This window comes from Raphanus sativus, unplaced genomic scaffold (genome assembly GCF_000801105.2).
Source record: "Raphanus sativus cultivar WK10039 unplaced genomic scaffold, ASM80110v3 Scaffold0024, whole genome shotgun sequence".
Lineage (NCBI taxonomy): Eukaryota > Viridiplantae > Streptophyta > Magnoliopsida > Brassicales > Brassicaceae > Raphanus > Raphanus sativus.
Genome location: NW_026615348.1, coordinates 23,383 through 95,471, shown reverse-complemented (window position 1 = coordinate 95,471; position 72,089 = coordinate 23,383). Strand labels below are relative to the sequence as shown.

At 40.0% G+C, this 72,089-nt stretch overlaps 2 protein-coding genes and 1 non-coding gene across 3 annotated transcripts; 1 reads left to right on the top strand and 2 right to left on the bottom strand.

Moving 5' to 3' along the window:
* Positions 1–30,731: 30,731 nt before the first annotated feature.
* Positions 30,732–32,930, bottom strand: LOC108844224 (probable pectinesterase/pectinesterase inhibitor 12). Its single transcript, XM_018617444.2, is given in 3 exon segments — positions 30,732–30,953; positions 30,956–31,483; positions 31,909–32,930. Coding segments are annotated over 3 exon segments (1,635 nt in total). The 5' UTR covers positions 32,858–32,930; the 3' UTR covers positions 30,732–30,795.
* Positions 32,931–35,907: 2,977 nt separating this feature from the next.
* LOC130500729 (uncharacterized) lies at positions 35,908–37,521 on the top strand. The gene has a single exon (XM_056995692.1). It carries the CDS (start codon positions 35,908–35,910, stop codon positions 37,519–37,521), a length of 1,614 nt encoding a protein of 537 aa, XP_056851672.1.
* An 11,300-nt stretch (positions 37,522–48,821) lies between these two features.
* LOC130500730 (small nucleolar RNA R71) lies at positions 48,822–48,928 on the bottom strand. Its single transcript, XR_008939288.1, has one exon. It is a non-coding gene; the product is annotated as a small nucleolar RNA R71 (small nucleolar RNA).
* Between the last annotated feature and the right edge of the window lie 23,161 nt (positions 48,929–72,089).

The following is a 72,089-nucleotide window of genomic DNA, read 5'->3' as shown; positions in this document are numbered from 1 at the left end:
GACAGATGCAAGTGATTTTGCAGTGGGAGCAGTCCTTGGACAGCGTAAAGACAAGAAGCTTCACGTGATATACTATGCAAGCAGAACCTTAGATGAAGCTCAGTGCCGATACGCAACCACAGAGAAGGAGCTCCTTGCCATCGTGTTCGCTTTTGAGAAGTTCAGATCCTATCTGGTTGGATCAAAGGTGATTGTGCACACAGACCACGCGGCTCTCAAGTACCTACTCACGAAGAAGGATGCTAAACCGCGGCTCTTAAGATGGATTCTCTTGCACCAAGAATTTGATCTGGAGATAAGAGACAAGAAGGGGGTTGATAATGGAGTGGCAGATCATCTCTCCAGGATGAAAGTGTTAGATGAGACAGTTCTTGATAAGGAACAACCGATGGAGTACGTCAATGTGATTGGTCTGCGCAACATGGAACAGTCGTCACCTGTCATCAAGGACTGTTCCCGCGTAGAAGGAGCATTCGTTGCAGTGATCCAGAAGGAGTACCCGAACCTTCCATGGTTTGCTGAGATTGCCAACTTCTTGGCAGCTGAGAAAGAGCCTTTGAGGTTCACTGGGAATGAGAAGAGGAAATTTCTAAGAGAAGCAAGGCACTACTTCTGGGATGAGCTGTATCTATATCGGCAAGGCAAATATGGGATCTTCAGGAGGTGTGTTCCAGAGGCTGATATTCCAGGGATCCTTCACCACTGCCACGGTTCCTCTTATGATGGTCACTTTGCCATCTTCAAAACAGTTTCCAAGATCCTCCAAGCCGGTTTCTGGTGGCCCACGCTTGGAAGTTGAAGTGTTCGATTGCTGGGGGATCGATTTCATGGGACCCTTCCCAGTTTCTCACAAGAACGAGTACATCCTAGTTGTTGTGGACTATGTCTCCAAGTGGGTAGAAGCGATTGCTAGTCCAACCAACGATGCACGAGTTGTAACCAAGATGTTCACCTCCATCATCTTTCCAAGATTTGGAGTGCCTAGAGTGGTTATAAGCGATGGTGGAAGTCACTTTATCAACAAGTTGTTCCAAGGATTGCTGAGCAAGAATGGTGTGAAACAAAAGGTTGCAACCGCCTATCATCCCCAAACAAGTGGTCAAGTGGAAATTTCCAACAGAGAGATCAAGAGCATCCTGCAGAAGACTGTCAACACCACCCGCAAGGACTGGTCCCTTAAACTTGACGATGCTCTCTGGGCGTACAGAACAGCCTACAAGACCCCTTTAAGAACCACTCCCTATCATCTGGTCTATGGCAAGGCGTGCCACCTACCTGTTGAGCTAGAGTACAAGGCGGCTTGGGCTGTCAAACTACTCAACTTCGACATCAAACCCGCCAAGGAGAGGCGAACCATTCAGATCCACGAGTTGGAGGAGATCAGGCATCTGGCCTATGAGAGCTCTAAGATCTACAAGGAAAAGACCAAGGCGTTCCATGACAAACGGATCATCAGCAGAAGCTTGCTCCGAACGATCAGGTCTTACTCTTCAATTCACGGGTTAAGCTGTTCCCTGGAAAGCTTAAGTCCAGATGGTCTGGACCTTTCACTATCAAGGAGGTTCGCCCCTATGGAGCTGTTGTGTTGCTGGACACGAGAGGTGGGGAATTTGTTGTTAATGGTCAGCGTCTCAAGCCATATCTTGCTGACACAACAATCACTGAAGGTGTAGAAATACCCTTAAGCGATCCACCTCAAGCCTAATCGGCTCATTGAAGTCAAGCTAGTGACAGAAAACAAGCGCTTGGTGGGAGGCAACCAACTGGTGAGTGTAAATATTGTTTTCTTTTTGTCTTTATATTTCTAGGAACTAACTTGCAGGTTGAAAAATCAAGAAAATTCGAGATCACTCCAGGAGAGCACTCCAGCGGTTGTTCCGCCGATTGTTCCCAGGTAAGTACTCGAACAAAAAAAAATAAAAAAAAACAAATAAAAAGAAGGGGAAGCGGTTTTGGTTGGCCTTTTTAAAGCCCAAACATTCCACTCCCCACTATCTCTATCTCTCTCGCCGCAAATCACCCCACTCCTCTCAAGAACCCAAAATCGCAAAGCTCTCTCCTTTTTGACTCTATCTTCACGATTTTTGGTTCTCACCTCTTGGTTCTTTAGAGATTGGTTTGTTTTGCAGGAATCACCTTTCCAATCAAGGTAATCGGCCAAGAACTCTTCCCCTTTTTGCGCATGCAAATCGCGAATTGGGAGTGACTTTTTGGATCCTCTTTTTCCTTTATACCTTGCGGTTTCATCCTAGATTGTAGCTCTTGATAGTATACTTGCTACTAGGCTTGAATTCATGATTGATTTTGTATGGAAGAGGAACCGATTTGTTGATGGGAATTCTAGGTCTTAGCGATTTGTACTGTTGAGATTGAGGCTTGTGTAGGTTATCTAGCAATCGATGGACTGGGTAAAACAAGAAGATTGGATTGTTCCATCGTTTCTAAAACAACCGACGAACTGTGCTGATATTGGGTATTGCTTTTGTTTTGCAGATGCCTCCAAAGATGAGAAACGCAAGAGCCGCCAAGAGCACAGCTTCTCCAGCGGGGAGATACATCCGGCTCCTTCTAGCGGAGATCTTGCCCATGCGGTTTGCTCACCAGGAGACTTTAGCCGATCTCGGCCTTGACACTGAGGTGTTTGACACGATGCAGGCTATGGGACTCATGCCTCTCTGTTTCCAAGCCCAGGTTCTCTACCCGGATTTGGTTAGGCAAGCGCTCGCGACGTGCCAGATCATCTATCAGAACCCCAATGAGCCTACATACGAGAACTGCTTCTTCTCCTTCATGGCTGATGGCAAGTTCTGCTCAATCTCTCTCAACAATCTGAACGAGCTACTCTAGATTGCGGACACGCCAAGGGGAGTTTCAGTGGAGAAGAAGTTCAAGCCGGCAGACACCTTTTGGGACCTCATTGCATCCGGCAAGTTCACCTCTCGCAAGGCCTACCAGTCGCATATCCGGAACCCTGCTATCTGGATCATCGCCAAGATCGTGTCCAACGTCCTGTTCGCGAAGGAGTACACCTCCAAGATCACGAATGGGGAGCTCCAGGTTCTCTACACGGGTCTTGAGGACGAGATGCGCAGAGAGAAGATCACCCCGATCCAGGAAGTCAAGACCAATCCAGGGTTCCATCTCATCTCCATGTTCGCTGAGCGAAAGGACACCTTGATTCGGACTGATGAAAAGAAGGATAGTTCCGGCAGTCTGCTCACTCCCTTGTTCCAGCGCTTCAACATCAACCTCAGCTCCTACACGGTTGTCTCTGAGATGGAGTACATTGATACTCCTTACCTGATCGCATGCCACATCTTGCGCGACGAGACAACTACAAGTTCCAAGACAAAGAAGGGAACCCTCTGTACTGCAAGCTCCCTATGCTTGGGTTCACAGACTTCTTATCTCTGGAGAACATTGTGTTCTCACTCGGTGAAGAGCACCTCTGCGATGATCCGCGAGCACCGGTTCAGAACGATGATGATGACATGGATGATGTGGAGCATATGACTCCACCGGCTGATGGTGAGTATGACCTGGAGGACTTCACCGATGTGACTGATGATGACGCCTACAGACGCTGGATGGTTGAGTCCCAAAAGAAGAACAACAGCCTCATGAAGAGGATACTCAGGGCGATCACAGGCGGCTGCATTGGGGCACAAGAGGAGCGTACACCGCAGAGAACAAGGCGCCCAGGCAAGGAGCAAGCGGGAACATCGACTGGAGCAGAGAGACTGCCGAGGAACAGGAGGACAGCTGGTCACTCCGGTAGCGGCGATTCAGACTGAGTCCGAAAGGACTATTTCTATCCCTTGTCTTATCCATCTGAACTATTTATTTTTCATGTTATTTGCTTCTGTTTGGTCTGTTTCAGCTTCCTCTGATTTATTTTCACAACCAGGGATGGTGTGAACTAAGTCTGGGGGAGCGATTGTACTATATTCGCTTATGTGCTTTTTGAGTCAGTCCTTGTGTCATTTTTATGTTTTTATCGAGTCAGTCTTTAGGATCGAGTCAGTCAAAACTATTATGGGAATCATGACCTTATTTTGTGATGCTCTTTAACCACCTCGTGCTTTAACCTTCTTATTCAGTGACCTTAGCAGTGATGAAAGACCCACACATAGACCTGGAACACCCTGACTTATCTCATTTGACACTCCAGAAGTTCTATACCGATCAGGTTACACTGGGCAGACTTAACTCCACTTTATCTTAACGTAATCTGGACTTTAATTCTTCTTGTCATGGGCACTAGATCAGGGTAGAATGAGAACTACACTCAGGACTTCTTATCCGATTTTATCCCTCTTGCTGTTCCTGAGTGGTTAGCTCATCTTTAGCAAGTTCCCACCTTGAACCCTGACCTTTTGTTCCACCCTCATGCATTTGCTTTTCTAGTATTTTATGTGCAGATATGTGCAAAAAGGTCGGAGAGGAAAGGATCGACGCAGTTCTTACTCATCAATGCTCACACAGTGGAAGAAGGCAGAACAATCAGTGCAGACAAGAGAACAACCAGAGTGCCTGTTCCGGTACAACAGAGAACAATGAAGGGAGTAAATGGCTAGAACGAACCGGGATGAATCACCAGTGGCATCATGTACATCACTTGTTACCTCCTTACTCGTCACCCCAGCATTTTGTATTTCAGAATAAAAAAAAAAAAAGTTTTTGTTTTTGTTTCGATTTACTGGTGACGAGAAGGGGAAGAATCCATGATGCATTCCACTAGGGAAGATGAGAAAGTGATGGTAGTTTCAGTGAAGTGTTCTGAAGGGGAAGTTGAATCGCGCAGAGCAGTCCTATGATCGATCTATCAGAGAGCAGTCCGATCAGCAGAGATGAGTAAGGACTGTGGACCTCAATGGAGCCGTCCTCTCACGACCATTTTGTGCGATATCCTGCATCCGCTCTTGGTAAACCCTAAACACTATTGAACTCCACCATATAAGTTAGCTTGTTCTATACCTAGCCCGTTCTCTCTGAGTAGAGCATGTGACAAGAAGCTCACTCTGATCTTAATTGAACATAAGGAGTTTTGTCTCGAAAGTGTTGCCTTTTCAGGTTGAGATGTGTTTGGTCCTAATCTACAGCTTGTATGGTTCAGAGATTTGTGGTAAGAGTATGGTTGCTGAGAATAAGCGAGTTCCCACGCTTTCAAACCTTTCTCCCTGTTCTTGGTACTTGTCTTGTTCGAGGACAAACAAGGATCTAAGTCTGGGGGAATTGATATATGGTGTTTTTCACATCATTGTATATATGTTTTCATTTGTTTCAAGTCACTAATTTGTGTCAGTCTAGTCCTTTTTGACCTTTTACAGGTTTGGAGTTAGTAGAAGAGAGAAGAGAAGGTACTTGGTGAAAAGATGTCCTTTTGGAGCAATCCTGCGGAAAACACTCTAGTAGAACAGTCCCGAGACTGTTCTCTCTCAAGCGGAACAAGCAGACGGAGTGATCCGGAGATTGTTCCCGACGAATATGGAAACTCCTATTTCGGAAATTAAAGCCCTGTTGCCCTAATCTCTTTTCTTCTGATTGGCGCCTACATATAAAACGCCATCTATCATTTTATTATTGACTTACGCTGGTTTTTACAAGAGAACACTGTGATTTGCGATCTGCAACTTGTAAGGGAGAAGAATCCATCCTCTCATAGAGAAGATCATCTGAACCCTATTGTTTTCTACTCTGTTCTTATGCAATTTTATTGAGGATTTATGTCTTTGATTCTCTGCATCATGATCGAGTAGTAGCCTTGCTCGCCTAGGGTTTTTAGGGTGTTGAGACATGAGCTAAACATAGATAAGCGATCCATAACTGTTCTTCATTCATACTGTTCTTATTGCTTTCATTAACCTGATCACTCGATGTTAGATCACTAGTTCATCGCCTAGTTAACCGCTTAGGAGATAACTTGACATGTATTGAATGAGCTTATTATCCCTAATCAGCAAAAGTATATATTAGGGTGGTAAGTGAACTGATCGGACCTGTTCTCTAAAGCTTGCAATCGATCCTCATCCCAACGACAGTTAGGTGGTGAGATCAATCTGCAAAGCGATCACTGCCACGACAGTGGAGTGTTCCAGCTGAATGATCTGAGTTCTAGAAAGCACTTCATCGCGCTTGAATAATTTTTTGGCTCCAATTCAACACCCAATGAAATACCCTAGGCTAGCTCTTGTTTAATTGAATCAATCTCGTGTTTATTTTGCTTGTTAACTATCGTCTCTTTCAACCAAATTATTATCTTCTTCTTAGCTTGATTTCGGAACTCATAGAACTAGAGTGTAGACTGGTCCTCTGGATTTGAATCTCAAATACTACAATTGCAACTTTTAACTTAGCAGTAGCAATGATTCATTTTTAGTGTATCAGTAGACTTCAATGGAAAGATCGATTCTGTCCTTAACAATCTGACCACAAGGATAAACACCATTTGCACTCAAGTTAAGAAGCTTGAGACACAGATTGTCCAAACTGAAGACTCTATTAGGAGAATTGGAACTTCTAAGGAAGTAGGAGAAGCAAGTAGGAAACACCATGTGAATGCCATTATAGATGATGATTTCTGGCAAGTGGTGAAGCATGAGAAGCTACAAGAAGGAGACTTCGAAGTGGAAAGTTCACTAAGTCTGGCGGATCACAATGGTGTCGCTCGACACCAACTAGTCCCCATCGATCGACACCAACGATGTCATTTCCAGATACGAGTGCGAATTGCAACGCGGTTAGGATCTTGACACATGCTGAATTCACAGCTTCGCATCCTCACCCACCCACCCACACCTACGAAGATATCGACCGACGAGACAAGCCACTCATCGATCGACACAAAGATGAGATACGTATCAATCGATCCTTTTCTCCACCTATCGAACGACACGCACCTCTCACATACCGAGTGCAACTACCATCGATTGACAGCAACCGAATCAATGCACTCCGACCCACACCGAAACCACAAGCTAACCCCGCATAAACTACTTGTAACCCTTCAGACACTACACCAACATCAGAGGGAACTGAAGGAAGAAGGCTAAGGAGTAGGAAGGAGGAAAATCCTAAGAACCTTAAGAGGGAAGCTAATGAGAAGGAGATTGATGGTTTCACTAAGAGAGTTATCAGAATTCCACCAGAGATACCCTTTGAGGAGGTTTACTTCACAAGTAGATTGTGGATGTTCTTCAGAGAAACAAGGGAGACTGAAAATGACATTAGAAGAAGGTTTGACAATGTCAGAGAAGATATGAGGAAAATGATTACTTTGAAGAAGAAGAGTGGTCCTGGGAAGTTTGCAATACCCTGTGTAGTACAAGGGATTGAATTTCATCATGCACTATGTGACACTGGTTCATTAGTCAACATCTTACCAAAGGTCAGGCAGACCATCTGGGTCTGAAAGTAGAGCCTTCTCCATAGATCTTTACATTTGTGGATTACACTCAGAAAAATTCTGGAGGCTTGATCAGAGACCTGGAAGTACAGATTGGTAATGCTATTGTCCCTGTGCATTTTCATGTCCTAGACATCAAACTAAATTGGAACTCTTCCCTCTTACTTGGAAGAGCATTTATGGCTACAGTAGGAGATATATGTGACATGAACACAAACATGATGTGCTTGACTATGATAGATCCAGATATCCACTACGACCCTGTCAAACTTGGCAAACCACCAGCCAAAACCGTGGTCAAAGAAGATGATCTTGGTATCATTGCAGTTTGTCATTGTGAAGTCGAGTATGAGACAGAGTACTCGGGGTCGATCGACAACACCTTAACATCATCGATCGACACCAGCAAGTCAGAGGAGATCGACACCAGCCATGGATTATCGATCGACAGAGGCACACCAGATGATGAACTCGATCTACCAGATCATTGCTACACAAATTTCGCCACCCCACCCAACAGAAAAGCAGATGATTACTCAGTAAGGAGTTGGGCAGATAGCGGATTTCATGAAAGTTTTGCAATAGATATAGCCAGATCTTCCCACAGTGAAGAATATGATGAAGATTATTGGGAAGAGAGAGCTTGGGAAAACTACTTGGAGAATGATAGATTTGCAAATCGATTCCCAAAATCAATCGACATCCAGCGTCCACCATCGATCGATTATCTACTACATCCAGCAAAACGACATCGTCCATCGATCGACATCGCCAGCATCACATCAATCGATATTGACCCAGACGACTTAAAGGACAAAATCGGATTTTCACCGATTATGGCAACACATGGGTATATAAGGTTGACAACACCAGCCACGAAAATTCAAACTTCAACACCTTATACCCAGCAGCTTCCAGCAACTAGCAACTTAACAATGGAGGACTGCAACATCAAGAACAATCGATCCAACCCTGCAGGTAGACGATCACCATCGATCGCCACCACTACTGCACCATCGATCGATACCCTAACCAGAGCTCAATCTTGATTTCATGAACCATATGATATCAGGAATGTTTCACTAACACCTGATGAATTTGGTATTTTCAGGGACACAGATGGCTTTGCAAGAGCAATGGATGGAAGAGTTATGTACATAACCAGAGAAGACATAGCAGACATCCTTCAAGTTGCCAATGGACCAGAGAACCTGTTCACACATCAACGTGGCCATCCAGACATCCTAGCTCACGTCCAGGACAACCACCATGTCACCATGGGAGAGGATACAATTCCTCAAAGTTTCGGTCAACCTAGGGGTTCACCATCGATCGATATCGATTTAACATCGATCGACAGTGGGTATCCCATATCGATTGACAGAGCAAGAGTCAGATCGCCCGACAGACGTATTGAACTTGGGCGACGTGCCTTTAACACCGATGGATCCAGAAGATTCAGATGGGAAGCAAAGGATGAATTTGGTGTCCACAGAGATGAGTTTGGACATGATAGGGGAGTTGATGGTGAAATCATCCCTGCTACCAAGGAGCACATAAGGAGAATCCTGGAGAGAGCATCTCTTTTTCACAAAGGTTGCTTAGTTCTTCCAGAACACACACGCCCTTACCATGCATACAGACCAACACCAGTACCCTACAGTAGAGAGGAGATAGATGATATGGTGACTGATGTATGGAGAGCTTAGGCACACCTTGAGGCAGACTTTCGCACATTAGTGGAAGATACTTTCCAGCCTTTGGATATCAGCTATAAAGATTTCCAAAGTGACATGGCAGTGCTAAGAATGGAGATTGTGAACATTATGACCATGCTTGAGAAGGAAGTTATGACCATGCTTGAGAAGGAAGCCACGCCACCTGTATCGATCGACACAGCACCTGCACCATCGATCGACATCGGCAAGACTACATCCAAAGACCAACCAGAATGTTCATCACCTAAAAGAGATGAATGGGAGGTTGCTTACATCAATACACAGATTGGAGACGTCTACAGCCCTCTCAACAACAATGTCGAATGGTTAAGCAAGAGGATCGATCTTCTACAAAAAGAGTTGGAGTCAATTCGCAAGAAAGATCAGACTCAGAATGCTACTTTTCCGTCGATCGACACATAGTCTTCATCATCGATCGACACAAGGTTGGCAGCAATGGAGGATAGGATGAAAGCATACAAGGAAAAGCACGATCATATATGTTCACCTATCATGCGATACCTGGATACACTGTCACAACAGTTAAACGAGTTGCAACAAGACATTGGCATAGTTCAAGATCATATTGGTCTTAGTGACAGAAACGCGACATCGATCGACAGGTCTAGACCTGTATCGATCGACATCGAGCCACCACCAGTGAAAAGAGCATGCACAGTAGCAGAAGTTGATCAGATTAAACACGAGCTATACGAAGCTATGAATGCTATGGAGGAGAGACTCAACGGGAACTGTGATGACATTGACACTACTGCCAACGAAAGAGTGACCAACCTTTGCAGAGCTACTGGTCTATTGAAGAATGATATACTCAATATGCAGAAAATTCTTGAGTACCAAGGACAACGCTCAGAATCGATCAACACAGTTAACACTGGATCGACCGACAGAACGCCCAGCGAAACGACCGACGCACAAGTTGTAGCATCGATCGACACCGAGTCCTTGGCTAACCGAGAGAGGAAGCTCACAGATACAGTCCTCAAGATAGATTCGAAACAGCTAAGAAATGATTATGCCACAAGAAGCTTCATTGCCACATGGTTTGATAGGAAGAGACACGGAATTGATGCTTGTTGTCCAATAAGCAGCAGTTTCTGCACCAACTGAGTCACACACCCACCACACTCACTATTAGGTTTTATTTTCATTTTAATGTTATTTTTACATTTTTACTTTTAGTTTTTGCATTTTATTTTTGCAGTTTTTAAAGTTTCGAATCGATCGACACCATGTCGATGAGGTTTATTCGTTCTATCTTGTTCTATTCATTTATTATTATTTATTTACCTCACTCCGACTGTGTTACACTGGGACAGTGTAATTTAAGTCTGGGGGGGGGGAGTTTACTAATATGTGTTTTTATTTTGGTTTTTATTTAAAATATTTTTCAAAATTATTTTTCACATAAGTATTAAACAGGAACATTGATATAGGTTTATATTTGATTGTCTGACCACTCTTTAGCACCATTCTAGATTTAGTGATTGCAGGATAGTACTAAAGATGCTAAAGTGGATCAACCTGTCACCTATATACACTAGCTGAGATTGTTTGAAGGAACCAAAAGCTGACCTCCAACACTAATACTGACTTTATTTGCTTGTCTTGGGGCTTGGAAATCACTGGATCGGAATCCTCCTACGAGTCTGGAAGGTAAAAAGTCTGTGTGTTTCTGGTTCCCTTCCTTCTCTCTCTTCGGCATCTCAAAGATCTAAGTTTTATGTTATAAAAGATTGAAATGATTTCTTGAGAGGCAGAGGGGTAGGAGTGTCTCCTGCGACCCCAGTATTCTAAATCTCAAGGATGATCACACATTGTGGAAACGAGGGATAGGTAAATTACCTGAGACCCCAGTATTCGCTACACTTTGTCAAAAATGTATGAGTTACAAATGCAAATGTCAATGAGATAGACTAGATGACCTTTGTGGCATCGAAACTTATTGAAATTGAAACTAATAAGAGATTCAGAGAAGAGAGATGAGGGGAGAAAGGGATCAGAGAAGACTACCTGTGTGTTCAGATACTTGTTTGAGTTGAATCCACGTGTCCTTTGATCGATACTCCCAAGGTAAAGCCTGCACTTTTATTTTATGTTAAGAAATGAGATTAGTAAAGGGGAATGTCAAATAAGATTTGCTAAGTTGTTGACTAGATGAATTTGGTTGCTAAGCTAGGATAAGGCATAATGAACTTCTGTGATCAGGATGTCTAGATATGAATTGCAAACCCATAGAGTGATGACTTCAATATTTTGAATCTTTGAGTTCCTACTGTTTTCAAACATTTTCCAAAGACTACTGTTTTTGCTTGAGGACAAGCAAAGGAGTAAGTCTGGGGGAGTTGATATACCATGGATTTCACCCGTTTTCTATCATGGTATACTAGTATTTTATTATATAACTAATGAGTTTTCTAGCCTGTTAGGTATGTTTTCAGGTTCAGGAGCGTTTCGTGATAAAGTGATGTTTTTGGAGCATTTTGGAGTACAAGAGATAATACACCAGAGTTGACAATTCAAGACCAAGTCGGAAGTCAACATTGTGATAAGAATCGATCGATACTCATCCTGAGTTGTCGATCGATGTAGCCGAGAAGATCCGCGTACTAGAAGATTATAATCGATCGATACACATCTAGTGTTGTCGATCGATATCGAGGACGAAATGGTTTAGTCGACTACTTCACCAAGACTTCACCAAATTACGAGATTGCCCCTAACGAGTTTTTAACCTAATGGAAATGCTTAAATATTCTTGCTAAGTATTTTTGACGGCAAGCTTTGAAGAGTCTAAGAAAAGCAAGTCTTGAGAGGCAAAGGCAAAGCAGAGAGTGTGAGAGAGAGACTAGAGTTTTACATGTTTTGAGAGATTGGAGAGATTTGTGAACTCCATTTGTTATTCTACTTTTATCTATCTATGCAATTCTTCCATCTATCTATTGTTATGAATTGCTTAGCTATGTCTGAGTAGTCTACTTGTTAGATCTAAGGTTTAAATAGGTTTGTGGGATTAGCCCCAAACTATAATTGCTAAGTTGTGATATTCATCAAATAGATTGCACCCTAAGCTTGTTCTAGAGTAGCTAACTAGAGCATAGATCACTAGGATCTTTGATATCTTGAATTATTTGTTTGAACTAGTATCTCCTTGGAGAAGAGCTAACCGCCCTCCTTGAGATCTAGCGTTCATTATCGCTCGCGCCTAGGCATATCTAGAATTCGTCGATCGATATTCCGACAGGTGATCGATTGCCGAGCGAAAGGTGTATCGCTCGATATCTCTAAAGGATATCGATCGACTCTTTTTCTGTGTCAACATACGACAGTTGAGGCCAGAGATCTAGATTATATAACCAGTGAGACATTACTGAGAGTTAAGCGACTGAGTTCTATAGTATCATGCAAGTAACTTGTTAGGCATTTATAGATATTATAATCTCAATTCCTGAATAAAAGCCCTAAGTCTAGCACTCTTCATTTCATTTAAACACCCATCATATTGTTAGTTAGAGCAACTATCTTGCTCATTTTAGGAATTGTTATTTACATTTTCATCATTAAAACCAACTTCACCTAGGATTGATTAATTGATTAGATTTAATTGGTTCCCTAGCTCCTCGTGATTCGATCCCTAAGTACTACAATTGTACCTCTTATTTGAGAGGGTAAGCTCTACTGGGTAATTTGAGCACTATCACTTATATAAGGTGTGTTGCTTCCTGTTTTCTACGAAAGACATCATCTTTGATGAATCTAAGAACATCAAATTCAATTCCGTCACAGAGCAAACCCATAAAACCCAACTCAGGAACTTTTATTGGAGATACTTACCGAAGAAGTGGTGTGAAAGTGTGTACCATTGAGGGCTTTGTCTCAGAAGGCTCTGGTTTTTAGCATCAGCTGAAAACCATAGATCATATCAGTGGTTGTTTAATTCTTGTTAGGTGGTATGCGAAAAGATGCTAAAAAGATACATTTAGCAGAGCCTTCTGAATAAGTAGGTTTTCAGTTGATGCTAAAAAATATACAAACCGCTTATATTTTTGTTTTGTTAAATTAGAAATAAAAAGAAACTTTTTTTTTATTCTCTAGCAATCGTATCACTATCAAAGTACATCACATTTACTTGTTATTATCATAAAAAGAAGATATAGGGATAACAAGAACAACAATATGGTTCGAACCTCGACTTGAAGAACAATACAAAAGTTCTTTAACCCCTGCACTATATATACAAAATATTATTTGGCGTCCTTTAATTTTAATAAATCTTGGCGCCATTTAATTTTGACAAATCTTGACACCTTTTTCTTGTGAGCAACTAGAAATTCATTAAGAAAAACGAAAAAGGCCTCAGGCCCAAGAGGTTACAGAGTTTTGGAGACATACTTTTGCCAAAATTTCTGCAAGCCCGTTGTTGTTCTTAGGAATAAACGAAAAAAACGTATAAATAAAAGAGAGAAGATAGCGATTCGATATCGGAAATAATCCCATAGAAATTTCTCGGTTTGGTAATCTAATTTAGAGCTTTGGCGAGCGTTTCTGAATCTGTTTTGATCCAGATTTTGGAGATGCCAAGGTGTTGAGCATGAAGGAGCGCTTCCCTGATTGCTAACGCTTCAGCCATGAGAGCTGAAGAAACTGATCTCTGGAATTGCGATCCCCAGTTGACTGGAAGAGTGCTAGAGGAATTGAAGATCCAGGCAAGACCCGGCAGTCGTGTCTACGATTTCCAAGCAGCATCGATGTTGCATGTGATTGTGCTCTGTGGAATCGACTGGATCATTGTCATTGATATGTTTCTCTCGGCGTAGGAGTAGTCGAAGCCTGCATTAGTGACCATTCTTGAGCTCCTGTCAAGGCTCTGGTGAGGGTATCTAGGGGAAGAGATTGGCGCGATCATCTGGTTTTGCGTAGTCCATATGTTCCAGAAGATTTAAGAGAAGAGGTTCCCCATGACACCGCAAGGAGGGGGGTGATCCACTTAGCTGACTCTTTGACTGCAGCCAAAAAGGTTGTGTAGGTTTATGGGCGGAAATCAGATGTGATTGGGGTTTGGCTCCAGACCTGTTTAGGAAAATTATAGTGAAGGAAGAGGTGTTCAATAGTTTCCACTTGGCCACAATGTATGCAGTTTGAGTTCTGCCTCAATCCTCTTTTGCGTAAATTACCACCTCTGGGGAGAGTTCCTTTGATTGCTTTCCATAAGAAAAGTTGTAACTTTGGAGATGTCTGAGTGGACCAGATATAACGCTTTCAATTGAAAGCATTTTATGTCGACAGTTTTACTGGAGTGATCATCCGCTCTGCGATGGCTGAAGCATATCCCGATTTAGCGGAATAAATTCATGTTGGAGTTGGGTACCAGATTTAATAATCTTCTACTCCTTTTTGCTGCTTCTTAGAGATAGTATATCGTAAGTAAACTCTGGAAGCACGCTCATAATTTTCTCTTTGTTCCATGTATAGGAGCCTCGCGTGATGAGATCATAGACATATAGATCTCCCGTACCTTCTTTCAGAGGACCATATAGGATCAGAGCTTGTGAGGTTGAGATCCAAGGGTCGAACCAGACTTTTGTTTCTGTGCCATCTCCGATGGCCTTCCCAGTAGCTTTAGAAGAAGATCACGACCCGCAAGAATCCCAGTCTAGCCATGTGAAGAGGACTTAATCAACTGTACCTTTAGAAGATTGGCATTATGACAATACTTGCCAAGAAGAACTCGGGATAGGTGGCAGTTTGGATTGGTTAGTATTCTCCAGGAGATCTTCGCCAAGAGAGAAATGTTAAAAGTCTTGATATCCTTGAAAACGAGTCCTCCCATTCCTTTTGGCATTGTAAGTTTTTCCCATGCCAACCAACACATCTTTTTTGTTCCATCGTTAGCACCCCACAAAAAGCGTGTGAGAGCTTATTGTTTTCTTTTACATAGGCTGACTGGAAGCTGAAAGCAGGTCATGGCAAATGCTGGAATAGCTGAGAGAACTGCTTGGATCGTGGTCATTTTACCTGCTGTCGAGAGCTGTTTTGTCGACCAGTTCACTGCTCTCACAATGATCTTATCCACAATGGAAGTGAAGAGATCTCGTTTCTTGTGTCTAAAGTGTTTTCGTAACCCCAGGTACTTGCCTACACCTCCTTCTTTACTTATTCCCAGTGTTTGTTTCACCCTTTCACGTGTTGCTGTGTCTGTTCTAGCAGAGAAGAAGATGGGGGATTTCTCAGGACTGATCATTTGCCCTGAAGCATTTTCGTATTGTCTCAATATCTCCATTAGAGTGGAAATACTCATGCTATCTGATCGGATAAAAAACATGGTGTCATCGGCAAATAGTAAGTGATTAATACGTGGAATTTTTGTTGCAACTTTAACACAGGTAGATTTCCATTTTGTTGATCCGCTAAGCATAATTTTGACAGAACTTTGCTGCAAAGGATGAAGATGTATGGAGAAATAGGATCACCCTGCCTGATTCCTCTTTATGGTGTAACTCTTCCGGGGACAGAGTCATTGATAGAGAAGGAGTACCTCACTGTGGTAATGCACTGCATGATCCAGGTAATAAACTTCTCGTCAAACCCTATAGTAGATAGAACACTCTCAATAAAACTCCATTCTAATCTATCATAAGATTTGCTCATCTCAGATTTAAGTGCCATGGAGGTCTTTAGATAATGTAGTGGAATACTGCCAAAAAAAGATGTAGAGAGAGAATATGCTCTCTGGCCTCTTCCCGAGGTTTCAAATTTTGAATCTCAAGCTCCTTACTCCGACATGTTTGTGATATCTCCGGTGGTCAGCTGCTGAAAGCGTCCTCCCTGAAAGGCACCGTCTTCATGCTCCACTCCCTCTATTCCATCAAGTTATATCTGACAAGATCCATTTCAAGCTCAAGCTAGATAAGTCTCTTGTTAAGTCCAAGCTCTTAACAAAGGACGGTGGTGGTCCTCCCCCGAGCTCCTCCGCTCTGTTCCAGAAGACCTTGTTTCTACTGTCTAAACCAGCAACGTTTTTAGTCGTGGGTGACTAGAACGTTTTGCTTTTCTCCAATTCAACAACTATAATTACAGACCTCTAAGAACTCTGAGTACTTTCCAAGTTCCTAGCAAGAGGAAGAAGATGATGACTTGATCTCTACTAATCTTTAAAGATCTTGGAGGTTTCAAAGTAGATCTGAAGCTTTTCAAAATTTATTTCTCTCTAGTCCTTGTGAGCAAGGAGTACACGTCGGCTTCTCTTCGCCAATCATCACATCTCCTCTTGTTCCCGTCGGTTTTCTCCGCAACCGTCAAAGTCAACTAGTTCTCCATTGTGGCTTGTTTTTTTTAGATCTGTTCTCTTCGACCTGAAGTTAACAATCCGTCTGCAAGTAGCCAAGTGCTAAGTTTATCTCTGTTTACCGGAAAATATTTGCTTTCAGAATTAAAAGTGTGGGTGCTTAATTCTAAAGCACCACCTTGTCAGCTCACTTGGCCTGTGTTTCTCTGGAAAACTTCCAAAGAGTTCTTCATACACGTTCTATAATTTCAGATCACATATCCACTTTCAGAGTAGTTTGTTTTGGTTTATCACATTAGAGTTTTCTGGTGTTGATAAATCAAATATAAAACTACTTCTACTATATAAAAAAAAAAAAAAAAAAAAGAATCATTACTTGAAGTAAGCCACCGAAGATCCCCAAATGAACGTTGTTGCGTGGAACTGCCAGGGCGTAGGTGCTGAATTTACAAAGGAGCACCTCGCGGAACTTTATCATTGCTTTCTGCCTAGATTTCTTTTTATCTCGGAAACAAAAAATTATCGGAGTGTTTTGCAAGATGTGCAAGTTTCTTATGGATTTGATCATGTTTTTACGGTTGACCCGGTTGGTCGGAGTGGAGGTTTAGCTCTTTTTTATATGGATGACCCATCTGTTACTATTTTATATGCGGATAAAAATATGATTGACATCGAGACACGACTTGAAGGAAATCCAATTTATATGACCTTCGTGTATGGTAACCCTGTAGTAAGATACCGCGACCAAGTTTGGGAAGGTTGTCTCGCATGGGTACTACACGGTCTGGTGCTTGGTTTATGATTGGAGATTTCAACGAAATTACAGGTAATCATGAAAAGAGGGGAGGAAGACGTCGCTTAGAAAGTTCTTTCCTCCCTTTCCGTACTATGTTAGATAACTGTGGAATGCTGGATTTTCCTTATAAAGGGAATTCATTTTCATGGGTGGGCAAGCGACGATCCGGGAAAGTAAAATGCAAACTCGATAGAGCAGTGGCGAACGAAGAATGGCATGCTTTATTTTCCCACTCAGTTGTAGAATTCCTACAATTATGGGGTTCGGATCACAGGCCAGTCCTTGCTCGAATTCAAACTAAGGTCCGAAAATCTACAAAAAATTTCCGGTTTGACAAGAGATGGATTGGAAGACCAGGTTTCAAGGATGCAGTTACTTCGGGATGGGGATCTTTTGAAGAAATTCCAACCAGGAATTTTCATCAAAAAATTACCTCATGCCGTAAGAAGATTTGCCACTGGAAAAAGCAAAATCCTACAAATTCTGCTATACTAATAAAAGAATTGAAGGCTAAAATTGACTTAGCACAAGACGAGGATTCCACCACGTCAGAGGAACTAGAGGCCCTGCAAAGACAGTTATCCATGGCCTTTAAAGAAGAAAATACCTACTGGGAACAAAAAAGCAGGAATCAATGGCATAAATATGGTGACAGAAATACAAAGTTTCATCACTCTACTACCAAACAAAGGAGAGCCCAAAACCGGATCATTAGTATCAAAGACAAAAATGGAAAGCTGGTGGAGAGTGAAATCGAAGTTGAGAACGTAGCTGTTCAATACTTTCGAGATCTTTTCTCCACCTCTCTGCCAACACAGATTGATACTTCTCTTCGGTTTATTCACGAAAAGGTGTCTAGTGATGACAACAGATTTCTATTAGAAGAACCCTCGGAAAAAGAAATTAAAAAGGCTCTCTTTGATATCAATCCGGATAAAGCACCTGGACCCGATGGCATGACTAGCAAACTCTTTCAGAAATTTTGGCGAGAGATGCGGCAAGACATTATCCGTCTTGTCCGGTATTTCTTTGCCACGGGGAGTTTTGACCCTTTAATAAATCAGACAAACATTTGCCTCATCCCGAAAAAAAGAAACCTCGCGACATGACAGAATTCCGACCTATCAGCCTTTGCAATGTCAGCTATAAAATTATTTCCAAGCTTCTTTGCAAGAGACTCAAGAGGGTTACCCCGAATCTGATTTCGGAGACACAATCAGCCTTTGTGACAAAGCGTTTGATCACTGATAATATTCTGATAGCACAAGAAAACTTCCACGCCTTACGAACGAACCAAAGGTGCCGTGAAGATTTTATGGCAATAAAAACAGACATGAGCAAAGCTTATGATCGAGTGGAATGGAGCTTCCTTGCCTCTTTAATGATAAAGATGGGCTTTGATGAAAGATTGGTTGACCTCATTATGTGTTGTGTCACATCGGTCTCATATCAAGTCTTAATCAACGGCCAACCGAAAAGAAGGATTCTACCTAGGAGAGGTCTAAGACAAGGAGACCCTCTTTCCCCGTTCTTGTTTATCATGTGTACGGAAGCCTTGATCTCACTTTTGAATGGAGCGAAAGCGGAAAATAAATTAACGGGACTGCGTGTTTCCCATGCAAGCCCAAGGATATCTCACCTTCTATTTGCGGATGACAGTCTCTTCTTTTGCAAGGCAGATACGAGCCAATGCAAAGAGATTATAGACAATCTTGAAATTTATGGGAATGCATCAGGACAACGACTGAATGCGGCGAAATCTTCGATGTTTTTTGGGAACCGAGTGGAGCCCTCTCGGAAGCAAGAAATAAAAAATGTTCTAGGCTTCTCGACCGAAGGGGGTATGGGGATGTACCTTGGCTTACCAGAACATATCGGAGGCTCGAAGATGAAGGTTTTCTCCTTTGTACAAGACCGGTTCAATGGACGGGTTAATAATTGGTCATCGAGACTCCTTTCTAAAGGGGGAAAAGAAGTGCAGATAAAAGCAGTGGCACAAGCTGTCCCGACTTATGTAATGTCGTGTTACTTGCTTCCACAAGGCATTACCGACAAACTGAAGAGTACTACGTCAAATTTCTGGTGGAGCTCCAATCAGAACAGCAGAGGACTACATTGGATTGCATGGGACGAGATATGTACCCCCAAAGATTCGGGGGGACTAGGTTTTCGCGATTTCCATGACTTCAACTTAGCGCTTCTTGCGAAACAATTATGGAGACTGATCCACTACCCAAATTCGTTGATAGCAAGGGTTTTAAAAGGGAGATACTACAGACATACCTCCCCACTTGATGAGCACCAGACTTACTCACCATCTTATGGATGGCGAAGTATCATGGCTGCGAGACCCCTTCTCACTTTGGGCCTACGAAGGACGATCGGCACGGGTGGTGACACCAGGGCTTGGACTGATCCTTGGGTCCCAGATATAGTTGCACGAGCACCTAGACCTGCTGATCATATTGTTTACAAACTGCCCCAGCTTCCTGTTCAGGCCTTTATTAGGAATGATACCAAGGAGTGGAATGCACAGCTTTTAAAGGAATTTTTCCACCAAGATGACATACCTCTGATACTTGGTTTGAAACTTTCACACTCGGATACCCCCGATGGGTATATATGGAATCATACGAAATCCGGTGTTTATTCTGTTAAAACCGGATATGATCTTTTGAGTTCAGAAAAACTAAACCTTACACGAGGAGGAGCTACAGAACCGAGTCTAACGGGCCTTCAGAGCCATGTATGGAAGATTAAGGCTCCAAATAAAATCAAGAATTTCTTGTGGCAAGCGATCTCCGGCTGTGTGGCTACGGCGGAAAGACTCACTTATAGACACCTGGGCACCGATAGGAGTTGTCCTAGATGTGCTGGCCCAGTGGAGTCAATTAATCATCTTCTTTTGAGTGCCCTCCCGCCCTTCAAGTTTGGGCTTTGTCGGACTATCCGTCCCTTCCGGGTTACTTCCCGAGTACATCTATCTACCAAAACTTAAACTTCCTTTTTTGGAAGCGAAAAGAGGTGGCTCCGTCGAGACCACAAGTCGATACCTTCCCATGGATCTGCTGGTACATTTGGAAGGCCAGAAACGATAAGGTTTTTAATGGAAAGGATGTCTCTCCTGTAGATACCCTTCGGTATGCTACTGTAGAGGCAGACTGTTGGAAGAAAGCCAACGAGGAGAAAGATGAGGACGACGACTATGCTGATCCGATATCCCCGGATACTGAGACGGTGTCTCCTTGGATACCCCGAATCCCTGTCTGCCAAATTGATGCCTCATGGATCAACAATGGCAGGGTCAGTGGCTTAGGGTGGTGTTTTAAGGATGGAATGAACATAGAACATTTTGGGTTACGTGCTTGTCATAGGAGTCTTTCGGCTCTCCATGCGGAGATGGAAGGATTACTATGGGCGGCCACCTGCCTGCGAGACATGAGGATGAGATCCGTACGGTTTGAAACGGATTGTAGGGACCTCGTGGAGATGATGGCCAACCCGACGGATTGGCCAGCCTTCGCGACTGACATTGAGGAATTCCAAAGGCTCCAGGGAGACTTTGAGGATGTGAGTATCTCTCATATTCCGAGAAGCCGGAACGAGCGAGCGGATGCTCTAGCCAAGAGTGCACGGTCCAGAGGATACCTCTTTTCCCACATAGATCAGACTCAGACAGATGGAGATACTCCTAGGAGGATCGGCTCGTCTACTCTCCAATTGATCTAGGCCTAGTTGGGTTGATGACAAAAAAAAAAAAAAAATAATGTAGTGTTTCGGTCTGTCACCTAAAACCTTTGTTTTATGATCTTTAATCCATGGCTGGCCCAGAATAGGCATGAAAGTATTAAAAATGTTCTTGAACCCAGAAAGCTTATTATAACTAACTCATTTTGGGGGCACCAACTAATATGTTTAGAAACCAAAGATTCTAAGTTGTTGTTTGAACTTATTACATGTTTAAACACGCATTAATTTCCATGTTTGAAATGTTTAGCGCCAATCAATTTCTATTGGAAACCTACTCATAACAAAAAAAAATTGCCCTACTCAACTACGCAAATTTACTGTTCTATGTTATATTTTGTCAACCTTTTTTTGTTGTTCTAACTTTACATATTTGTAGTTGTTTTTCAAAATACTTAAAATCTAGTGTTCTTCAGTCTATTCATTTTTTTTAAAAAAGTTTATTAGATATTTGTGTTATTCAATATTTTATAGATTTTATGATAGTATAATCTGAAAGGAGTTTAATAAAAGGTTTATGCACAACTGTTAAGAACCAAATGTAAGCTTTAAGGTGTGATCTGCATAAAATTCATAACTTTTGTATCGCATAATCTTGTTTTATATAAACTAGAAAAATAGTTATGCTGATTTTTATTAGACAATGCATTGCGTCTCATATATTAGAAGTCATTTAAGTGACTTTTGATTAGATGTCACTTATATAAAATTTGATTTTTTTATAATTTGATTGGTTGATTAATTTTTAATTTTTATTTATGTTCGAAAAGGAACTAATATATTTAATTAATGTCAGTTGCCTTAGAAAAATCATTATAATTTGATTTCTTGATTATCAAACTAAATAAAGAAGGAATAAATGTTTTATTCTGAAAACTATTATTAAACACATCGAATAATAAAAATAAAATTTGGTAATAAAAAAAGTAAATGTGGAAAATTTTATTTAAAAACAAAGTATTTTTTTATAAAATTAAAAGATCTTATTCATACATTTTACATCTTTCAACATTACAAAGGAATCATCTTATCATATTTCGGAACATATAATAATTTGATATAATCCAAATATATATATAAAATAGTAATTTATATGAATATACAATATCATTTATAAAATTTAGGTTGTAAATATTACAAAAATATATTAAAACTAGCTGGTAGGATTTTGTGGCAAATACATAGGTGTTTTCTTTAATATCTATTGATTTTGAAAATAAATTTATAAAAAGAAAATAATAAAATAAGAAATGTTTTTTTCCAAATATGCCAATGATATCACACATAAAATTTATATTAACTAATTTAAAGGTTGATAAGAGACAATGATAATCAGTTAATTGCCTCAGAAAATCATTACAATTTGATTGGTTGATTATCAAACAAAATAATATAAAAAATAAATTTATATCCACAAATTGATTATTAAAAAACATCCAATAACAAAAAAAAGTTTTCTTATAAAAAGGAAATGTGACCAATTTGATTTAAAAACAAAGTAAGTTTTTGTAAAAGTAAAAGATTTCATTAAACATTTCACATCTTTAAAATTAAAAATCATCTTATCATATTTTTTGAAACAAAGTACAAATTTTATCATACAAATATAAAACATTATACTTATAAAAATTCATATCAGAGATACAATATAATTTATAAAAATATATTAAAACTAGGTGGTAGGATATCGTGAAGAATACATGTGTCTTCTTTAAAACCTATTGATTTAAAAAAATACAATTGAAATGTTTTTAAATTATTTGATCTTTGTATTATATTAAATTTAAATCCAAAATAATTTTTATTAATTTTAATGTTAATGAAAAACTTCATTATATTTCTACTAACAACAATGATACTTAAAGAATTAAAGTATATAATTAACTAGGTGAAACGTCCGCACATGTATATTTTATTTATATATATTATTAATATCTAATCAAATTATTATAAGTCCGTAAAGATAATGTAATCACACTTACTCTATCCTTCTTTCTTTGTATGTCTCTCTCGAACTCATTTTGCCTCTATGTCTCTCTCTCTCTCTCTATAATTTTGTCAGTGTTGATGAGTGTTTAAAATGATTACACACGTTGAACAAGAAAACAACTTATGGCAATCACATAAGATTGGAATCCGGCACAATAAAGATATTGATTAAAATTTCAACATATTTTTATTATAAGCATTAAAAAGTATTCAAATAAAACGTAAACCAAAATAAAATTAGAGAACACCAAGATTTACAAAGGCGTTATAGACCCGTGTCTCTGAACATAAGAGTCACTGCAGAATAAAGATTGCCTGAACTCCTCAACCTCCGGCAAATGTAGATTTACTCTGAAGTTAGATTATCCACTCTCGGTCTCAAGCCATAGATCATCATAAAAATAACCTGTATAAGTGAGTTTAGGATAAATTTTCGCAACTTGCACATTCAAAAAAAAAGACATAATATAATACACTTACTTTTAAGCCTCCAAATCCTCCACTTCTTCAGGACCAAAATCACATCCCCACGACCCCTCCAATTTTCAAACCAATCATTGAATGCACAAGCATGATCACCAGTTGCTACACATTTTATATGATTCTCACTATTATTAATTAAACAATGTGTGTCAATTACACTAATGCAAACATTTTGCTGTGATCATATTTTACTTTGTACTTACATGTACAAATTTTATCTTACTCTCAATATTATCAATTAAAAAAAGGTGTGTCCATTACACTAATGCAAACATTTTGCTGTGATCATATTTTAGTTTGTACTTACATGTTGTTCCTATTGAAAAAACCACCTTTGGCCTTGCATGATCATCAAATGGAATTACGTGTTGAAGACCACTCCCATTGTATCTACAAGATAATGTGATTTCGATTCTATTATTTACATCTATACAATCTGAAATATATTGTAGAAGTTAGCATTAGTACATATGGGTAATTTTTGGGTCTGATGTGAGAGATTTCATGGATGCACTTGAATTTCATGTAATGAAGATTGTTAACAAGATCAATGATGTGGACTCTAGTATAAGGTGTAGCAGGTAGTTTGAATCAAGAGTTTTTTTTGTCTTAAAACCTGGATAGGCATGGTCAACTTCTACCCGAAATAATTCCACCCACTTTCCCTCATGTTTCTCTAGCCCTCTATATCTATCTTCGCTTCCTGCATAAATGTTCATCTCCTTGTTGGTTCCCTGGATAAATAAAGTTAAGTATCAAGTCATTAGTTTGATTTATTGCATTTTATTAGATAACTAAGAGATGATTATTTTACACTTACATCCTCATCCGTTAGGATATAACTCCAGTTGGGTCCAAAACCGAAAACATAGAAAGCAAATGACTGAATCATGAGTATTTTAACTCTGAAATGCCATGCAGTAATTCTTTTGTTATATACAACTTCAGCAAGCTTATTGTAGTGTTTCATATTCTTAGGAAATGGAGAGATGATTTGTGTTTTTTTTAATTTGGTGCATTTTTGTAACTTTTATTTTTCAGAGAAATGTGATTAGATAGAGCAAACTGGATATATGTAAAAGAAGAGAATGAGACGACTTTGGAGTTTAAATTTAGCTACAGAAAAGAGAATCAAGTGTAATGATGATTCTCTCTAAGATATGTGACTGTTAGAGTGAAAAGTTGTGTTTCTTCGAGGTGTCCCTCAAATCACAATTAAATAGAGAAGTTAATACTTTAATTTTGGTAATATGATCATTAAATGAAAAAGTTTATCACTTTCTTCAAATAAATTAGTGTTCTATATTTCAGATTAATAACCATTTACTTTTATCCGTTCATTTACTATTTAGGAGAAAAAATGAAGAACTTGAATTTGGATTCTCTCCCAAATTCCATCCTTGATCAGATTCTCTCCAAGATAGCAAAAAACAGTATCTGTGACTTTGGTAGTGCAAGAATTGCTTTTCTAGGGTTAATGAAATTGGCAGAGAATATTATTTTTACAGATCTGCAGATCTCATTTTCGTGAATGAATGGATAGAGGCGGTCATGCTGTTAGAGCATTCAGGTTTAGGTGATACCATTTAAGTAATCCAGAGGTCATCTACTTGTGAGGTATGGATGAGTTCTTCATGCTCCATTTAGCTCCTGAATGAAGGGAAAAATACATCTTGCTAGTGAGAGACGATGCTTGTTGGCCAAATATGTAGATTGTATGATGAACTTAGCATTTAGCGTTGTTGATAGAGGATTGGTTTACAACTATCCTAGTTTTACTCGTGAAAGATGTTGATCAGATGTCTCACATTATCACTGCTCGGTAACTCTCAGGCCATTGGGATTACGTTAAACTTGGATATTTTTGTCTGTAATTGAAAGAATAGATGCTAATGTCTCATACATTTTCTGGTGCTCCAGAATAGAAGAACCAGTGTTTATAGTCTCCATATGGACCAAGAAAAAGTGGAGATGAGATCATTGTTTTTGGCAATATGCAGCTTTAAGCTTCTGACGTGAAATACATTTGACTGCTCATGAGTGGCCAATTGGAGATTAGTTGTGTGTTGAGATGTAATTTTTCTCTACGTTTACCATATTTCTGTAAACAAATTTTAATTATTTATTTTAATAACGATTACTAATATCTGGTAATATTGGAAAATTACATTAACTTAGATAATTCTAAAATTTAATATATGAATGATTGATACTTGCTCAAATTACCCTAGAGCAACCTTACTCTCATCAAAAAAGGTCAAGTTGTAGTACTTAGAGATCTAATTCACAGGGAGCTGAGGCACACACTAGATCTTATTGTAATTAAGCTAGGTTGAATATTTCAAAGCAGTAAATAACAAGTAACTTAGAACTGTTGAGCAAGACAATTACTCAAGTGATTGATTTGAGGTTTAACAGATATGATGAAGGCGCTAGACTTAGGATTTCTATTCAGGTTATCAGGATTATAATAGTATGAATGCTTAAGTGAGATGTTTGCATGATATTAAAGAACCCAACGGTGATAATAACCGTACCACTGTCGTTTTCTAGGTTATCTATTACTAGATCCAATGATTCACTACTTAGCGCAGGTCACGATCAGGAAGACATCAATTGATGTTCTGTCAAACGTATCGATGGACATAGCCTTGCGCCAATCGATCGATATCTCTAAGGAGAATCGATCGATGTGCCTCTAGTAAGCTTTAAGCGCGGGTTGATAACAGTTCACCAAAGATTTTCTAAACCATGCTGTTGCTTGCGCCTAGCAAATTCTAGCTCAGAGAAGATAAATCCAAGGATAATATCCACTGTCATCATGTATAGGTTAACTACTCCTATACAAGCATTAAAAATAATCTTCTAAGATAAATATCACAACTCAAGTATTCATAATTGGGGCTAATACCTCAAAACCTATTTGAATCCTAAATGTAATAAAGGTGTTTACTCAGACATAGCCAAGCAAAGCATCATAACAAATAAATAAAACAGCATAGATAGAATAGATAGAAATAAAGGTGTTCAAGAAAGCTCTCAATAGTAACTCTCTCTGTCACAAAACAACTCTCTGTCTAAAACTGTGATGTAAAAACCGTTTCTTCCTCTAAACAATTTGGCAAGACATAAATATTAAATAATTAGGTTAAAACTCATCAGTGGTATCTTGGTAAATAGATGGAGTCTTTGGCTTCAAGTCGGCTGTGACCAAACTTGACTTCTGCGTTTTTCCCATCGATCGATATCACTGAGTGTGCATCGATCGATATGTCTCTCTCCGTGTCGACCTCGGGTGGTCGATATGGTCATCTCAGGTAAAATCTCTAAAATGCTCCAAAATGCTCCAAAATCACCATTTTTCCTCCAATTGCTCGTGAACCTGTAAATATGCTATCTAGACTCCAAAATGCATAAATATATCCTAAAACTCTTATATACCATGGCTAAAAATCGGGTCAAATTCATGGTATATCAACTCCCTGGACTTATCCTTTTGCTTGTTCTCAAGAAAAACAACTGGTAGTCTCTTTGGAAAAGGTTTGAAAACGGCAGAGACTCAAAAAGTTTAAAAATCTCAGTCATATCTTCCTAGTAGTGCAAGCCAAGGCATAAACATCCTAACTACTAAAGTACATTATACCATATCCTAGTATAGCAACCAGTTCTCCTAGTCAACAACTCAACCAATACTGTCTGACAATCCCCTCTACTACCTCATTTCTTGCATAGAATAAAAGTGTAGGCTTTACCTTGGGAGTATCGATCACATGATGCAAGAATGCTCAAACAAGTATCTCGAACTGCAGGTAAAAAGAAGTTCCTTTCCTCTCTCTCTACTAATTTTCTCTCTCAGTCAAAGTCTACTTTAATGAAGATTCATTGACCAAGATTGGACATGCTTCCATGAATCAAGCTTTAATGGTTTTTAGCCACCCAATCCTGTTCACTTCTTTTTGACCTATATCCTAGGATTTTTGTGAAGCAAGCCTTAATGGTTGTAATCACCAAGTCCTGTTCAAATCCTTTACCTATAGAATTCCTATGAATCAAGCCTTAATGGTTGTAGCCACCAAGTCCTGTTCGAATTCTTTTCCTAAATATTAGCTATATATATTTATATATATATATATATATATATATAAAAATTATCTAATCTAAAATTTTGAAATAGAGAGAGAAGATATATCTACACAAGGCTTTACCTTCCAAACTTGTTTGAAGAATCCGGTCCCGTGTATGTGATATACCATGGATTTTTACCGTTTTAACCATGGTATACTAGTTTTTTATTATATATTTAATCTATTTTCTAGCCTGTTAGGTATGTTTTCAGGTTCATGAGCATTTTGTGAGAAAGTGATGTTTTTGGGAGCATTTTTGGAGTGCAAGAGATGATACACACGAGTTGACCATTCAAGACTAAGTCGGAAGTCAACATTGCGATTATAATCGATCGATACTCATCTTGAGTTGTCGATCGATGTAGCTGAGAAGATCCGCGTACTAGAAGATATCGAGGACGAAATGGTTTAGCCGACTACTTCACCAAGACTTCACCAAATTACAAATTGCCCCTGACAAGTTTTTAACCTAATGGAAATGCTTAAATACTTCTGCTAAGTGTTTTTGACGGCAAAGTTTTGAAACCTTGAAGCTCGAAGCTTTTAACAACCCTCAAAGCAGATAGTGTGAGAGAGAGACTAGAGTTTTATTTGTTTGAGAGAGATTGGAGAGATTTCTCATCTCCTTTTGTATTTCTACTTTATTCTATCTATGCAATTCTTTCATCTATCTATTGTTATGAATTGCTTAGCTATGTCTGAGTAGTCTACTTGTTAGATCTAGGTTTAAATAGGTTTGTGGGATTAGCCCCAAACTATAATTGCTAAGTTGTGATACTCATCAAATGGATTGTACCCTATGCTTATTTTAGAGTAGCTAACTAGAACATAGATCACTAGGATCTTAGATTATCTTGAATTATCCATTTGAGCGATGCATGTTTCCCGTTGAGAAGAACGACAGTTCCTCCTTGAGACCTTGTGGTCATATTCGGTTCGCTCCTAGGCAGATCTAGAAGCCGTCGATCGATATCCCGACAGGTGAATCGATCGGCGCCGCGAAAGGTGTATTGCTCGATATCTCAAAAGGGTATTGACTGACTCTTTTTCTGTGTCATCATGCGAAAGGTGTGGCCAGAGATCTAGATATTTTAACCAGTGATTTCATCACATATGTTAAGCGGCTGAGATCTATAGTATCATGCAAGAAACTTGTTAAAGCATTTATAGAGATTATAATCTCCATTCCTGAATAGAAACTCTATGTCTAGCACTCTTTATCACATTTAAACAACCCATCATATTGTTAGTTAGAGCAACTACCTTGCTCATTTAGGAATTGTTATTTTCATTTCTATCATATAAACCAACCTTGCCTAGGATTGATTAGTAGATTTTATTTAATTGGTTCCCCAGCTCCTCGTGATTCGATCCCTAAGTACTACAGCTGTACCTTTTATTTGAGAGAGTAAGCTCTACTGGGTAATTTGAGCACTCTCAGTATGCCAAGCCCCAAGACAAGAAAGTCAAGTCAATATTAGGTTGGAGGCCAGCTTTGGTTCCTTCAAACACTCTTAGTAAGTGCAAACATAGTTGACAGGTTGATCCACTTTAGTATCTCTAGTACTTCTGTAATTAGTAAATCTAAGACTGGTCTAGAAAGTGGTTAAATGACAAGTAATAATCTAGATAAGATCATTGTCCCTTTCTTGACTCAATAGAAACTTTTTAAATAAGATTCATAATAGTAGATAATAATTAGTAATCCTGCCAGACTTAAATTACACTGTCCCCAGTGTAAAACAGCCGGAGTTTATAGAAACCATATAATATAAATGTGAAATTTAACAAGTTAGAACGTTATATCTGACCGATACTATATTGATCGATGTAGTTGAATGCGTGTCGATCGTGGTGGATGTAGTGTCATCGATCGATGTTGACTTAGTCGCGTCGGTCGATAGAGATGACAAACGTCTACTCGGATCTTTTTTTATAAGACCTGCATAAATATAAATGTGAAAATAAATAGTATATATGAATAATAATAAGAAGTATTACCTAATAGTGAGTTGCTTCCCACTCAGCGCTTTGTTATAGTCATTTAGCTTAACTTTGGAAGTTGAATGGTTTTGTGGTGGTGAATTCAGTTGCTTGTTGGATAGCAAACATCTCTTTCTTTTGTGGACTGGGTTGCAGCGAAGTTTCGACAAACGTAAGGTTTGCTTAGTGAACCATATAATAGTTATTTCCCTTCTCATTCGAAAGATAGATAAGGTATTTATAAAAGAAAATAATTCTTCCATTATGAAATAGTTATGTTTAGTAATTTATTTTTGTTTGTGTCTGAAAGTACAACACAAAATTAGTTTCGTTAAGCTTCTGATAGAATGACGCAGATCAGAAGATTTGTACAGTTGTATCTTGGGAATCTGACCGATATCTGTTACTACGGAGATTTTAATGATTAAAAAAAATAGATTAATCATTTCGACTCTGTAATTCTTCTTAATTCGTTTATTTCGGTATTCTAATTTTTGATTTATGATCTTATTACTTTTATAAATATCAGTTGTAGGAAAATAAAAATTCTACAAATAGCAGCTATATAAATCCAGACGGTGAAACTCAAGTTGCAGTCAAAGAGAAAGTCGTTTCTCTATTCCAGACCAGTAGAGAAAAGGAAGCAAGCCGGATCCCTCTGCAATATGGTGTGAAAGTGGAGGGAAGGCCTTAGAATGGTGATATTGCACCAGCGGTAGGAATGAAGGATATGTGAGAGGGCGAAGATGGAGCGATTTGGGTAAAAATTTTGCTAGACATGTAACGTGAGGAAAAATAAATGACATTAGCAGCAAAAGACAGACCCGCATGGGTATTCCCTTCTATTAACAACGCTTGGGTAATATCATCCTTTTTTTTTGAACAAGGATTAGGCAGTATCTCAAAATCTCAAAATAATCTAGATACTTTTTCATATATAATACTCCCTCTGTTTCATTTTAGTTGTCGTTCTAAGTTTATGCACAAAGATTAAGAAAACATATAATTTTGTAAATTTTCAAAATAAAAAGACAATTACCTATACTTTTAATCACGTTTCAACTAATAGAAAAATAAAATAAAAAATCTTATTAATAAATTTTGCATTGAAACTCTAAAACGATCTAAACGACATTTAATTTGAAACAGATTTTTTTCCCAATAACGACAATTAAAAACATAAGGAGTAATTAGATTTTTATTGGAAAGCAACGATGTTTATACACTTGTTCCAAAAATTTGTGTTATATGCCATTATCATAAGGGAAGGAAGTACTGCCTAACCAACCATCGCCGGTGATAAACTCCGTTGTCGTGAAGTTAAAAGCATCTTCGTAACCCATAATGTGATAACCCGACCAGTTGACCCGCTTACTTGTATCAGAACCTGGCCCGTTATTATATACTCGCCATAGTACAGAGTATCAAGTCCTTCAGCACCGGCCCATTTGGTCCAACCCGAACTGTCAATAAATTCATCAATAAAAGATTCCATTAGAACGGTTCTTGAATATCCTCTCCATGGACGCCCTAAATAGCTATTCACTCTAGTTGAGCTATTAAATAAATCTTCCGTAGCAAAGATGGAGCAGTTCTGCATTGAGATCCCAGTGTCTTCGTCCGGACTATCTCGTGACTGTGCAGTAACTACAGTGAATTGTCCAGGCATTGGCAACTTTGAGACTATGTTGCAGCCTTGGAAAACCACAGCGGCGTTGCCAAATATATAATCAATTGTTCCATATATATCACATTCACGGTAGAATTGTCGGAATGAGTGAGTGTAAAGTGTGTCCTGGTAACCGTCAATGACACATCGATATAAGGCCACAAAATCCGCGTTAACACGTAAAGCAACTGCTTGACGCTTCTCTGGTCCCGCTGTGTTCATTATGGTTATATCCCTCGCCAAGAATCCTTCGCCAGAAACCGCTGTGAACAAGTTTGAGAACCATTACAAATACAATCTTGATTTAGTTTCCGAAAACTTAAGCTATAATTCAAAATTATGGTTGCAAGAAGAAAAGCTACATGAAGTATACAAAGTTTACAATCTTTTAACTTAACTAATCTTAAGCATTTTGATTAGAATAACAAGAAAATAAATTCTGCAACCTCTTGAGCACATTGAAAGCGTTCGCAAACGTTTTTTTCTTTCTGAAAGCAATTTATAGATGTAAACATATAATTACTGAAAATAAATTCAATACTCTTAGTTGACAAAAAAAAAAGAATCAAAATCCACGGTGTTAAATCATGCTACACTATGACCCAATCAAATATAGATAGCACTTGCGTTTTGTTTTATCCACCAGACAAGATCTTAATAAAAAAAAAGTCAAAGGATATTGTATTACCAAGAGTGGCAGATCGAAAAGTGGTCCATCCATCGCCGACGCTGCGGTTGCCGGTAACAAACGTCACATCGGATCCATCACCGATCAGGACAATATTAGTCTTGTAACTTGGAATCTCAATGTTTTCGTTATACTCGCCTTCTCTTACATATATCAGCACTCTGTCGTTACTCATGTTGGGAGCAAAGCTTATAGCTTCTTTAATAGTTGTGAAATTACCTGTTCCAGCAGCAGACACAATGAGGATCTCACTCGGCTCGTACTCATCATACTCATCACCGGAATCTTCTAAAAACCGGCGATCTTTCTCAGAAACCCAGTCGGGAAATAACCCAAGTAACCGGCGGTTCTTGGTCTTGCTATTGGTTTTAAGATTATTGGGCTTTCTCTGTTTTGAAAGAGCCGAAAGAGAATTGCTTACGTGTTTGTAAGTGGTCGTAAAGGAAGTCAAGAGCTTTGGCAATAGTGGACCAGATGCCGAGTCAAGACCTTCGAAGCAAGTGTTCTTGTTGGTGAGAGCAGCGCTCAAGTAAGCTCTAGCGTCAGCTAGCTTCCGTGAATCATTAGCATCGTCTTTGATTTTAGAGAGAGAACGTTTCAATAAAGAAGAAGTTATGTGGTGAAGATCTTTGCAGTCTTGAAGAGAGCCACGTTGACCCTCAAGGAGGTTGTTGATATCAGCGCTCGAAAGGAGATCGGTGAGTTTTCCAGCCTCGGAAAGAGCTAGTTTGAGAGTTAGAAAGAGGAAAGAGAGAATGTTGGGGCTTATGTTGATGGAGAGAGAGAGTTCTAAGGACTGGAAACATGCATCTGGATATGGTGCGTTCTTGCAAAAACTTGTGGCAGAGATTTGATAAAGGTTTAGGGAACCCGGAGATGCATACGAGAAAATGGAAGGATTGAAGAGGAGAAAGCAGAGAAAATAGAAACTGAGTGAAGAGAGAGCCATTGGAGAGGAACAATGTTATAGCATGTGGAGATGGCATGTTTTAAAATGTAGAGAGGAATGGGTTCAATATTTACTTCGTAAACCGACAAATCTTTTTTTGTTTTGTAAAGCGACAAATCTACCAACTGTGCTTAGGCATTTTCTACTGAAAATTTAATCAACTGTGTTCTTAATTAAAAACTATCAAAGAAAACAATGTGTCTGATTGCTGTTTAGTTTGAGATTAGACTTTTTAGTAATCACATCGGTTTACGTGACTGAACATTCAACTTATTAAAGAAAAAAGCTCGTATTATTTGAAATTTGCTATTGTTGAAGAGGCATGCGTTTGATGTAAATTCTGTCAAAAATAGTTGGGTGTGTGACATTGTTGCTTTCTCTATCGGCTACACATTTCTAATTAAAGTTGGTCGGTTCTCTTAGCCAGAATTCAGTCAGTTGGTTCGATTTTCAATTTTCTTTCATAAGAATCAGTGTGATCAGTATATAATTTACCGGGGTTTTAGGATTGTTTAGCGGTTTGTATCAGTGTCTTCTTTGAATTCCATCCCCAAAATTTGTGATGGGATAAAAGTATATTGGAAAAATTGTTTTTTAAAGACCAAAAAATGGTAACTATGTTTCATTAGGCTAATTTCTATTTTGTATCATTTTTGATTTGAATGACTTTTAGTACTCTCAAAAATAAATTAAATAAATAGTTTTGTAAACAAAAAAATTGGAAAAATAACTATTGATAAACTACTTATATCAATTTTGTGGTATTTTTTTCCAGTTCTTAAAATGTTTAAATCATATAATTTCAAATTTTGTTAACAGAAAGTAGAATTGACATTTTGCAAAGTAGAAAATAAAATCCACTTTTCAATGAATCTACTACTAGATGTTTTCCTGCACCATGTGCAATAATAAATTTTAAATTTAAAAACATATTTAAAAATAAAATTATATTAATACTCTAGATTTTATTATTTTTTCCAATATTTCAATATAATATTTTTATTTAATGGAATATAAACTAAGATAAAATTATTTTAATTATACTTCAGAATAGTTAAACTATAATCTTAAATATTTTTATCTATTTATTTTAGATAAATATATCAAATTAATTTGTATAATATTAATAAAAATTGATATAAAAGCCGTATAATTATCAAAAAGTTCAAATGAACATTATTTTAAGAATCTATATGTACATATAAAAGAATTTAATAATATTATGGTTAAACATTGGATTTAATGGACATAAAACTAAGATAAAATATATTTTTTTAAAAAAAATTTATATTATATTTAAGAATAGATATGTATATATTAAAAAGTATAATCTTTGATATATTTTTATCTATTTATTTTGGATAAATATATTAAATTAATTTGTATAAAAATAATCAAAATTGATATAAAATCTGTATAATTATCAAAAAGTAAAAACAAATAGTATTTTCAGAATCTTTAGATATATAAAAAAGTTAATAATATTACAGTTATACATTTATATTTTTTTAAACAATTTAAAATATTTTTAGTAACAAAATTGTATAATTATAAATAATATTTCGAAAATTTTTAAATATTATAAAATTATTTGTTTTCATATTTGAATAGATTTACTTTTGATGTTGTTTAATTTACTTCCATATTATAAAAAGTGTACCAAAAATGTAAATAATCATTAAATGTAATCGTTTATGTCATATTTAATCTTAAGCCATGTCATCATTTTAACATGCCATGTCATATTTATTTGGTCAAGATAATTATGAAGATGACATATGTCAAAATCACTTGGCAAATAATGTATAGGAAATGTTTAGAATATATGACACTACAACAAAAATATGGCTTTTCATAGCAGATTATAATAGCACAATTTACGAAACTGCTATAGAAAGGTATTTGGAATTCTGGATATCAAAGTGATAGCATTATACTAGTGCTAGGCCCAAAAATCCGTAATTACCTGATTAAAAACTCACTAATCAGCCAATTATTTAGAATTAGCGCCAACACTTAGAAAAAAAAGATGGGTTTGGCGGCCAAATAAGAAAACCAAAGATTCCATAGCATTAATAAAAAAAACAAAACAAAAAAACATTTCTACTTCTTCTCCGTCTCCATATCGAGCCGACAAGCTCTGCTCCCCTCCACCCTCTCCGACTCGATTTCTCTTTGCTCAGCACTCGTAATCTGGATTTCTCTTCGCACCCAATTCGATTCAGCCCTCCTCACCTCCGATTTCAATCCCCGATTCAAAATTAAAGGTGAGTTCTTAGCGTATCAATAGGTTTTGGGTCTACTCGATGTTGTGATTAGTTATGTTTCGATGTTCTGTATCACTCTCCCATGGGTTCATCTCTGATTTCACCGGCGATTAGGTTTTCAATGTCAAAAAATCTTGTTGTTTGGAAGCCTTCTCAGAATTTTGATTTGGATACCTCGTTTTCATCGTTGTGGTTTATATCTTTGTTGAAATTGATCCAAGCTTCAATCTGTCTAGCTGATTGTTTAAAAGACAAAAAAAAAAAACATAACTGATTGTAATGGTTAGACACTATACGAAGAACACAAAATATATCTTTGGATCCCTCGTTACATATCGAGAGAGATTGTAGCTTGGATCAAATATTTGGATCCCTCGTTTTTATTTGTTGAATTTGATGCATCTATTTGTCGCAGGTGTGGGTTCGTGTCTTCCCCTTCTTACGTCTATTGAGTTAAGGTTAGACTCATCTATTTTCTTCTGTTAATTTTGTAATCCTTTCTAGAATTTTGGTAGACAATGCGTTTGTTGTTTGCGGTTAACACTATGAAGAGTAAGAAAACACAAGTGTTTCACCAAGTTAACCAATTATTAATTTTTTGTTCTTCTTGCTTGAACCATGTACGCTTGTTTGAACTGTGGCAAGGGTCGTAACTAGGTTGTAGCAAACAATGTTGGACAAGTCATGGGTCCATTTATGCAGGTATGTACATATGTTTAAATTTTCAGTTTATGCATTTTAAAAAATATTGTGCTTACTTAATTTTTTTTTGGTTTGGTTTACATGAACTCAAGAGTTGATTCTGCCTATGAGATAGGTGCTCGGGCTTTTGTCAATGCTGTTAGTGCTAAGTTAGGAGTAAATGGGAAGATTGTATGTCCATGTGCCCGATGCCGCAATCTAGATCGGCATACAAGTGAGGAGGTTGTCTCTCATTTGGTTATAAATGGAATGGATGGCGCTTACAAGGTACGCACGGATTGGTTTCACCATGGAGAAGGTAACTCTGTTTCTGTAGTGGAAGGTGAAGATAGATTGAGATATGCTGAGATCCTTAGTTTATATGAAGCTGCAAAATGTTTAGATGAAGATTTAGCCATTAGTGGATCACAGTTACGTGAGTCAGTTGAGGGTGAGGACAGGAAAGAAGATGAGTTTCTAGCAAAACTTGCAGAGGCTAAAACCCCTTTGTATCCAACGTGTTCGAGTCATAGCAAGCTATCAGCTGTTGTTTCGTTGTTTAGGATAAAGTCTCAGAATGGGTGGTCAGACAAGAGCTTTGATGACTTACTGCAAACACTGCCAAACATGTTACCTGAAGACAACGTGTTGCACACCTCAACCTATGATGTGAAGAAGTTTTTGAAATATTTTGATATGGGATATCAAAAGATTCATGCTTGTGTGAACGACTGCTGCTTATTTAGGAAGAAGCTTAAGAAGGCTGAGAGATGCCCAAAATGCAAGGCGTCTAGATGGAAGACCAACTTGCACACTGGTGAAGTCAAGAAGGGTGTTCCCCAGAAGGTTTTGAGATACTTCCCATTAATACCTCGTCTGAAAAGGATGTTCAGATCGGAGCAACTTGCAATGGACTTAAGATGGCATTTCAGTAACAAGAGCACAGATGGGAAACTGCGCCATCCAGTAGACTCTGTTACTTGGAAGTCAATGAATGACAAGTATCCGTCGTTTGCAGCGGAGGAGAGGAACTTGCGACTTGGGCTTTCAACCGATGGGTTTAATCCCTTCAATATGAAGAGCAGCCGATACAGTTGTTGGCCTGTGTTACTGGTTAATTACAACATGGCTCCTGACCTATGTATGAAGGAGGAGAACATCATGCTCAGTCTACTGATTCCAGGACCGCATCAACCGGGTAATAGTATAGATGTTTACCTAGAACCCCTTATAGAAGATTTAAATCATCTGTGGTGCATAGGCGAGTTAACTTACGACGCAGTCAGTAAGACAACATTTACGCTTAGGGCAATGCTTCTTTGGACTATTAGTGATTTCCCAGCGTATGGGAATCTTGCTGGTTGTAAAGTGAAGGGTAAAATGGGTTGTCCTATATGCGGGAAGCACACAAATAGTTTGTGGCTGAAACATAGCAGGAAATTTGCTTTTATGTGTCACCGTAAAAGTTTGCCTCCACTACATAGTTTCAGAGCAAAGAAGTCTTGGTTTGATGGAAAAACTGAACATGGGACAAAGGGGAGGATACTCACTGGTAGGAATGTCTCGTTTGTGCTAAGAAATTACAAGAATGTTTTTGGTAATAGAAAACAGTCTGGGAAAAAGAGAGCTGCTAGAGTTGAGATACCATCTGATAACGAGGACGAAGTCAGTGAATCTGATGAAGATGAAGATTTAGGAGACAAAGACGATGAGTAATTATCTAGATGGAAGAAACGCTCCATATTTTTCACATTGCCTTATTGGGAGGTATGTTTAATTGTCGAATCTAGTAAATTTTTAATTGCATTTCGAGGAGTCCTGATTTATTTTTTATGCGCCTGTAAATGTGAAGGAGCTCCCTGTGCGGCATAATTTAGACGTTATGCACGTGGAGAAGAATGTGGCTGCAAGCTTGATTTCCACATTGTTGCATTGTTGCAATTCAAAGGATGGTCTAAAGGCTAGAAAGGATCTTGAAAGTCTTGGTGTCAGGAAGGATTTGCATCCAAAACCTCAGGGTAAAAGGACATTACTCCCAGCAGCTCCTTGGTCTTTGTCAAAGTCAGAGAAACACACATTCTGTAAGCGGCTCTTTGATTTTAAAGGTCCTGATGGCTATTGCTCTAATATATCCAGTTGTATATCATTAGAGGAGTGTAAAGTGATGGGACTCAAATCTCATGATTACCACGTCCTAATGCAACAACTACTGCCAGTAGCAATTAGGGGGTTACTACCAAAGGGTCCTAGAGTAGCCATTTACCGCTTATGTGCTTTCTTCAACCTTCTTTGTCAACGAGAAATTGATATGGAACAACTGCAGCTAATGGAAACTGAGATTGTGGAGACCCTTTGCATTTTTGAAAGATTTTGGCCACCTAGTTTCTTCGACATCATGGTGCACTTGTGTGTTCATCTCGGACGAGAAGCTCGTCTTGGTGGTCCTGTCCATTTCCGATGGATGTATCCATTTGAAAGGTGTGTTTCCTTGTTATAAATTTTTTTATTTATCTTCCAAATTCTCTTATTACTCACAAGTAGTGTTCATTTAATACAGGTACATGAAAGTATTGAAAGACTATGTTAGAAACTCAGCAAGACCAGAGGGGTGTATAGCTGAGTCTTACCTTGCTGAAGAGTGCATGAGGTTCTGCTCTGCTTTCTTGAAGACGACAACAAATGTAGAAGAAAAAGAGGACAGAAACACTGATTACGAGAGCAACTCAATCCTTGAAGGTCGTCCTATAAGTGCTGCACGCTCAATCACTCTCAGTGATACAGATAAGAAAATTGCTCATCTTGCTATCATACAGAACATGGCTATGGTGGATCCATACATTGAGTAAGTTTTATTAAGTACTTAGTTTATTATTCATTCACACGATTTGGAAGGCTTTTTCTAATTTGTGGTTTGTTTTTTTTGTTGTGCAAGTGCTCATTTACAACATTTACAAGACTCAAATAGTAGATGTCAACGGGATGCAACCTATTTATGGCGTTTGCACACTGAGAATTTCGCAGCGTGGCTAAAGCAACAGGCATGTTCTACTTTTATTTGATATTAGAACATTTTATAACCATGTAGTGTAGCTGACAATTTTTTTTTTAAATTATTGTTAGATACCTGCTGATTCAGAAAATGTGGAAGAAACACTGAAGTGGCTAGCTTATGGTCCTCGTAGTATAGCCAGATCTTACACAGGCTACATTGTGAACGGCCTACGGTTTCATACAAACACCGTTCATAGGTTAAGTCAGAATAGTGGGGTTTACTATGAGGCAACGGCAATGTGTAGATCTAGTGCTAGGGACACAGCACATGTGGTAGACGTTGTATCCTACTATGGGAGAGTAGTTGATATAATATTACTGGATTACAATGTCTTCTACGTCCCAATATTTAGGTGTCAGTGGGCAGTTAAAGGAAACGGTGTGAAGGTAGAGGATGGTTTTACTCTGGTTAATTTTGATCACAGCCACATATCCTTCGCAAAGGATCCATTCATCTTAGCATCTCAAGCGAAACAGATATTTTACTCAAGGGAAAATGATGAATCGAGTTGGTATGTGGTTATGAAGGGTCCATGTAGAAGATACAGTGATGAGAAAGTGGAAGTTGGTCATGCAGATGTAGGACCATTGCCTTCGGATATTGATATGAGTATAGATGAAATAGCAGATGAGGCTGAGAATGTCAGATCAGATTGTGAAGGGATATACGTTTGAGTTATTTGATTAACTATTCTTGGTTTTGCATGACATATTGGTTGATTTCCTATTATGAAACAAATGTTTAATTTCGTTGATAGATTTTTTTTTTTATTTGGCAGATGGTGTTTGAGTTTGTCTGACTATGAATTAATTTTTGAGTTTCTATGGAGTTTGATTGTAGGATTGCAATGGCTGGACGGAAAAAGACAACAAAGAAAAGGAAGAACACTGCACGAGATGATGGAGTTGAATTCGTTGGCACCATATACCGACAGGAAGCAGAGCATGAGACACAGCCTGAGGCAGAGCATGAGACACAGCCTGAGGCAGAGCATGAGACACAGCAGGAGATGGATCATGAGACACAGCATGACACAGAGCAGGAGATGGATCATGAGACACAGCATGAGAAGGAGCATGACAAAGAGCATGAGACGCGGGTTGAGGAATCACAGCCTCAAGACACACAGTTTGGTGATGCAGAACGTGATAAGGATAGTGGAGAACAAGAACCCGACAAAGATACAGAAGCTGGCAATTCAAGTGATGAGGATACTGATAGGTTCAGCCCCAGAGTAAGAAACACAGAGGACCAACGAAGATGAAAGATATTGCGAGAGATCCTAATGCACGAATAAGAGTGGATTTCACTGAGCTTGGGGAACCATGTGGTCAAGGATCAGTTAAGCTCTCTTCATACTTAGGTCCCTTGGTAAGGGAACATGTTCCTGTGGTCATAGATGATTGGAGGAAAATTGGTGAGGAGCGGAAGACTGTTCTATGGAAATCTGTTAAGGTAATTGTATTCACTCACATACATAAATTAATTTGGTGTTATTAGTCTTATCTTTTATTGTTCTTTTAGTTGCGTTTTGAACTGGATGGAGAGTATGAGAAAGCAGCAGTTATGAAACAGATGGGATGCATATGGAGAGCCTCTAAATCACGCTTGGTGCCAGATCATTAAAGCACAAAACCACGCAGAGCGATTGAAGTTGCGACCCGACAATGTTCAGCTGGCAGAGTGGAGGAAATTTGTGAAAGATAAGACTAGTAAAGAGTTCAAGGTATGAAATTGTACTTAGTCAAATAGAGTTTTCATTGTACAGCATGATAACAGTTGTATATAGGCTGTTAGCGATTCATACAAGGAGAGGAGACGTAAGCAGATTCCTCACACATGTAGCCGTAAAAGAATGGTTAGATTGGCAGAAGATTTAGTAAGTGTATTCACTATGAACGAGCCTTAGTTAAAATTTTATTTTATTTGTAATTGTTTATTTTAAAGAGATCATGACTCATTATGCAGAAAAAAGATAGCTCAGATCCAACTGGAGTGACGAGACTGAATGTGTGGGTGAAGTCAAGAACAAAAAAGGATGGGACAGCAGTAAACACGGATGCTGCTGAAAAAATTGGAATGTCATCTATACAAACCTTATTCGCTATCTTTGTTCAATGTCTTATAGTTGAACTAGTTAAACATAACTCAAACATGTTTCAGGAAAAGGCGAATGAGGTTATTCAATCTGATCATCCTGGATCATCATCATCAAACCCAAAAGAAGACGCTCTTACTCAGATCTTAGGTCCTGACAATCCTGGACGCTTGAGGGCAATGGGTAGAGGAATGAGCATGAGCAAACTTGCTTTGTTCGAAGTGAAGAGCAAGTATGTGACTGAAATGCAACAGAATCAAAATCAGTTGAAAAAGCAGGTCCAAGATTTACAAGAGGCACTTGCTAAAATGAATAGTCGAGTAAGTGTGAAAGAGTAACAGGGCTTTGGTTCATGATTTGGAAAAAAATCTAACATTTTTCCTATGTAAATTTGCAGCGCCCAGACTCGGAAGAGGGTGAAAATTCAGGACAAAGGGTTAGTACTTGTGCAATAAGTTATCTTGATGAACTTGAACAGAATCTAACTGTGGTGTTGATATTTGTTTTGTAGAGTGTCAACACAAAGACACCGCAGCCTAAGTGTATTCTATATGATTGGTGTGACAAAGAATGCAAAGTAGCCGAGGGTCGTTTACTGTCTTCTGATTCAATGGAGTTTGTTAACAATGTTCCATTGGGACCTAATTCAGTTAAGGTGGTAGTGGAGACGGCTGTTGAAAAAGATGCATTTCTTTGGAGACCGGCGCCGAAAAATGTACACTATTGGTAAGGCTGTAGGAGAAACTGTTGCCTGGCCTCAGGATTCTGTTCTTGTCCTTGATGAGGAGTTCTCTCCAGATGACATTCCCGCAAATGTAAGGTTTTCATTCCTCATATCTGGATACTGTTCTTCTATTGTTTTCTAAAATCCAGTAATGTGTTTGTTTGACAGAGCCCAGAGAAAATTGAAAAGAACAAGTGCAAACTTCTACATTGGCTAACAGATGATGAAGAAACAGTTGCTGAAGGTCGTTGGGAGAGTCGTGATCCTAAAGCCTTGGTCGATGGCCTTCCTCTTGGACCAAATGCTGTGAAAGTATTTGTAGATGCGGTAACAGTACCTCATGCATTTCTTTGGCGGCCAACAGAAACTCGGTCAAACCTTAGTGACTGTTTGAAGTCGTTTGTAGCATGGCCAGTGAGCAGAGTTTTATTCGACAATTTGAACACAGAGTCACCACCTACACCATCTCTCCAAACGCAGTCTAACGTACACACTCCACCAGCTCCTGCTAAGATCTCAAAACCATTTTCTCAATCTCCTTCAACCTCTAAGAAGGTAAGAGTAAGTGTTATATTAGACAGTGGTGATTGTATAAGTGATAAAGTTTCTAATGCTTACTCTATTACTCACAATATTCGACTTCGTTTCCCTATACATATTGTGAAGGAGGGTCAGAAGTGCAAGCTGATGGACATTACCGGTAAGAAAGTAGTTGTTGCAGAAGGACGCTGGTCTTCGAACAACCCAGAACAGTTGGTGCATTTTGTTCCGTTAGGCAATAATGCAGTTCGTGTGTGGGTTGATGTCATCAAAGTGAATGATGCAATGGTTTGGAGGCCTACTTCTGCAATTGAGTGTATGGAGGATGCTATCGGTATTACTATAGCATGGCCTGAAGACAAAGTTGTGCTCGTTTGAGGTGGAATAAGAACTCTATGTTCTTCTACTTTCATTGCTTTAGACTTATGAACCTATGGTATTTCTTGCAAATCAGACTTCTGTTATTTCTTTGGAACTTAATTATGACGTTGTGTATTTCTATTATGGAGTAATGAAATTTCAAACTTGGTTTATTTCTTTATGAGAAATTCTTTTATTTTTGGTGAAGAATTACCTGATACGATCACAAAGTAGAAGCACAAAGTAGAAGCTACAATTTATATAAACGTAACTCAATATTATTGCTACTACAAATCATCAAGTAGCAATTGGACTAGTGCTACTACAAAGTAATTCATGGCTACAAAATATAGCTATTTTAAAATTATATATAGCAATCACAAAGTGTTACTACAAAAATTAATATCACAAGAATTAGTTGCTATAACTAAATTTAATACAACACAAAATAACAGCTGTTATAAGATTTTATATAGCACGAGTAATGTGTAATAAATAACTGTACCACAACGTCTGATTAGTGCTATTATAGGAGCCTTTAAGATAGCATTCAACAAAAACGCTATAGTATATAGGTACTCTATTATAGCGTCTCCTTTTATAGCATTTATGAAACCGCTATGAAAACCATATAATAGCGTTAACTGCATGCTATGAAAAGCCATATTTGTTGTAGTGTGATCTACATAAATAATAGTATTCTAGAGATATTTGGAATACAAATTCTTTGTTTAATATATCTTTATGAAATATTTAATAATCAGAATCTACACGTTACTATAAATCTAAAACATTTAGAAATCAAAATCTACACGTTACTATAAATCTAAAAACCTGTAGAAATCAAGTTCTACAGATTTACAGTCTTCTATGGATAAAAATAAGAGAAATTATTGGGTTCACCCCTAGGGATTATTACATATTTCACCCAACCAATATAATTCCGTTATTTCATATTCAGTATCTTTAAAAAAAGAAATAAAATATTGTTAAGTTGTATTATATTTTTAAACTAAAAATAAATTAAATATAAAATAATATTAATTGCAAACAAAAACACATTTAAAAAATATTTTTAATACCATCAACCAAATACTAAACCCTGAACCCTAAATCCTAAACACTAAACTTTTGGGTAAACCCTAAAGCTTTGGTAAATTCCAACCACTTGGATAAATTCTAAATCCTAGGGTTAGAATTTATCCACGGGTTAAGGATTTACCCAAGGTTTAGGGTTTAATATTTAGGGTATATGGTTTAGTATTTAGGGTTTAGTGTTTTGCTGATTGTGTTAAAAATATTTTTTTAAAAATCCAAAGATTTAGGAAATATCTAAGGGTTTAGGGTTTACCAAGGGTTTAGGGTTTCTAATATTTTGTTTTCTTTTTCTTAAAATATACTGAATAAGAAATAACAAAATCCTATTGGTTGGTAGGGGTGAAGCCAAGTATTTCTCTAAAAATAATCAGTTCCGAAAATTATGGGAAGAAAATATTTGGAAATATTCAGTTTCCATATATGAAAAATGTTTTTTCAGAAAAACGTTACTAATTGTAGTTACAAATTCAAAATTTAAAATTTGTTATTAATTGTGATTATAAATTTAAATATTTTTTTGTCCTATGTTATTTTTATTTTAATTATTATAATACATTTTATTATAATATTAAATATCTCTCAATACATTATAATGATTTCTTAATTTTAGTTACGAATTTAATATTAAAATTTAGATTTATTAATCGTAGTTACGAATTTGAAATTAAAGTTTTAAGGGCATCATTGCCGTTTTGAAAATAATTAATATAATGAAACATAAAATATATGAGATTGATTTAATAGAACATAGTTATCATTTTTTTGTTTGGAAAAACAAAATTTCCAAGTATATTGACTGGCAGTCCTTTTTGGGGGGGTTTATTTAGAACATCACAATCGGGAGTTTTAGGTATTGTAAAACTTCGGGAAACTTCAATCTCATTTAAAATATTTCAGACTAGACTTTTTGTATTTTTTAAATATTTATAACTAAATAATATGTATTTTGAAAACCCCATGTAAAATACTACCATTTGTGATTTTAATCTTGGGCCCCCTTTAATCTTTGTCCATTTTGTATATTTTTATTTTATTTTTAAAATCAAATATAATATAGAAGACAAACACAGTATAAAAAGTATAATATATATCAGTCTTGAATTCGGTGAAATAGTATTCCCGTGAACGAAATTCTGACAATTGACAGATATTCGTAACTTGTAGTTGTACCACTTAACTTAAATATTCTTCATATTAGACATAAGTGTATGGAAATTATGTTGTTCCATGACATGGCACAATTATTCTTCTTCCCTAATTTGATATTCAGACAGACCAAGTGACATCCACCGACCGGAATGTTTTCTTCTGAGAGTTCAATGAATCTGATTTTTGGTTGATCTTTAAGCTAAAACTACTAGGATTACGTATCCAAAATAACTTTTTTAAGAATTAAACTGTAATTAAATGACTAACTGGTGTTATTTCTTGAAAATAACGACACTCCTAAGATCTTTTGATTGTTGGAGATGGGTATATCCTTGTCTTTCTTAAATTATATTGACCCATTTAATAAATGAAAATCGATAAAAAATAAAAATTTAACAGAGAAAAGAAAGCAGTGTAGAAAATAAAGTTGGCGATAAAAGAAAAAAAAGAAATCTAGAAAGAAAAGTATGAGAGAAAAGAAGAGAAATTGAAGTGTCTTATTCATTGAGCAATAGATCATTTATATAAGATTACAATAGCTTGGAGACAAAGTCTAATTTGAAATAGAGAATAAGTATATCTAGGACTTTCCATATGGACATCATCACAATATTCATAACACTTCTCCTTGATGTTCATCATGTCAAAGTGCTTTCAAAATACCGTAGATGTTGCCTCGTTAAAAACCTCACCGGAAAAACCCAATGGAGAAAACCATGGTTAAGGAAAAAAGAGTGCAACGTGTAATGACTTCTCCTCGTGTGTACATACGTTAAGATCTTTAAGATGAGACAATCTGATCAGGTGAACTAACTTCTTCAAAGTAGCTGCGAGTATCGTCTTCGTGAATAAATCAACCAAATTTTCAGGTGAGCAAATTTGTAGAACACGAACATCGCCGTTCTTCTGCAATGCATGAGTCTTCCTCTGGCTTCGACATTTTCTTTACTTCTCTTGATTTGAAAGACTTTAAATCAGTGATAGACTTTCAACTTTGAAACTCTAATACTCCTTTCGTGTGTGTATTATTTATGTGTTCTTTGTGCCTCATTAAAACCTCGTCATGGAAAAACCTAGTAGGATAAAAACCAAGATAAGGAAAAAGAGTACAACCATACACATTTTCATATTTCTTCCTCTCAAAGCAATATCTTCTGGATATACATTCCAATCAAATAAATTTTCTTTGAAATTGAGAATATTATAATAAACTCTTTCCAATAGAGTATTCAAGATCTATGGTCTTCTGGTCCACAATTCTCATTTGATATAGACAATAGTTTCTTAGTCTATTTCGATTTCGAGCCAAATATCTTACACACTGTCTTCTAGAAATTCATCTCGTACATACGAGTTATTCATTCATAACTATAAAAGTTACTATTATGATTTTCTTTCTTGTCATATGAAATTACATCTTTCAGTTATGAAAGAGATTAGTAACTTGCTCAAATAACAGTCTTAAATATGGTACTTAAGAATCAGTCATATATATGATCATCTTAAAAATATTTAAGGATATTTTAAGATAACATCTCTTATTCTAAATGTCTAGTTTGGAACATATTAGTCTTTTCAAGATCTTTCTTCCAAACAAACAATTTGTTATAACTCTTCAAGAGTTTGGATTGTATTCAAATCAATGATTCTATTGATATCTTGATTAATACAAATGGATGTACTCATTGACTTATAATATTTCATATATCCCATAACACATATTTTGCTCGAATAGTTAGAGTTCCCGGGAACATAATTTTGATATCATCAATCCTTCATGGATTCTAACTTTCAGGGATTATCATTTTTAGTGGGTTGTATAATTCAAGTTCTTCCTTTATTGCGAGACTTATAAGGAACTTGAAAGTAGTTGCATCTACCACATGAGACTATGTCTCTTCATAATCAATTCAATATTGATATTTTTCTGGTGCAATGACTCATTCTATCCACTTGTTTTACACCTTCTAGTGTATGGATTACTGGTCCAAATATTTCTCTCTTTCACAAGAGTTTGTATCTTTGTCTATTGCTTCTTTCTGATTTGGCCAATCATTTATTTATGTACACTTTTCAATAGAATTTATCTCCTGACCTCTTTCTCTTCACCACATCAACTGCTACATTGCATGCATAAGTATTCACGACGTTGATTTGATATCAGTTCCATATTGTTCCAGACATGACATAGCTATTTGAGATTTCTTTATTCTCGGGTACCTGAATTTCTTTCTTGTCATATTTTCTATCTCTTTTAGAGATCCTTAATATTTCATTCTTCGATTCTGCCATTCTCATTCATGCTCATTTTCTTTTCTGAAGACAACTATAAGTATTGGAACCAATAGGTCTGTCACACTTCAGGTGCTCTTTAGACTCATTAGCATTTTGATATTTTCTTTCTCGGACATTCATTTTAACTGGAGCATTTACAACTGGTACTTGTGACTTAATCACTTTTTTAGGGTTAGTAAATGAATCTGGCAACTCATATATCAATCTTTGTAATAGAATTATCTCCATACATTCATTTTTGACTTTCATTCACGCTTTTTAGTCCGATGATCAATGATAATTCATTTTAACTCACACATTCTCTAGCTGTTTATTTTCTCTCCCTTATATTGGATAGACTAACTTTGAGTCTTTTAATAAATCTTATAAAATCTTCTAAATTTTATCATCAATGGAGATCATATCCAACATATTCATAAGCTCTTTTGAGGTCCCATCTTTTAGCGGTGTAGTGGAACAAGTACCAACTTATCCAAATTTTCTAGATGGGGATCTTTGGTTCCTGACCCAAAACCAATTTGATGGGGAGAATTCTCAATTACTCTATGGCATTAATGCGAATCAATGCTGCTGCGTCTTACTTATGAACATTATAGTTACAAGATGTTCGTCATGTATCTTTCACATGCATGAAATAGTCACAAAAATCTTGCGAATTCTCCACTGTTAAATTAGTCTTGCAAACATTAGGTTGCAGATCAAGGACAAGGATACATATGACTTTTTTGTCGATGCATTTACTAGCATTCTCTTTAAATTGAATTTACATTATTTTCTTCTTTGTCACGTTACCCTCAATCAAAACCCCCATATTGTTTTAACTTGATATTGATCCCATAAAAATAAAGTGTAATAGTTGGTCTCTGTGGATTCGATCCTAAAGTGCTACCTCGACATACCATTCGATTGTGGTAGTGTACATTAAGTTAATTGGTGTGCGTATACACGTAATATCAATTTGGCGCCATTGCCGGAGACCATCTTTTTTACCTTTATTTTTTGGTTATTTATTTAGTCTAAGACCTCTAACTTGCTCTTTTCTCTTTGTTGCAGCTAATGTTTCAGGTGCATGACCAGTAGACATACTCGGAGCAACGCACAAGGACATTTAGTTACACTCAGCAACCAGGAGCTCGCAAGGTTAGAAAGACAGAACAGACAACAACCAAGGCCAACCAACACCACCATGGGTGATCACGGCCACTGGCATGATCTCTCTGCAGCAATGTAACTGATGCAACAACAGATGCTTCAGATGCATCAGACCATCCAAGCTCAACAGGATGCTGCTCTAACAGGCTGCTCTCGCGCAGCAGGAACAGGCGGCGCAGACTGTTCCGATCGGGGAGAGAAACCTTCCGCTTAACATCCCTACTACGCGCTCTGCCATTGTTCCTCCACTCTGCACCAACCAGGACTTCGAGATCAAGCCTACTTTGATTGATCTGGTGCAGAGAAAAGTATTCTCTGGTCTCTCTGCAGAAATTCCAATGGAGCATATTGAGAGTTTCAAAAAAGTCTGCAGTTTCACTCGTGCGAATGCTGTGCCACCAGATTACATCAAGTGCATGCTATTCCCATTCTCTCTTGATGGAAAAACTGTATGGTGGTTGAACTCCCTCCCTACCGGTTCTCTCACTTCATGGGAACATGTCCGATCAGCGTTCCTCGGCCATTTCTACTCTAAGACAAGAACATTTGCATTGAGGAACAAGATCACCTCATTCAGACAGCTCCATGACAAGCCTTTTTGCGACGCATGGGAGTGCTTCAATGACTACCGCAGAGAATGCCCTCACCATGGATTTGATGATGATTACCTTCTGGGCATTTTATATCATGGTGTGGACTTGAAATACCAAGGTTCTCTAAACTCTTCGAGCAATGGAGACTTCATGACCCAGACCACTGATGGAGCATTTAAGCAGATTGAGAACATGGCAGCTAGCTCAGTCAATGAGAATCAGGAGAGTAACCGCTCCAAGAAAGGGAACAATTTAGACAACCAAAAAATTGACGAGCTGACAATTAAGGTCGATCAGCTACTGAAGAACAACCATGCACAAGGATCTGGGTATCAGAACACCTTCCCACAAAACCAGCAACAGTCGCAGAACAATCAGCAAGCTGTTACAGCCGCGAGTGTTCCAAAAGATGAGCTGAAAAACCTCAACATCATGATGCAACAGATGCTTCAGAGCCAGCAGATTCAGGTCAAGGCACTGAATCAGGTTACCACATATATCAACACCAGGATGGACAGCATGTTCACCGACCTGAATACAAAATATGATGCTGTGAGCAACCACATAAAGAGGATGGATGTTCAACTTACTCAAACTTCTGAAACTGTTAAGAGGTTTGCAAGGGATGCTCCCTGGAAAAACTGATAATCCTAGGACTGTTCACTGTAATGCAACAAAGCTGAGATGTGAGGAACCCGAGGAAAGAGAAACGGAGCAGCTGTTCGCTGGGACTGCTTTAGGCGCAGAGGAGAGAACATAGGAGCCTGCTAGCTCCGAAACGACTATTCCCGACGAATCTGCTGAGATTCCACCGGTGCGAGTCTATGTTCCTAAGATTTCCTATCCGATTCCACCTAGATATCTGAAGGTGTTTCCTGTGAGGGATTAAACTCACCTCCTAGATTTTAGATCAGGTTAAGATTAGGGAAAGATTACGTGGGCTGAATCCCGTAATAACTTGTAGAATGAATGAATGATTTTATTGATGATTCTTGTAAAGAATTTGTTTACAAAGGATGTTTATAATGATTACAAAGAAAGCAAAGTATTTGTAAGCTTGTGCGTATCAAGGGTTGAATGAATGTCTTTTTCTTGATTGACTTCTTCTTTAAATAGCCTCAGGCTCCATTTGATCGCCACCAACTGGTTCCCGAGATCCCCTCCGTGATTGGAGGGATTTGTAACAGCTTCCCTTTGACCGGGTCCTGCGCCTACTTACACGTCCACGAGCTGCCTCCTTTCCGTGACCTCTCTAGCGAACATCCTTAGCTCACAGCCTCCGGCTCTAGCTTAGCTGCTTTTGAAGATTGAATTTGTGATGGGCCTATCGCGGCCCGTTATCTTTTTCCATTATTCATCATAGCTATTGGGCCATATTTGGGCCCAACAGTTGCCCCGAGCTTTCGAGAGACGATTTGTCATCTCGGGAGCTAAACCTAGCCGCCCAACCTAGATTTTCTTGTTGAGATAATGATTATCAGTTATCTCAATCGTAGATATTCTTTGCTCAATCGGACGGCTGTAGTTACATTTAACGAGATCGACGGTTCAGATTAAAAAGAATTTGAAATATAGTTTCCGATTTTCGAGACGTGATGGGATATAAAGCTGCATGTATTAACTGCTTCTCTCTCCACTTTCTCTACGCTTCTCGACGGTTTCCAAGGTAACTTCCCTTCTCTCTTTTTATTTTACTGCATTTTCTTTTTTCTTTTTTATCTCTGCTTCTTGATCGAACCTGTTCTTCACCCCTAACTTCTTTAGAGATTCCATTCTTGCTCGACTTAGCTCGATTCTTCCCCTTTCGTTTTATTTCTTTTTACCCTTTACTTATCATGAGTCAAAAGGAAGGCTCCGGTGAGATTCAAATCTCTGCTTCCGGTGCTCGTATCATGAAGGTTAAGCAAGAAGCCGGCAAAAAGATGAAGAAGGATGCCAAGAAGAAGAAGGTTAAAGACTCAATTGGAGCGAGAGTCAAGAGGATGAAGAAGAAAGATGGCTAGAGCACCTCCTCTGGACCTCACTCTCCCTCGCTATTGAAGAGTCAGGATGTCGTTAACCTCGTCGTCCAAGCTCACGGCAAGAATAATCTAGCCAGGGCTTGTACTGACGATGAAACCCCTGAAACCGTTCCGGAGGGTTGGTTCTGTTTTCACGAGAAATATATCTCGAAGTGTCATCTTAGGTTCCCTCTCCCAACCCTCTTGCTAGATCTCCTAGATCACTATCAACTGGCCCTTTCCCAACTTTGCCCCTCGGTTATCCGAGTGATAAACGGGTTCATCACCAGGGCTAAGGAAGAAGGAATTATCGTAGGGTTGACCGAGCTGATGAGTCTGTTCCTGATAAAGGAGAGCTCTACTAAGGATGGCGGAAGCAGGACCTATTACCTCCCCTGTCGTCCAGGGCTAGGCATTTTTAAGTTTACGGCCAGTGATGATGACTGGCGGAAGAAGTATTTCTTTGTCAAGATTGACCCTTCGACGGTCCCTATAGGCCGAGCCCTCAGGACCTCTTGGTCTGACATTTCTGGTTAGGATTTTAGGGATGTGTTTGCGTATTCATTTTTGCTTATCGTGATTTGCTAACCCCCTTTGATTCTTCTTGCAGAGATTGAGGACCCTGTCAAGTTATCCGGTAAACTCACCAGAGCTCTCTATAGGAAGCTGCAGCACAGCCCTAATACCTAGGGAGCTTATACTACTACGAGAGTCGGATCAGCTAGGTTCCCTGAACGATACAAGGCTTCCTTTCCTGATTCAGTTACGGTTGCTGGTTTAGAAGGTAACCTTCTTTTATTGATTTCAGATTTTTAATGCTTGAATTTGTCTTTTGGGATTAAAGATTCTCCTTTTGATTCAGTTTCTGAAGGTGAATCGATATTCTCAGTCTCATCGGGAGCTAGTACCTCAGAAAGGACTCAGTCACACAAGATGCCTATCCAGCCCTCGTTCTGTTCCGGGGGTAGATCGACCAGAGCTGCCAGATCATCTCGAGGAAGTGACAAGAATCAAGGAGGATCCTTCCTCAGCACGGTGAAGGATGTAAGACCCGAACCTGGCCGGCTAGGCCGCGGTCGATGCCTCACGTCGCTCAGTCCACACACTGACCGAACCACTCAATTTTTCGATCTTTATCTGTACTTTCGCCTAAGGGCGAAGTCTATCTTAGACCTTAGCTTAAGACTACCTTAGTCATTCCCTAGCTTAGATCTTTTCAACTTATGCACAGCGGAATATTCTTTACTTAACCATTGGTCTAAAACCAATCTAACACTGGTCAGATCGAATCACCTTAGCCATGGTCAGTATACACAACTACTACCAGCTCCAAGGTTGATCCCGAACCTAATCCAGATCATACAATAACCGAGGTTCCATTCCCCTAACCATTATATCTAGATCTATGCAATATTGCTAGATCATACCTTTGCCACATCCATGGAGCTTGATAGCTCTTTGTCTCAACTGAACCACTTCACTTGAGGTTCCCAACTCTCTTCCAGCTGATCGAGCTGCGAGGTAGCTTTGCCTAGCTCCCCGTCCACTCGTCCAACTCCCTTATACCTGTATAAACTCTCCCCCTAGGTACTTAGTCATTCAACCAACCATCCCCACAGACCAAGTATCTTTGGGAAGTCTTCAGCTGCAAAACCAACCACAAGCAAACATGCTCCAAAAACTAATTAAAATTCATGATAATTCATGATAATTCATAACTAAGAGAATGGTCAAGTCAGATTTCTCAGAACTGGCCTCGATCATACTGATCTCGCCCATGAACAGCCCATATGGCCATAACTGACCACCTCTAAATCAATGAGATAAAACTAATCTTTCACCATGATAATTCATGATAAATACCCATTAAGAGATATTTGAAGTCGGATCCTAACAATTCCTTCAGGAACTATCAGATCTCCACTTACCTGCCCAACCAAGGCCATGAGAGATTTCTCTGAACCGGCCACTCCCTGGTTCAGTACCTCCATGTCTGAACAACATAGAATAAGATTAACAATTCCCACCAGTTCCTGAGTCAATCAACCAACCACCCCCACATGACTCAGAACTGATGAGTCTTCACACATACCTAACCGGCTATGGAACCATGTCCCAATGAACCTGGTCAGTCTTGCTCTTCTTCATGGCTCTCAGCCAATCCTGTACCAACCCAAGGTTGATACCTATCATACCATATGATTCCATTACCTCATTGCCACGGCCTGAAGCCATTGGTAATGCAAAACCATAGATCAGGTTCACTCATGAACCACCATGAATCACTAGTTGCTGTATAGCATCTAATTACCATCCCATATGGATGAATTAGTTCAACTATGATCCGCCCTTTCTCCAGAGTCCTGTATCCATACAATACATCACAATATATGGTCTCCAAGGGCGTGCCATACTTGGCCTCATATGCACCTCAAGAGACACCAACATAAACCACAAAGTAATCATATGTACATGTTACCTTATACTTGATCTTACTAGATCTTGTGCTTCCTGTATCATGTCCGGCCATGCTCCTCCATTGCACGCCTCTATCATGCCTTATCATATACTTCCAGTATTGATAAGATCCAACCATGGGTCGCACCCATCATCCCTTTCATGGAACTTCCATGAAACCAGTTTCTGCACTGCATCCACCTTCAAGGCTGTCTTGGCCTTTGGGAGTGGAGTCCGGCCTTCTCCATTCTCTTCTGACCATTTGCGTGTGTCCCTAAGACACAGAGGAAGCCTAGGGTGTGTTCATCCATGATCAAACACCACCCAAGGGTCGTCCATCACTTCTCACTTCAGTGGCCATGAAACTGCCTTTCTACACACCACTGCCCTTAAAGCTGCTCTTGGACTTTGAGAGTGAATCCGGTCATCTCTCTTCTTCCCTGGCTATTTGGATATATAGTAAGGATGTAGAGGAAGCCTGTGGCGTGGTAAACCATAATCAAAACACACCAGAGGGTCGTTCTCAACTCCCCTCTTGATTGCCATCAAAACTGCCTCTTTGTTGCCTTCAAGCCTCTCTTGGTCTTGGATTGTGTAATCCGACCATCTCTCTGTTTTTTTTCTGTTTTTTCTTTGTGTTTCAGGAAGAAGAATGAAGCCCTGACGTGCCTGCAAAGGCACGGACTTGCCTGATATATATAGAAGAAGGGGTGGTTACTTCTTAACCATTGCATCCCTTCATTAACATTTCTGGCCATTGATTTAATCAATGGTCCAGATCACACCTGTTCGCCTATGGCAGTTACCAGACGTCCCTGATAGCCCTAACAGCCTCTAGACATGTCACAAACAAGTCCTAGCTGGTTGCCCAAGCCCCTGGTCTGATCCCAAGTGCCCACCGGCTCACCGACACACCTGGGTGGTCCACATGGTCCGACCACTGTCCGGACCTGGCCCAACTGCCCAACCAAGGCCATGATACCCTTATGTTTAGGTCACATGACCTGACTGGTTCGTCTCCTTGTACCATGGTCGATCCTAATGATCATATCCAGGATCGGGGACATGACAAAGGATGTCCTTGATGATGGAGGCTCTGCTCCTGTCAAAGATGCCAGTCGCTCCGAGCCCAAGGTTCAGGAAGTTGTCCCTTACTCCGAGGTCCCGGAGGTGGAAGCTGACCCTCAAATAGTGAAGGATACTCATGAGTTTGAGCTTCCGAGGAGCAAGAGAGGTCCAGAACTGACCAGGTTGACAGACAATCCAGGTCTTCCTCTTCTTCCTCTAGAGGAGGAACCGTCGGCTGGAACTTCACTCACTCGAAGCCTGGATCAGTCTTGGATGACTCGTGGGGTTTGGCTACGGTGATGAGGCACATGAAGAGAACCGGGTGCGCCCTCCCTTCGATCACCAATCTCAGAACAAAGAGAAGTACGTTGAGATGCCCATTGCATGGGTCAGGTATGGTTTTTTATTTTAGTCTTTTAACTTTATCCTCTTTGGAAGATGTTTATTAAATTATTGTTTTCGTTTTCGTAGCTGGCTGGAGCTATCAACAGGGCTCAGTTCAGGTTTGAGGAAACTGTGCACAATGCCCCTAATGCTGGTGAGCTAGCTTAGGTTACTGAGCTAGTCAGAGCTACTAAGATGGAGCTTGATCAGGCTCGGGTTCAGGTCTCTGAACTTCAAGCTGAGGTCAAGAGACTTGGCTCCAAGGCCGACATTCAGCAAGGGAAGATCGAGAGTCAAACGATGGATATCCAGGTGAAGGGTAGGAAGATCGCTGAGTTGGAGTCTGCTCGGAAGATAGCCGAGTATCAGGTCAAGGAACTGATTGCTTCGTTTCAAGACAACCAGAGGAACAAGGAACCTGAGGTCAAGCTAGCCGTTAGGAGAGGGAAAAAGGAGGTAGCTGACGCTTACAACAAGGTCTTGGTTTCCGTCAAGGATAATTTCTACAAGAAGAAGGATGAAGTCGATCTTTTGATTTATGCTCAAGAACTTCAGGCTAATACTGAGCTCCTGAAGGACATGCTGAACAACGAGATCAAGAGTGCTGAAGAGGAGTATAACCGCTTGGTGACTATGATGCCGGAGGCAGTTGCTGCGTACGAAAAGGCTCAAGTCTCAGACTTCTCGATCAGCAAGCTCCCTCTTCCTCAACTCTCTGAGAGCTCAGGTACTTTTGAGACCAATATGTTTAATCTCTCTTTTTTTGGGGAGTACGGTTCTAACTTAGGCTTGGTGGGTTCTTACTCAGCCCCAGTTGAAGCCACCCCGGGAGATGACGACAAGGAAATGGAGGAAGAGGTTCCTGACAAGGAAGATGATCCAGTTGATGAGGAGGCTGAGAAGAGCTCAGGTGATAAGGAAGTTTAAGAGCTGAGGCTCTTTTGTTTGCTTTTAGGATTTCTGCCCAATGGGTTTTATTTCATTTTCTTTTAAGACTTATAGCCTGAGGAGACATTTAAACCTTTGTTCGTGTTAAGGTCTTTTGAACTTTGTTAGCCTGAGGAGGCTTTTAAACCTTTATTTATCTAAACTTGGTTTTTAGCTTCGTTCCAAGTCTTTTGATTTGACTTAGTCGTTTCTTCGGATTTTTGTGATAAGTCTTGACGACTTGGATTGTATCTGGCTCTTTAAGAGGAGTTCCTGAAATATCAAGGTTAGCTCAAGGTTTTTAGGAGCCTGAGTTCGGTTTGGGGCTTTCTTTTGAGAATGGTTCATGGGAACCTGAATTCATTTGTGGGATTTTAAGACCCTTTGAAACTTGCTTAGGATTTTAAGACCTTTTGAGATTTGATAAGGATTTTAAGACCTTTGTTAAGAATTTCAAGACCTTAGGTTCAGATCCGTGGATACCTGACTTTGTTTGAAGGATTTTAAGACCTTGGTGGTTTCTAAGGATTTTAAGACCTTAGGTTTAAGTTTATCAAATTTGATTTCGTTTGAAGGATTTTAAGACCTTCGAGATTATTAAGGATTTTAAGACCTTAGGTTCAGGTTCTTGGAGACCTGAGTTGATCCGAAGGGTTTTAAGACCTTAGGCCCGTGTTTGTAGGGACCTGAATTTTTAAAGAGTCGAGGTATCGAAGATAATTGCTTTATTGATAATCGAATACATGGAATCGTAATAATAATATAATCCCCTGTGGGCTATGTGATTCTAATCAGACGTATGCCCCCTTTGGTCGTGATGAACAGAGTGTTGAAATGAGGTTGGGGCTGCACTCATGACGGAGTTGCCTACGTACCCAGTCAAGGGATCAAGCCTAACGTAGTTCGAGAAATTTAGGTACCTAATGATAGTATCTTTTGAGATTCGTGGCGGTCCACGATCTGATTTCAGGTACCCCGGTTCGCACCTTTTGGAGCTTGTAAACGCCAGGTCGTACCACATGGATGATCCGGTAGGGACCCTCCCAGTTGGTTCCTAACTTCCCAGCATCTGGTTCCTTGGTTCCTTCGAAAACTTTCCTAAGTACTAGGTCACCTACAGCGAACTGTCGGGGCCTGACTTTGGAGTTGTACTGTCGTGCCATTGCTTGCTGATAGTTTTGAATGCGAAGCAGAGCTCGGTCCCGTCTTTCCTCGATTAGATCGAGGCTGTCCGTCAGGAGCTGGTCATTAGCTGCAGGATCGGACGTACAGAGTTCCCGGCGGAGGCTACCAGCAATGGTTTCGGCTGGGACGACAGCTTCCATCCCGTAGGCTAAGGAGAAAGGGGTTTCTTCTGTAGCCTTTTGTGGGGTGGTTCGACATGCCCATAGTACTTCAGGTAACTTCTCTGACCAGAGTTCCTTCTGGGTTCCAAGGCGTTTCTTGAGGTTTGCTAATACTGATTTATTAGCAGCCTCCGCCTGGCAGTTTCCTTGAGGGCGTCGAGGTGTTGAGAAGGTCAGGTGGATATTCCATTTGTCACAAAAACTTTAAAGTCGTGAGATATGAATTGCCCTCCATTGTCAGTCACGATTTCGTATGGGACGCCGTGTCTACACACGATGTCTTTCCACACAAATCGTTCGACCTCGAATCTGGTTACCTGTTGGAAAGTTTCAGCCTCAATCCATTTCATGAAGTAGTCTGTTAGGACTAAGAGAAAGCATAGCTTCTTCTTTCCACTTCCTGACGCTACTAGTGGTCCTACGATGTCCATGGACCACCTCATAAACGGGTAAGGAGCGGATATGTTGGATAGCTTTTCCGCAGGTTGGTGTATAATCGGTGCATGCCTCTGGCATTTGTCGCATGAGGAAGAGTAGACCTCACAGTCTGCAATAATGGTAGGCCAGAAATAGCCCTGTCTTTTGATTCGGATAGCTAGAGCTCTGCCACCGGAGTGGTTTTCACAGGAGCCGTCGTGCATTTCCTTCATGAGTTTCATAGCAACGAGGCCATGAACACATTTTAGGTAAGGTCCGGAAACGCTTCGTTTGTGGAGGGCAGAATTGATTATGCAGTATCTTGCGCTCAATGCTTTGAGTTTTCGAGCCTCCCACTTATTGGGTGGAGTCTTTCCCTCCAGGATGTATTGCATGATTGGTGTTCTCCAGTCCTCTCTCCCTACAACTTTGTTATAAAGGGACGAGGGAGGTTCTTGTTCAGGACCTGGTGTCGTGGTGCCCCCGGAGATATTCGTAGGATTAGGCTCCAAGGAGTCTGAATTCTGAGGAATATCTCCATTTTCCCCGTTATTCTCCGGGGTCTGGATGGTGCCCCCAGATGAATTTTTGAGAGCTGAGCGACTTATAGTTTTGACTCTGCAGACGATTGGGTCCAAGGTCTGGATGGTGCCCCCGGAGGTATTCGTAGGATTTAGCTCCTGGGAGTCTGAATTCCGGGGAATACCTTCATTTTTGTCGTTGTTCTCCGTGTTTTGGATCGTGTTCCCGGAGGTATGCTTTTTAAGGCTACGTATTTTGGCTTTTGGGAACCAGAATGTTGTGAGAACTTGGGTAGCTACCGTTTCAGGGTAGTTACCTTCGGTTTGCTCTTTTGGCTTGCTGTCTATCTCAGCTTTAGTAGCTATGTCGATACTCGGCTTTTTTGATTCCTTCTACGGGTATGATCCGTTTTACGAGGGGATCTGATGTGGAGGCTAAAGCAGCCAACGCATCTGCTGAGGAGTTCTCTCCTCTTGGGATCCTTGTCAGCTCGAACTTGTCGAACTGCTTAGTGTGGTTTTGGACGACTTCGAGATATGCCCCCATTCTTTCGTCCTTCGTTTCGTATTCTCCGTGAAACTGGCTAGCTACTAGCTGTGAATCACTATAAGCGTTTAGCTCTCGAATTTCGAGGCTCAGGGCGAGTTTCAACCCTGCGATTAGTGCTTCATATTCAGCCTCATTGTTTGAGGCGCTGAATCCGAGCCTATAGGACTGCTCGATGGTTTCTCCAGTTGAAGAAGTTAGCTTTAGCCCGACACCGGAGCCTTGTTTTGACGAGGCTCCGTCGACATACAGGCTCCACTTCGGAGCTTCCATTTCCGAGTCTAATTGCTCAGATGTTAGCTCAATGATAAAATCGGCAAGGACCTGAGCCTTTGCTGCTGCTCGAGGTCTGTACTCGGTGTCGTATTCACTGAGCTCTATGGCCCATTTAGCCAATCGTCCTGACTGGCTGGGATTGTGCAATATCATTCGTAATGGTTGTGACGTCATTACGATGATCGAGTGCGATTGGAAGTAGGGTCGTAATTTCCTGGCAGCTGTTACGACCGCTAGTGCTAATTTTTCCATAGTAGGGTACCTTGTTTCGGCGTCTATCAAACTCTTGCTAGTGTAATAGACAGGTCTCTGTTCGTTTTGTTCCTCTCGTACTAGCACGCCACTAACTGCAGCGGTTGATACGGCGAGGTACAGATACAGTGGCTCTCCTATTACTGGTTTGGACAGGATCGGAGGTTCGGAGAGGTAAGCTTTTAATTGCTTGAAAGCTTCCTCACATTTCTCGTCCCATAAGAACTTCTTATTATTTCTTAGAAGTTTATAGAATGGGAGGCACTTATCGGTTGACCTGGATATGAATCGATTTAATGCTGCGATTCGTCCGGTCAATCTATGTACCTCTCTGGTTGTCTTAGGTGACGGCATTTCCAGAAAGGTTGCTATCTGCTGCGGGTTGGCTTCAATGCCTCTTTCGGTTATGAGGTAGCCTAGGAACTCGCCTGAGGGTACCCCGAAGGTACATTTAGTGGGATTGAGCTTCATATCGTACTTGTTAAGGATATCGAAGCATTCCCTTAAGTGGGAGATATGGTCTTCTCCAGCTGAGGATTTGACTAGCATATCTTCAATATAGACCTCCATGGTTTTTCCGAGTTGTCCAGCAAACATCTTATTTACTAGCCTCTGATAGGTAGCTCCTGCGTTCTTTAACCCGAATGACATAACCTTGTAGCAATAGGTTCCTCGTTCGGTTATGAATGCAGTTTTTTCTTGATCCTCAGGATCCATCATGATTTGGTTGTACCCTGAGAAGGCATCCATGAAGGACAGGAGTCGATGGCCAGTTGTTGCTTCAACCAGGCGGTCGATGTGAGGTAACGGGAAGCTGTCTTTAGGAAAAGCCTTGTTTAGGTCGGTGAAATCTATACAGATTCTCCATTACCCGTTTTTCTTGTTTACAACTACCGGGTTAGCTAACCAGTCAGGGTAGTGCACCTCTCGAATGGACCCAGCTTTCGTAAGTCGGTCAACTTCGTCGTTAACAGCTTGAGCCTTTTCGAGGCCTAGCTTGCGACGCTTTTGTTTGATCGGTTTGAAAGTGGGGTCTACTCTCAGTTTATGGGTGGTGACGTTTGGATCTATACCTTTCATGTCACTGGTGGTCCATGCGAAGGTTTTGACATTGCTTTTTAAGAAGTCAATGAGCTCCTTTTTGGTCTCAAGAGGTAGCTCAGATCCGATGCTTACCTGTCTTTCAGGATTTGAGTCGTCGATGCAAACTTTTTCGGTGAGGTTCCTAGGGGGACCTCGAATATTTTGTTGCATCTCACGACCCTCCTGGATCTGTAATTGCTATTGGGGGGATTTTTTGAGGATTTCGAATCCTCCCAGGTAACATATCCTGGAGATCTTCTGGCTACCATGTACGGTAGTTATTCCTTCAGGTGTTGGGAATTTCACACATTGATGATAAGTCGAGGCTACTGCTCTCATCTTGTGAATCCAGGGTCTTCCTAGGATTGCATGGAACAGGGAAGGTCTGTCGATGACTACTAAATTGGTCATTTTCATTACTCCGCCAGCTATGATTGGGAGCTTGATAGTTCCCAATGAGGTAGCTGTTTCTCCGGAAAAGCCTACGAGATTAGCTTTTTGGCCAATAATTTCGTAGTCGTCTATTTCCATCCCTTTCAGGGTGTTGTAGAAAATAAGGTCAACAGAGCTTCCTGTGTCTATCATAAGTTTAGGCACCTCGTATCCTGCGATGTTCAGGGTGACGATCAGGACATCATCGTGAGGTCTGTCAAGGTTTGATGTCTCACTTTCCCAGAAAGAAATCTTAGTATTGGACTCGGGGTTGGAAGGCTTAGGTCCAGTGTTAGACACAGCTTTGGTACGTGATTTTTAATAAAATTAACGGAGTCTTGACATATGTCGGATCCTCCAAGGATACAGTCCACCCTCAAGTCGGGGCTCGATTGAGGTGACGGTTTGCTCAGGAGAGCCTCGATTTGTAGGCTTTTTCCTTGGGGGAATTTTCCAAGGATCATATCGACTCTTTTCTTGGGAGCTGGAGGTGGCAAATCTGTCTCCTTCTCGGGTGACCTTTCGCGTTTTGGAGAGGTATCCCTGGGACCTCTTTTCTGATAGGGCGGTGGCTTTTTAAGGTCCACGTCCTTTATTTCTCCGGCTGCGAATTTAGCTGCCAGCTGTCGTTGGAGGTCTCAACATTCCTCAGTTGAGTGCCCTTCTCGATCATGATAGGAACAATGTTTGTTCTTATCAAAGCCTTTTGACCAGGGAGCTTTGGTTGTCGTGGCGACAGGTTTCTCTTCCTTATCTTCCTCGACTGCATAAGAATGCTCTCCCTGATTCTGATTGTTTCGGAAGTTCCCCTTTTTATGAGGTCCCTTTGTCTCTGGAGATTCACCTTTCGAGTGATTCTGAGGTTTCTTATGGAGTTTATCCAGTGCAGCTGTCTCTTCCTCTAAAGTAACATATCTGGTGGCTTTATGAAGAGCATCATCGATAGTCGGGGGAGGATTGAGTGTTAGCTCCGACCAAAATTCCGATTTATACCACAGACCTCTTCTAAGGGCCTCGATGGCGAGTGGTCGTTGGGGTTTGAGAGCTTAGTTCTTACTGCTCTGAATTTCTCGATGTAGACTCGTAGCGAGTCTCCCATTCCTTGTCTGACCTTCCAGAGGTCGAGTACTGCTTCATGAAGGCATTAGTTAACTGATCGAAATTGTCTATCGAGGCTGGTTCAAGACCAGAAAACCACTCGAGGGCTGTTCCAACCAGGTTTTCGGCGAATGTCCTGCAGTAACCTGCTTCACATTCTTCCTGCTTAAAATGGGCTTTCACGATAGCTAATCGGAAGGCTCTCAAATAGCCTTTGGGTCGGAGGTCCCATCGTACTCGGGAATTCTAATTTTTCGGGTATCTCTTATGTAAGAGCTGGCAATTCTGTCAGTGAATGGAGTCCCACGGGTTTCTTCAATCAAGCTCTCGATTTCGGGAGCTGAGCTTGTTGCCTTATGAACTTGAGCATTCAACTTTTGGAGAGCTGCGTGAGTTCGTTCCATATATCTGCGAATGGCGTCAGGTCCCTCTAGATGAAGGACATTTGGGTCATTATTAGGTATCTGACGAGCAGGTTCCTGACGGAATCGTGTTGGCTCATCTTCCCATGCAGCTGGTGGGCTAAGTCGCTCACCGGCTCTTTGATATCCGTCCGTATTTGGGGTTGAGCTTCTGGTCTGATAAACCGAAGCTGATGTTCTGCCCCCGGATGGGAGGGATACTCCTGTTCCGGACCTAAAAATAGGTGGCGGAGGTGGCAAGCGAGTGCTCCGGTCAGCAATCTGGCTGGGCGTGGAGCTGGTTGTCGCTACGTTACTTCCCATAGCACTAGTGACGGGTGGGTTAAACGCGGGAGCTGTCCCAGCATGAGGTGTCTGGAAAGCAGATCCCCGTCCTTCCGGAACAGTGCTCTCAGGGGAAAAATCTAAACGTCCTCGGGGGAACGAGGGATCAGCCAATCGATCTCGGAAAGTGACCCCCGGACCTTGACGTTGCGGTGGTTGGGTTGTAGTGTTTAGAGATCTAGTTATCTCTTCGAATCGTTGCTGTCGAACAGCTAGCTGATGCATTGTACGCTCATTTTCTTGAGCTTTGTCTACTAACTGCATCATCATCTGACGAATCTCAGAAAGCTGAGCCTCCGTTTGATTCGGAGCAGTTTGCTGCTGAGGATTCTCGGTGACTGGAAGCCCGGAGTTGGTTCCACCTGAGGATCTTGGGTTAGTCACTCCAGTGGCAGTCTTGCTCGTTCGAGCGCTAGCCGAAGGCTGTTGCCCAGATCGGTGATCGCCAGGTCGAGGCTCCGGAGTTACGAGACTAGAGCCTCCATCGTTCGGTGAGCCATCGCTCTGAATCGGGAGGTTAGGGTCAGACGGATTCATTGTCTGATCGGTAGGATTCATCCTCAAGTTAGAGTAAGGAATTCGATTGTTTCTTCCCCACAGACGGGGCCAATTGTGAGGGATTAAACTCACCTCCTAGATTTTAGATCAGGTTAAGATTAGGGAAAGATTACGTGGGTTGAATCCCTTTATAACTTGTAGAATGAATGAATGATTTTATTGATGATTCTTGTAAAGAACTTGTTTACAAAGGATGTTTATAATGATTACGAAGAAAGCAAAGTATTTGTAAGCTTGTGCGTATCAAGGGTTGAATGAATGTCTTTTTCTTGATTGACTTGTTCTTTAAATAGCCCCAGGCTCCATTTGATCGCCACCAACTGGATCTCGAGATCCCCTCCGTGATTGGAGGGATTTGTAACAGCTTCCCTTTGACCGGGTCTTGCGCCTACTTACACGTCCACGAGCTGCCTCCTTTCCGTGACCTCTCTAGTGAACATCCTTAACTCACAGCCTCCGGCTCTAGCTTAGCTGCTTTTGAAGATTGAATTTGTGATGGGCCTATCGCAGCCCGTTATTTTTTTCCGTTATTCATCATAGCTATCGGGCCATATTTGGGCCCAACATTGCCTAAGGTTGATGACCCTGGAAAGTTTGCTTTTCCATGTTCCATTGCTGGAGTGGAATTCAAGGAAGCTCTTTGTGAGTCCGGGTCTTGTGTGAATCTTATCTCAAAGGCGATTGTGGACAAAATGGGCATTGCTAATGTTGAGCCTTCTCAGGTGACTCTAACTTTTGCACAATCTTCCAGAGCAGTTTCTTATGGCACCATTCGCAACCTTCTTGTCCAAGTTGGGGACTGTATTCTCCATACTGAATTTCAGATTGTTGAGATGAATAAGGATCATGAGATGCCTTTGATTTTAGGAAGGACATTTATGGCTACAGTGGAAGCAATCGTTGATATGCCTAATAAGAGAGTCTCCTTCTCCAACATCAACAATAATGTCTTCTATCAGGCTGTTCCCACCAAATTTCACAACCTACACGTCTCTTGCATCTTAGTGCTCAGTGAGAGAAATGCTGAAGGTGGTTCCAAAGAATGAGCTTAGTAAAACCAGTGAGATCAAGGAAGTCCTGGATGGAGATCCTCACACTGATACCCATACACTCAGTGGGAATGATAAGGTGAATGAAAAAGTCCGGAAGAAAAGGGTCAAGAGAGATCCTACTATGACTTTGGTACCTCATATGTGTGATGAGAAATCCATTGAGTATGAGGTAAAGTGTAAGGGTACCTCTAAACCTTTCTCTAAAGTCAGAGTTATTCTCACTGATGAGACGAAAGAGAAAGGAGAAGCTGATGTGAAAGGGTTGTTGAGTAGAGTTTTGAAGCTGAACCTGTCTGATTGTGGAGCTTGTTTAGGAACAAGCCCTCATGCTCAACCCGACTGATCCCTGTCACCAAGTCAAGCTAATGACTTAAACCAAGCATTTGGTGGGAGGCAACCCACCGTTAAGTGTAAACATAACTTGGTTTTGTTTTTCTTTTGCTTATTTTTTTTTGTTTTAGTTATTGAGTCTCAGGTCAAAAAGCAGAAAAATCCGAGATACTTCGAAAAATACTGGGTTGTAGATTCGGAGCACCCTGGTTTCCAGAAGAGAGCGGCCGCTCCAGGTGAAAATCTGGCGATGGAACACCCATAATTTTTTGGAGCACCCACTCCAGGTAAGAATCTCGACCAAAAAATGTATATTCTTGTTTTACCCTTCTCTATGATTTATTTTCAAACCGAGACGTTATGAAGTAAGTCTGGGGGAGGGTCTTCGTCGTTTACTAACTCGTTTCTTTCTTTTGTTTATCTTTTGAGTCAGTCTGATTCAGTTTTTAAGATCGAGTCAGTCAAAGTTTTGTAGGAATTAGGACCTTATTCCGTGTTGATCACTAATCACCTCGTGCTTTAGTTGTCTTATTCGGTGACCTTAGCAGTGGCGAAAGACACACATGTGGACCTGGAACACCCTGACATATCTCACTTGATTCTCTAGAAGTTCTCATCCAATCAGGTTACAATGGATAAACTTAACTCCACCTAACTTGAACCTAATCTTGACTGAAATTCTTCTTGTTATGGACAAGATCAGGGAAACGAAAACTACACTCAGAACTTCTTATCCTTTATATCCATCTTGTTGTTCCTGAGTGGCTAGCTCATCTTTAGCTAGTTCCCACCCTGCGCCTTATCCACTAACCTCCCCAACTTTTCCATTCCCCTTATCATTATTCAATGGTAGTGTACACCCTTCATCTCCCACACTTGCGTCAACCCATGCATCTTGCCCAATTAATAAATAGTCACGCATGATATACCATGATTTTGACCCATTTTTAAGCATGGTATATTGGTATTTTTGGATATATTCTATCCATTCTGGAGTCTATATTGCATATTTTAGGTACATGAGCTAATGGAAGAAAGATGATGATTTTGGAGTATTTTAGAGCACTTTAGAGATTTTATCCGAGAATGACCATATCGACCACTCACGGTCGACAATGAGAGACGCGCGTCGATCGATGTACACTCAGTACTATCGATCGACACTCAGCCGCAGAAGCCCATATTTGGTCACAACCGACTTGAAGCCCAAGACACCATCTATTTACCATAATGCCCCTGACGTGTTTTAACCTAATTATTCTAGTATTTATGTCTTGCCTATGTGTTTTGGCAGACAACGGTTTTTTCTAATATAGCTTTTAGTTTAATAGTTTTGGTGAGAGAGAGAGTTGTCAAATCTGAGAGCATTCTTGAACACCATTTATTTATCTATTCTATTTACAGAACTTTCTATGATTTTGTCTATGTGTTACTTGGCTATGTCTGAGTAGACACCTTTGTTAGATTTGAGGTTCAAATAGGTATGAGGGACTAGCCCAAAATATGATTACCTGAGCATGTGATATTCATCTTTGAAGATCATGCTTAATGCTTGTGTAGGAGTAGCTAACCTACACATGAATACAAAGATACAATCCTTGGATCTATCTTCTTAGAGCCAGCAACTCACATGGAACAAGCGACAACTGACTGGGTGATTGTTTGGTGAACTGTATTCAACCTACGATCGGTAAAGCTTGCTAGTAGCGCATAGATCGATACTCCTATAGAGTGATCGATCGATAGACGCGGGATAAATGACAATCGATACATGCGAGAGCATATCGATCGATACATGCGACAGCAAGTCGATCGATACATGCATAGGCATATCGATCGATATCTTAATCTATGACCCGCCTGGGCGTGTTCATCGGTTCTAGTAATAGATGGTCGCAACGACAGTTGGGCTATTGTTTAGTTGGGTTCTTTAATATCATGCAAGCATCTCACATAGGAATCATACCTCTATAATCCTGATAACCTGAATAGCAACCTTAGATCTAACTAATTTTAAATCATACTAGTTAACCCATTCAATCATCTTGAGTAATTGTCCTACTCAAACCAATTTCCTTGTTACTTTTATTTTCACTGCAATAACAATAATCTTCAACCTAGCTTAGTTATAATAAGATCTATTGATTCCCTAACTCCTTGTGGATTCGATCCCTAAGTACTACAATTGACCTCTTTTGGTGAGAGTAATATTGCTATAGGATAATTTGAGCAAGCATTAAATTTGGCGCCGTTGCCGGGGAGCTTTGATCATCATTAGATTTTATTTAAGTTTAGGTTTTACTTTCTTCTACTATTGTCACTGATAAATTTTTCTTACTTTTCTTTTCACGTACTTGCCCAGCATAACCAGAAGCAAGGAAAACAAATAATTATTGTATACGGACCCCGCTGCTTTGGAACGTTCAATCCGCAAACAGATCTGTTCCACATCGACCGATACACCTACCTGTGCATCGACCGATTCTCATTGCCAACCGTCTACCGAGTTTCAGTCACTACCGACCGATACCAGTTCACCGGCATCGATCGATCTCACTCTGACATCGATCGATACTATTCCATCCACATCTACCGATACTTTTCAGTACCCGTCGACTCACGTCTTTCATCCGGCATCGATCGATACCGCATTTTGCGCATCGATCGATACTGAGAACATGGTCGCGACTTTGATACTCCGAGCGAACGAACATGGAAATCTGCGTGACCAAGATGGTCACCTGCGTAATGCAGAAGGTCAAAAGATTAATGATTTGGGAATCACAATCCCTGATCCGGAAGCTAAAGCTGCTGCTCAAGCTGCAGAAGAGGCCACCAGAAATAGATCACTGGCTGACTACAACCGTCCAGATCAATACTATGCCAACAGATCTGCAATCCGCCCTCCAGAGATTCAGATGACCGATTTTGAGGTGAAGTCTATCTACTACACACTTGTAGGACAGATACCCTACAGTGGAGCACCTAACGAGCATCCTATGGACCATCTAAAGAGGTACGAGGATCTCATATTAGTTGTCACAGCCAATGGAGTACCAGCTGACTGCCTACATTGCAAGCTTTTCAAGCACTCTCTTACTGGGGAAGCTTTGCAATGGCTTAAGTAACTATCACCAGGATCTCTTACATCCTGGAATGACATCAAGAATGCTTTCTTGATCAACTTGTTTGATGAAGCACTCACAGAAGACTTGAGAACTAAGATTGCTACATTAAGGCAGAAGAATGCAGAACCTTTCAAATGCTGTTCGGTCCGTTTCAAGACCTATCAGAGAGATTGCCCACAACATGGATTCAACCAAGTGCAGCTACTAAGAACTTTCTTCAGAGGATTAGATATGGTCTACCAGATGGATCTAGATACATCTAGTGAAGGAAACTTAACCACCAGGAATCCAGAAGAGGCAGTAAAACTTATTGAGGATTTGGCTACTAGCAACAGTACCAAGAACACTGATTATGAAAGGAGAAAAGCGGCCAATGCTTTAGGATTAGAGCAGTTGGACGAAATGCAAACCAAGCTGGACAGCTTTAACAAGCAAGTCAGTTTTGCTGAAGATGTAGAGATTACTGAGACTGATGAGGAAGATGATGTGAACTACATAGGAGGATTCTAGAGATATAGGAATAAGAGCTAGAACAGAAACTTCTATGGCAACAGTCAGAGGAGCAACTTCAACCAGAATTCACAGTACAAGAAACCCTTCAGCAACAACAACTTCAACAGCAACAAGAACCTCGCAAATTATTTCTATCAGAATCCACCACCACCTACTCAAGAGAGCAAGTTTGGAGCTATGCTTGACTCAGTTCCAGAGGGTCAACAGAAGCTCACAGTGGATTTCAATGGGAAGATAGATGTTGTGTTCAGACTTCTAAAGCTATCAAGAGAAAAGAAGCTTTCATCAAAGCCAGAGAAGAAGATCTCATCAGACACCACATCAATGCTATTGTGGTAGAAGATTTCTGGGTAGTGGATGAATATGGGAACCCCTATAAAAAGGTTGTTGGAGCCGGCGATGCTACGCATATTGACACCCAAGAATCGATAGAAGATGAACGTGATCGATCAATATGGGAAGAAGACTACCGTTCGATGTTCGAAGTACGGAATCGATCGACATAGTCCACCAGATATACGGCTACGAGCAACCCAGTTCGAATAATCACGCATGAAGAGTTCGCAGAGAAACACCCGAACCCATTCCACCCTTTCGACGATCCATCCGAAAAGGAGGAAATCGATCACCCTATTGCCACCGCCATCGATCGACAGGACACTACTGTCATCAATCGATGCGAAGTTCCTAAACCGCGAGTGAAACTACCAAAGATCGACATAACCAAGATCGATGCACTCAAACCCCGACCTAAACCTTCAGATAACCAATCAGAGGAGGATACATCAGAGCCTATGAAGATAGAAAAGGAAAGGAGGACCTTAAGAAAAAGGAAAGAGAAGGTTCCCAAGCACCTTAAAAGAGAGGCTAACCGACATAGTTGAAAAACTTCAAGAAGAGAGTCTTGAAGATTCCAATAGACAGACCCTTTGAAGAAGCTTACTTCACACACAGATTGTGGATGTTCTTCAGAGAGACTAGAGTTACAGAGGCTGATATTGAAAAGATGTTCGACCAAGTCAGAGATGAGCTGAAGAACAAGATTACCTTGAAGAAGAAGAGTGACCCAGGGGAATTTATTATTCCATGCCGCATCAAGGGCATTGAAATAACTAGGGCACTATGTGATACATGAGCATCAGCCAGCATCATACCAAATGTTATAGCAGATCACCTAGGTCTGAAGATTGAACCTACAAAGGAATTCTTTTGCTTTGTAGATTGTTCAAGGAAGAGTTCATCGGGAGTCACCAAAGACCTTGAGGTACAGATTGGCAATGCCCTAGTTCCAGTTGACTTCCATGTCCTAGACATAAAGTTAAATTGGAATTCTTTTATACTACTTGGAAGAGGATTCTTAGCCACAGTTGGAGCTGTTTGTGATTAACAAACAAACAAGATGTGCTTGACTCTGATCAACCCAAAGATTTACTATGATCCAATCAAGATTGTCAAGCCAAAGATGTCCAGTAACCAGCCTCCAGAAGAAGCTAAACTCGTAGCACATTGCTACTGTGAAGTTGAGTACGAGACAGAGTACTCGGAATCGATCGACAGTCATCCAGAGTCATCGATCGACACAGCTAACCAGGAATTGATCGACCAGTCAGTCATTACATTGATCGATTCAGGCGACAGTTTTCACTCCACAGCGATTGATAGTACACCTATGTACGAAGATGATCACTTTTCCGGTGATTATTCAGTTGGGAGTTGGGAACCAGACTACTACGTTCCTACATATGCAGTGGATAACCATGAAGAGGAGTATGATGAGAAATATTATTGGGAAAAAGAAGAGGAGTATGTTGAGGATTACAACAGAAACATCTCATACACATACAACCAAGTAGTGCATCACCCTACAGTGAACACAAGGGAAGATGAGTATGATGAAGACTACTGGAAAGAAAAAAGAGAGATCGAATACTCTTTCCTTCGCAGAGATGAAGTACCCACCCAAAATTTCCTCCACCCTTTCATTCAACCACCACATGCAACCAACTACACGGAAGGCACCAGTCACAAACCGATCCTGAGATCAAATCATTGGAAATCGATCGACACATCCCGATGTGCATCGATCGATACGCAAGTTTCTATAGAGCACGATGGATTGCCAGCACACTGCTATCCTATCTTTGCCCTAGAAGCTACTAAACCTCCCCAACACGAGGAAGAACATGAAGAGAGCCATAAGGAAGCACAGGTTACCGATCAACAAGGAGTTCTCACCAGATATGGATCTACATCACATGGAACGATATTACCCGAATCGAGCGACGCATCACCGTCCGCATCGATCGATATCTGTCCAAGTCGAGGACAACACAAGGGGAATCGATCAACACAAACACTAGTGTATCGATCAATACTAGTTAAACCGACATGGAGAAAATTGGAAATTTCAAAAAATGAAATTCCAAAATTGGAAAAGTTGGAGATATGGAGCCTTATATAACAAGCCACGTGGTATAAGTTATTTCTCACACCCTAGAATCAATAAAGATGACTACACCACTTTCCAACCCTAATGGAGAAGCTTTCAATTACAAACTTCCACATCAGCTGCACAAAACGAAATTGATCGACGGGAACTCACCCGAATCGATCGATACTCAACCCTTACCATCCGATTCCACCACTAATGCAAAGTCAGATCGTGATTTTCTAACACCACATGAATTTGTTATTTTCAGGGACCCAGAAGGCAATGCAAGATCTATGGACGGACGCATTCTACTTGTATCCAGAAAAGATATCACACAAATTCTTGCCATGGCCAACGGACTGAACAACCTATTCACTCAGCAAGTCTAGGATCCAGTTTATCAGAAAAAATAGCTGATGCAGATTATGCAATAGCCTGTACAAGAATCCCGGAATTCAACTACATCTATCAACTTGAAGCTTCAAAATCGATCGACGGAGACACTCCCGCATCGATCGATGACATTCCTCCCAAATTAAAAGAAGAAAAGGATAAGTATGGCGTTTACAGGGATATGTATGGACGTCCGAGAAACCTTCAAGGGAACGTTATTCCAATATCCTCATCTCACATTCGAGATATCTTGCAAAGAGCTTCTCTGCGTGAGCCATCTTTCATATGTCTACCAGAGCATCGGGAGAAATTTACTACACCAATACCTTCAGATCCAGTTGCCTACCGCAGAGAGGAGGTGGATGGGAAGCTGAATGAGATCTATACCATTCAGTATGATTCAATGAATGATTTCAAGTGCAAACTTGACAGTGTCTACCATCCACTCAATGACAAGATTACCGAGCTAACCAAAACCCTGAAGCAGCTTTCAAACAAAGTCATTATCATCTTGGAGAACCAGAAAAGAGAAATCCAGCTAGGATTTCTATGCCTTCAACATCGACCGCCGATAGATGGATACGGTCGAACGATCCAGGTTACCCGAGATCGATCGATGGTGACTATAGTCAATTGATCGACAGACGCTTCATGAGATTGGAAAGACAGTTAAATGCTTTTGAAGACATACTTGGTCATTCCTACTATCCAATGTGCAATTACATGGATGCACTATCCAACAGAATGAATGCTTTGCAACAGGAGATGGAGACAATCCAGCGGCAAATCGATTCACAGACGACACAACCACCTATCTACACTCCTACACCCCCTATCAGTCGTCTACCTACAAGAACCAGCCGCTGAGCATACAAAATTGATTGACGCCAGAGAGGTTGCATCGATCGATTGCTACACCAACAATGATGGATGGAATTCTGAGTTCCATTACAAGCCAAAGTATGGAGCAAGAGCACACGATACCCACATGGGACAGAAGAGAAGTTGGTCAGATACATCAGAAGATCCAGCCACTCAAAGAAGAAAAGCTATATACACTCATGAAGAAGTTGACAGGATGATCTCCAAGTTATATACAGCCTTGGAAGATGCAGAGGAAGAGTACCACATCCAGTTTAATGCTGTCTATGAGACCTTCGATGAGAACTTCGACACTCTGTATCCACGCACTGAACGATTGATTAAAGACATCAAGGATATTCGGAGACAACTTGCACCTCAACCTTCAACTTGGAAATCGACC

Coding starts and splice junctions, on each gene's coding strand:
- LOC130500729 (XM_056995692.1), top strand. CDS start 35,908: ATGAACTCAAGAGTTGATTCTGCCTATGAGATAGGTGCTCGGGCTTTT.